The following is a 64387-nucleotide window of genomic DNA, read 5'->3' on the forward strand; positions in this document are numbered from 1 at the left end:
TGTAATTAGGAAAGAGGATCAAGCAGACCTCTTAGTAGTTTCCTGCCTATGAAGCCTTGTGTTTTATGAGGCATGGAAAGTATCCCAAATGTCTTTTCAGAGCCACCCCAACAAACTGACAGATTCAGATGCTGCCCACCCACTTCCGTATGTCTCCCATGGGACCTCGGGGGGCCCAAATGAGTGTTGGTTGCTTTGTGCTTAGGCTGTTTTCCTGGTGCTATGTTTCTTCCAGTTGGAACAAACTCAGCTTTTGCAGGCTTTATCCACCAGGATTGAGCCCTATTCTCAGAGGCTGCTTCAGAGTTGGTCTGTTTCCACTGATTCTACAAAGTCCAAAGTGAAGGAGAGGAGGAGTTCAGATGAGCAGGAGGGTTACCCAATAGGAGGAATCCTGAGTGGCTACTGTGAGAGACCATAAAAGGGAACCCCAAACTCCCAAACCGAAGACCCTAAGACAACCCATTCGACTCTACATGTCTTTAAACACAGCCATACATTAGAGAAAACTGGCTGTGAAGCCAACATGTATCCTCCTTTGACAACAGCTCTGTGAAACTGGACATGGCAATTAATAATAATGCAAGGTGACCTGCAGAGTCCCAGTGTTGCTCTGAAATAACAGATGTGACTTGCCTGTTGATGTAGTGCCAACCACCAGGCAAGATAAATTTGAAAAAGAACATTGAAATAAAGTCAGCTCCAACACCAAGGGGCATGGCACAGTAGGGCAGGAGATGGAGGAGAACAAAGGTTCCAGCCTGAATTCACACCTCCCTTATGAGAACTCCAGTGATCCACAGCAAACCCGCCTCCAATGCTGCCCCCCGCCCTGCCACCTACCTGACAGTGTAGAGATTTCCAATGTGGACAGTTTTAACTTCTTGTTTTGTGTTGTGTTGGACAGCCAAGTCCTCAAGGAAAAACCCAGATCAGACATAGTAAATTCTGTTTACACAGATGTTAACTGGTCACTTCATGCAAAATATTTTCTTTGGTTGCTACCACTCAAAACAAACCCTTTTATTCTTTGCACATTTATTTTGCGTGGTAACCACAGTCCAGGAACTATGCCACAGGATGGGGTTATAAAGATGAATTAAGCTGTACATTTCCTGGCTCTGAGGACTGGGGAAGGAGCAAAGACAGTTACTCAGCTAGTTAGCAAGGGCAGTGTGGGGGTGGTTCTGGTCGTGGTAGTAGAGGTGGAGGAGGGTAGATTTGGGGAGCAGGCAGACTTGGCTGCCCTACTCAGCTGCTGGTTGACCGCAGACAAAATTTTTACACTTGCAGAATTAAAAGGTAAGGTATTTGGAGGAACTGCTGATTACTAGGTGCTCCACTGCAGACTGTTAAAGAGTACCGTGATCAGTCTAAAGTCATCCTAGCTCAGGTTCAAATTTTGGCCTGAAGTTATTAGCTGTGTAATCTTGGGAAATTTATTTAAAACCTTTATGCCTTGCTGTCCTTCTCAGTAAACTTTGGAAGATAGTAATTAAACCAACCACCTAGGATTACAAAGATTAAATAGATCAATACACATAAATACTCAGAATGACCTAGTATACAGCAAGCACTATGTAAATGCCAGCTATTTATCACTAACTGTAGTAAAATGTGATATGACTGTAACAATGCTATTAAAACACTGTGGACTTGCCAGGGATTTAGCTCAATGGTTCCATCTCCTGCCCCGAAGGCACAAGGACCCAAGTTCCATCCCAGGTACAAAAAAAAAAATTTCAAAAAAACACTGTGGACTACTGTGCACCACTAAAATAGATAGAAGTAAAGGTTGAGGTAGAGATACAGATACACACATAACAGAGATGTTTCTGATACTTTGCTAAATGGGAGAAAAGTAAGTTGACAAAACAGTGGGAAAAATAAAACCAGAAAGATTTTTAAAATGTACACAACAATGGTAACTGATTATCTCTGGGTAGTAAGTTTATAGCTGATTTATTTTCTATGTTGTGTTTTTCTACATTTTAACAATTAAATGGCTTAATAATTTAAAAATAATTCATATGGAGTATAATAAAGTTGGGTTATTAAAAAGTACCTAGAACTCAGTTGAAGGGTTAATGAGCTATGCCAGGGATTGATTAACTGAGAATTTAACCTTTGATCTGGGTATTAAAGGAATTGATTAGTAGGGGATTTGAAGACACAAAGGTTAGTAGAAATGAGAATGAGCTACCAAAACCTGTCTTGATTATGAATTATTTGATCATATTGGAAAATCACACATCACAAAGGACATAGGTTAAATGAGCTGTTAATCTTGAATAAAAAGACCTTCCCTGGACACTGAACATCACGGAATCCATCCTTAATTTTTATTCATCTCCCCACCCCTCCCCTCCCCCTCTGTTTCTCTCTCCCCGCCTCTACCCCTTCTCCCTCTTCCTCCTCTCCCTCTCTTTCTCTCTCCTCTCTTTGTCTGATTTCAGAAATCTCATAGGATCTTGCCTGTGGAAGTCAGTACAAGCCAGGTTGTCTTCTTTGTGCCGGAGCTTACAGAGCACGTGCTAACTCTATTGCCTGTTGTCTAGGTGCTGGAGATAGTAAGAGAGCCATATAGTCCGCTGGATCAGGATTAGAGCCAAGATAAGATCTATCTCTCACTCAGAGTAGGTGGTGTAGAGCAACAGTCCTGTGGAAAGGGGCCTGCTCTTCTGGCTTCACGTGACTCTCCCCAGACCTCAGGACTCTAAGCAAGTACTAGAATATGCTACAGGTGGAGCAACAAGCCAAGGATCCTAATAGTCATTTCAGATCCTTTGTATAACCAGCCCACACCTTACCCTAAAGTCACTGGGAATCTAAATTACACAACAAGGACTGGAGAGTGTCTCCAATTTTTCCAGACACATTTCTGGAAAGGAGACTCAGAGGCAGGGAGAAGAGCACTTCCTTCCTCTGTCTACCTCCCATCTCTTTCTAAGCCCTCTGCTTTTATTCCTGGCTAACTTCAGCAATGTTGACAAGACAAAGAAAAGTCTTTGCACTGTTTAGTCTACTTTTAATTAGTTCAGTATGGAGACCTTTCCTGGCCACCAGGCAACAGGCTGTCTGTTCTTCATTTCCTCTTCTTTCTTCAGAGCATTGGATATGTAGTTTGGTTGGGCCAGGTGCTGCCAGAAACTTCCTGGGAGGTCCAGGGAGTCCCAGAATTCAGAATCCCCCCAGAGAAAGCCCCCACGGGGAACTCCACAGATTTTCCTGCTTATGCATCTGGGAACCGTACAGTTGTCCTGCTTCTCCTGGGCTGCTCTTGGCTTCCTCAATATGATGGTCCTGTCTTTCTCCAGGCACAGCCATCCCCCAACCTCTCCTTTACTAGGTATAAAAGAAATTCTCTAGGCTCTGGAGCTTTGGACAAATTGCTTAACCTGCTGATCTACCCTTTCATCCTGTGTCTAAGATGCGAGTAAAAAGTTACCTAACTCATATTGCCAGGAAGATAGAGGTAATAGGAAGGAAGGAATCCTTAGATGGGTCACAGAAAATATAGAGAATTAAGTGAAATAACAACAGCAGTGCCCCTAAAAAAATATCTGGAATATGGATAGTGAGCACTGATTATTACATCTATCTCCAATTTCCCATTCTCTTTTTAACTTTCTTTTTCTTTTGTAATGGGGATGGAACTCAGGACCTTGCTAGGCAGGTGCAGCGCCACTGAGCTACATCTCCGGTCCGTTCCCATTTTCTTTTGTCATATCAAGTACATGCATAAGATCCTCTTTGTTCCAAAGAATTTACTTACTTATTAATAATTATGAGAAAACCGAAAAAAAGGCTTCAAATTCTACGTAACCAAGAGGAACTTTCACAACTTAAATCATGCCACCTTTTTGACTTTCCTGCGGAGAGGGAGAAGTCCCTTCCTTTTGGACTTTGGCTTTATTACTGCGTAGTTTCTTACTGCAAGCAGAACTGCAGATGGTATTGACTGGCATCTTTCTGGGCCTCCTCTTGTCTTGATGGCAGTAGACACCATTTTCTTAACACTGCCCAGGAGCTATACATTCATGATCTCTCATTTCTACTTTACAGCCGAAAAGCAGGAAATGGCTAGCCCCATTTTCTAGGAAACCAAGGCTCCAAAAGGTTAAGATCACTCTAGATTAGAAGCCACAATACAAATGGAAATCTCTATCACTCCAAAATCTATAAAGCATTGAGAAAATGAGCAATTTATTGATCTCTTTGAGCATTTATTTCATCTGAAAAATTGATTAATAATCTCATTCAGCCCACCAACTTTTTTGGGGGGGTGGGATACTGAATATTGAACCCAGGACCTTCACAGTGAGTTACTTCCCCAGCTCCCTCAACCTTTTTTTTTGAGACAGGGTCTCACCAACTCACTTAGTTGCCCAAATTTTTGATCCTCCCCCCTTAGTCTCCCGGAGTGACGGAATTACAGGTGTGTGCTACATACCTAGCTCGGCCCACCAGTGTTAACTGAAGACCCACTGTGTGCTGAGGCTTATTCTGAAAGCTGCATGTACATGAGTAAAATTTCAGTCTTTTTTCATGGAACTTACAGTCTATTATACAGACAAGTGTGACAAATTACAATAAATGCCTGGGATTTGGCAGTTAGTATTAAATCTTCACAATAGTCCTCTGTCAAATGTGCTGTTTTCACATCACTATTTTGTACTGTTATTAAATGTCAAAAATAAGTCTAGGCTGAGAAAAAAACAATAATAGGTTCATTATAATTGGCCATAATTAGTTGATGGTTCCATATAATTAAAGTCAGTTTGAGAATTTGTCACATTCAAAAACTGACTCATGTCTCGTATCAGTGAATATTTGTGGTTCATTATTGTATTCTTAGCATCTAGCCCAGTACCTGGTATGTAATATGATTGATATATAATTATTGAATAAACTTAAGTACTTATTACTATACATACCAGGCATTACCTATTCTGAAAATTGCATTTTGCCTGATCTTTGTTTTTAATAATAGTATAAGGATAAAAACAGTAAAATTCTGGCCTAGTATGTTTTAGAAAATAGGATCAATGCAAACAGGATTAGGAAACAAAGGTTGAAATTAATCTTAGATGAGGAGTTTTTTTCTCCAAATTAACTCTCTTCTACTCTGATCTATCTCTTCTTACTCAGGACATTGCTAATAATGATGGTTGCCCCATGATTCCCAAGATTTTGACCTTGGATTTCTGCTGTACTAAAAAATTCGATGATTTTTTTCCCCTAATACTAGGGATTGAATCCAAGGGTCTCACCACTGAGCTATGTCCCTAGCTAAAATGCATTGATTTTTGAGTCTTAAAATCACAGTTCTAGAACTAACTGGTTAATTTTCATGAAATCTCTTAATTTAAATCTTTCAGTTTCTTCTTATATAAAACTGAGACAATGTCAATTTCTGTGGTGGGAAGTATTAAATGAAAATGGCGTCTCCAAGAGTACCTAGCACATTGAGTAAGAGGATGGGTAGCTAGAAACAAGGGTAGTACACATTATAATAAAGCTAGATGTATGGGAAGTATAGGTTGTCATTGGTGCTCCTCCATGTCCCCTTGACACTCAGTATTCCATATGTACTGGCTGTTTCTTATAAGTCCCTGTGACTGCTGTGGCCTCTATCTGGCTGTAAGGCCTGCACTGGCCCACACCCAGGACAGAATGGAAGTGCCAGAGAGTTACTGCCTGAAACAATTGCAGATGGGAGGCCATGGGTATCCACAGGCTTTTGCCTCTCAAGTGGAACAACTTTGGGGCATGATCTGTCTACACTGCTTCTCAGAGATCCCCAGGGAGACTAAGCCCAGTTACTCACAACACACCCTGCATTGACTTCCTCTCCTTTTTCACCTCACCTCTGCCCAGCCTCCCAGTGCTTCCTGGGGTTCCTGGATCCTGTTCTCAGTATCTGCTTCCAGGGGGACTCATCCAAAAGCAAGAAAGATTATTCTCAGCAGTCATTGTGAAGTATGAGGTGGAGCCTTGTGTGTAACTTTGTAAGGCTACTTAGGTGGCACAGCTTCAGGAAGAAAATGGACCCTTATGAGGGTAGAAATAATTTAGAAAGGAGTCTCTGTGTTGGTGTGCTGCGGAGTCACTGAGAGATTGAAAGGGAAAATGGGGAGGTAGGAGCCCATGTTGTGGCTACAATTACATAGCACTGAGTAGGAAATGAACCATGTCTTCAGATTTCTGCAGTTTCCTCCAAAATTGTAACTTGGAAACATGAGAGAAGAAAATGAATGAAGAAGAAGATGCAGAATAGGAGCAATTAAATAAAAAAAGGAGAAGGCTAAGAGCTCTTAACTGCCATGCAGAAGGCCCTGGGTTCAAACCCTAGCACTACAAAAAGAAAGAAATAAAAATAATAAAAGATAAAAAGAAAAGGAGATGATCTCATCTAATTATTATCTATTATGTTGCTACCTTATTACTACTTTATTTTCATGAGTTCTTTGAAAGTCAAGTGTAGGATGTGGGGACACATGAGTCTTGATTCTACTAAGCAAGACAGGAAGCAGTGAAGGCAAACAAAATTAGCAAAGGAAGTGGGTTTGATTGGGTGAAGGTATGAGGAGAGGTGTGAGGGAAGCTGGCAGCGGGTTTGCTGGTCGGAGGGAAGGAGTTGTCAGGCTGTGTCCCCAACGGAATCCTAAACCTCAGAAGTAGAGAGCCTGAGTGCAGCCACATGGAGGTGGCTCAGGCATGGAGGTCCATAGCCCAGGGAATGTCCCTGGGGTCAAGGAATCTGGAAGATTAATGTGTATGTTATAGTCAATAAAGATGATGACAGTGGGCAGGGCAGAGGTAAAGGGACGTGAGCCAGCTGCGGCAGGAACCTCAGAAAGTGGAAAAGGTCCTGTGAGTCACCGTGCTAGGGACAGCAGGAGGGTGAGGAAGCACAGTGGAGAGACACAGAGGCACAGAAAGCCAGCCACCTCAGCTGGCCCCCTCCCCTAAGGAAGGGGAGAAGATGAGACCTTGGTGCTGAAAACACCAGGAGAACTGTGATCTCACAGGACAGCTTGTTTCAGGCAAGGAGACAGAAGAGAGAAGAAAATGGATGTATGGGACTAGAGACCGTCATGGTTAGTTTCACATACCAACTTGGCTAGATCACAGTATCCAGATTGCTGTCAAACATACTACATGTTTCTATGGAAGTATTTTTTAGATGAGATTAACATTTAAACCACCAGACCTGAAATAAAGCAAACTATTTTCTGTAATGTGGTGTAATGTATCTTCATCTGATTCACTGGAGCCTTAACAAAGGAAGACTCCCACTCCACTGATGAAGGAGGAGTTAGACCAGCACACAGACCTAGTACTTAAACGCAGCACTGACTCTCCCCACACCCTGACCTGCCCCACTGCCCACCTCCACACTGAGCCAGTCCCTAAAATACACCTCCTCAGCCCTCCACCCTCGCTCCCTCCTCCTGCTGATGCTGTTTCCCTGACCAATATAGGATTTATACCCACAGATAGTAAAAAGTAAAGGGCAAAATGGAAAAAGTGAAAGAACAAGGCCAAGGCAAGCCTAACTGAACAGGGAATTTGAAAATGAGGAACAGATTTGAAGGATTCCTGAGGATAACGGCATAAACCTTTGTTCCAACAATTAGATTTAACTGCAGGAAACAGAAATCATTTTAATTATTTTAGTGTTTTGGATTTAACTCAAGGAATCGTACACTTATGGAACCTTAGGAAAAGCTGAGTTGCCAGACACAATTCCTAGAACAACACAGCAGATGGGCCTTCCAAGGGCTGCTCCCTTGCCTAGCCAAGATGGTAGGCACTCAGCTGCCTGACACCCAAAGTGTGAACTTCAAGGGCAAACTGCTTTAGCTGCAAGCCAGGGAGCTGACTCACCCAGTAGGGACAGAAGTGCAATACTGTTAGGTACCCATAAATATAGATTAATTTCTTTTAACCTCAGAAGAAAACATGACAGCTGGGCATAATGGTGCATGCCTGTAATACCAGCACTCGGGAGGTTGAGGCAGGATTACCATGAGTTTGAGGCCAGCCTGGGCTACATAGTGAGGTCAAGGCCAGCCTGCACTATATAGTGAGACTATCTCAGAAAGAAGGAAAGAAAGAAAGAAAGAAAGAAAGAAAGAAAGAAAGAAAGAAAGAAAGAAAGAAAACATGAACTTTTAGGTTGAATAAAATGTTTTGCTAGATAATGATAATGTGTTCATCTTTATCCCAACAGTCATAGAATATACTGTCATTTTTTTGGAGGAAGGAGTCCATCAAGGTTGAGTGCCTAGGGCCAGTGAATGTCATAGTGCAGCCCCCAATGCCCCTACTGCTGCCACCTGGTTAACTATCTTTGGATAGCCATGAGATAGAAATTGAACCCTGCACTGTACTGCAGGAAAATATTACAATGGACAAATGTTAGTGTCTGCCTCACTTCCTCTTCCTAACTCATGGATTGTCTCTGATTGCTGGAATGGCATCCTCACAAAGCCCTAGTGTGAGGAGCGTGGGAAGGGTGTTTCAAATTTCTGCTCTTGATGGAGGCTGATTAGATCCCCAGTGATCATCTCCCCCAAACACATCAGCTCAAACGACCATTCACACTCCAAACTACCTTCACAACGAGTTAGGAAACCAGCTGACAGCCCATAACACCTGCTTTTAGTACACATAACACAACAGAAAGGTGAGAAGACAAACTGAAAAAGGCATAAAGGAGTTACATGTGTCACCCTTCTCCAAGTCCAAGCAGCCTAGTGAGGAGAAAGACACCTCCTGTTTGGGGAAAGGAAAGAGGATGAAGTTCAGGCCTTCACTTTCAACTGAGTACCAGGTCAGCCACTGTGAAACCCAGTGCTGGGCAAAGCTCCAAGACCCCAACTATCAGACCAGTTTCCATCCACTGAAAAGCTAGCACTGCTTTAGCTCAGGTCGCTGACAGCCACTGCCTCTCCCAACCTTAGGCTACAGAAGGGAGAACAGGATTTCACCAGCTTGGGAGCAGCATATAAGGCTAGCACAGGACACAGTGACAGGTGATGTGACCCAGGAATTGATAGAAATGGAAGGACCCATACACAGGCCAGAGCCCCTGGATAGAGCCTCTAGACTGGCCCCAGCATTAGGCTGTGGAAGGGTGGGCGATACTTAAGATTCAGCTTGCTTTAGTTCAAGTCTCCTCTCAAGACTGTGTAGACCCCTGAGGTTGTGAAACTCAGGTATGACCTAGGTTAGAGACCACCAAGAGACTGTGTTGACTGCCCATCTGCCAACCTCAGGCAGCATGCTATCACTAGGCAACTGTTCACAGAGAGGGCTCTAGAAATATGTCTGGACCAGACAGAGACCTATGCCCCACAAGGATGGAGTGGTGTTTCTGTCTGCATCACTGCCAGCTGTGGTGTGGGCCCAGTACATCCCTGAGACTTTCCAGGACCTCATGACTATATAACTCAGCACAACCCAGTTTAGTGTCAGCCCAGGTGGTCAAGGAAGTGACTTCACCAGTGTTACCCTGTCCACAAGCAACATAGCATGGTGTAAGACCTGTGTAGTCAGCTTTCCCATTGCTGAGACACAATATCCAATGCCCACAACTTAAAAGAAAAAAATTTTCATTTGGCTCATAATTTCAGAGGATTCAGTCCATAGTCAGCTAGCTTCAAGGCAGAAACATGGTGGAAGGTCCTGGCAGAGAAAAGCTGTAGTTCATGGCCCCTGGAAAGCAGAGCAGAGAAACAGTAACAGAGAAGAAAGGGCGAGGGACCAGACATAGACCTCAAGGCTACACCTCCATGACTCATGCAGACACACCCAGAAGTGTACTCCACTCATACTTGAGTAGATCTCAAAGGCAATCAATATGACACTTTACCCTAACCCCCAAAGAACCCATTCTCTAGAGGTGTAACAAGATTGTAAACGCAAGACTTTGCACTGGAACTAAGTGGTGAACTGGTGAAAAAGAACACTGGGCAGGTCCTAAAGGCCCCATCCCCAAACATCTCTGATAACAGGGCCTCTGGAATAGCTCCAGTGGCAGAGGAAGACACACAGACCCCATCTGCTGGACTTCCATTCCAGTTAGCATCACCCGTGGCTGCCAGCAGCACTCTTGGGCCATGAGTCTACTTCAGCAATGAACATCTCATAGAAGTGTAGGCCTGGGTACTTCCCCAGTGCTTTGCAGGTTTTGGCAAGCTGTTGGCTCAGGGTATGACACAGCATGGTATCATAACTGACTATAGGTGTTCATATACGAATTTGGGGCTGCTCCATCCATAATGACTCTGCCTGAAACTGGGCAGAAGCCTGCAGTGCCTTACCACAGGCTAGTACTTGTGGACAAAGCACCTCTGTCTGCACTGGCCCCAGGGAGATGTTTATGGGGACAGCTACTCTTTCTAGGGACTTGTCTGTTTTTTCTGAAGTCTGAACAATACACCAACAGCATATCTGGGACAAGCCTGGGGTTGGATTGCCCTCTAGTACTGAAACAGGGACAACACACAAACAGCTGACCCCTAGCACCCCTGGACCTGATTTCCATCAGTGCTGATACAGCAGAAGTGACTACAAACTTGGGAAATAAGCATCTGCTTAAAACTTCTGGAAAGTTAGGCACAAAGCCAGATTAGGAAGACTGGAATACCTAATCTTTCAATGCCTAGATAACACCACATGTCAATAAGCATCAAGAACTTTCCAGAAACCATGACCTCACCTACCACTCAAAATAAGGAGCTAGAAACCAACCAGGTGGTAATTAGTATTCTCGGAGTATTTAAAACAGCAGTTAAGGAAACTGTATTCTGTTTTAAGAAAACACAGAGTACTCAAACTCTAACGGAGAAACCTAAAGAGATGGGCACAATTTAAAAAATCAAACAAATTCTCGAGCTGAAAAATCCACTCAGCAAAGTTTAAAATGTGATAAAAGACATCAATAGCAGGATAGATCAAACAAGACAGAATCAGTATGTTCGAAGACAGGCTATTTGGGAATACATAATAGGGGAGAAAATGGAATGAAGAGAAATGAAGAACTATTATAGGAACTTTGGGACAATATTAAAATAGCAAATATTTGGACTATTGAGGTTCAAAAGGACTTCAGAATATGAAAGCAATCTGTGGATTCAGTGCAATCCCTGTCTAATCACCAATGTCATTTTTCACAGAACTAGAAAAAACAATTCTAAAATTTATAGGGAACCACAAAACAAATACACTACAAAGCTGTAGTAATCTATTCAGGATGGTATTGACATAAAAACAGCATATGGACCAGCAGAACACAACAAATAGCAAGGCTAGAAGTAAACTCATGCATCTAGTCTTAAACAACAGAGACGCTAAGACCAAACATTGGATAAAGGACAGTGCTTTCGATAAATGATGCTGGGAAAATTATATATCCACATGTAGGAGAATGAAACTAGACTCCTATCTCTCACAAATACAAAATCAGCTCAAAATGACTCAGAGCAGTGATGACAAACCTATGGCACACATGGTGCAGCAGGCTGTTTGTATCATTGAAAGCTTTAAAAAGTTCGCCATAACTGGCTTAGACTGACATCTAAGACCTGAAACTACAAGAAGCAAACAAGGGAAATGTTTCAGGGTGTTGAATTAAAAAAGGTTGTTTTTGAAAAGACCTCAAAAGCACAGAAAGCATAGACAGACGGGACCACATCAAACTAAAAATCTGCACAGCAAAAGAAACTATCAACACAATGCAGAGAAAAATAAATGGGAGAAAATATTTGCAACCTGTATCTGACAAAGGTTTGATAACCAGAATACATAAGGGATACCCAAAACTCAACAGCAAAGTACAAGTAACCTGATTTAAAAATGAACAATGCATCTAAACAGAAATTCCTAAAGAGAAGACATTTTTAAAATGGCCAACAGGTATGTCAAAAATGCTCAGTGTCAACAATCAAGGAAGTGAAAAATCAAAACCACAATGTGGTATCATCTCACTCCAGTAAGAATGGCTATCATCATAAAAACTAAAGACAAGTGCTGGCAAGGAAGTGGAGAAAAGTGGACCTTTGCACACGGTTGGTAAGAACACATGGCCATTATGGAAAACCCTATGGAGGTTTCTCAAAAAATTTAAAAAATAGAACTGCTATTTGATCCAGCAATCCCATTCCTGGGTATATATACAAAGAAAATGAAATAATTATGTCAAAGAGATACCTGGACTCCCATGTTCATTACAGCACTACTCACAATGGCTAAGAAATCGAGACAACCCAAGTGTTCATCTATTGATGAATGGATAAAGAGTATGCAGTGCACATAAACAATGGAATGCTATTCAGCTATTAAAAGAAGAGAGAATGAAACCCTGTCATTGGCTCTAACATGGATGGAACTGGAGATCATGTTAAGTGAAATAACAATTTTATGCTTTGATGTATTCATTGAAAAAAGATTTCTAGTCTGTGAATTACTGGGAAACACACACAGGAAACAGGTTGGAATAGATGCTGAGTAACTGTCCCAACACAGCTGCTGTTTGTAGTTGTGGGGGATACAACAGGGCCTCACATGAGAGGACTGAAAGGGATGGAAGGCACTTGTATACAATAAGTTAGATTTTGTGGAAAGGAAAAGAAATACTGCTTTACTCTCAAAGGAACAACTCGGGCTTCTGGCCAGTAGTGACAGTGAGTGTCAGATCCTGATCCCATCCAAGTCAGAAAAGCTGCAATCAGCCTGAATGTGTATATTACTCCCGTCCAGTTTTAGAAGTAACAGACTGACAAATAATGGCAAGGGGCAATTCATATTCAAGTATACAGCAACTTTCAGCTTCCTTTGGTATTTTTCCTTCCCCCTAATCTCACCTCCTACTACCCTTTCCCCCCTGCTTACTGTGCTATGGCACCAAAGGATTCTTTTCTATTCAGAAGTCATGATAAACACATTCCCACCTCAGGGCCTTTGTATTTGCTATTCCTAAGCAGCAAATAGGCTAACTTAATTACCCCCTTTAGGTCTCTCTTCAAATGCCATATTATTTATAGCTACCCTATATGTAAAAGCAATATCACATACACCCTATCCCTCTTCCTGCTTTATTTTTTCGCATAAAATTTATCACCTTGAGTATGTTCCATCTTATGTGTTTATTTGCTCACTATGTACCCTCTGTTCTAGAAAATAAACTCTATGAAGACAGAATCTGAGTTTTTCACTACTGTATCCTCAGGATCTGTAGTAGTACCTGGTGCTCATTGTGTCCTCCAAAGTGTGTAAATGAATAAGTACATGATGAATATTAATAACTCTTTTTCTCCCAATTCAATTCATTTTAGCTGCTGGGATCACTTTCAAAGCTCTTTGAGATAGACTCTATGTGTTTAGGTCATGTCAATTCGGTTATGCACACTGAACTGAAATCATGAAGAATTCCATCTACAAGGGCTCTGCCTAATTAGTGTGAATGCAACAGCTCATTTGATACATGAAGAAAGACAGAAAGACAGGTGACTTGCTTACAGCCACACAGGGCCAAAGTTTAGCTTTCTTAATTCTGAGCCCAAGATGTTTTCTGCTCTATATCATACCCACTTGTATTGTGTGCATGTTTGCATGTGTATTTGTGTGTGTGTGTTCTTATTTTCCAGGAATATTTAAGAAAAAATTACTAACGTGGGCAATCCTGTCTTTTATTATTGATGAGCTTTTAAAATGAGATGGCCCTCCATCTTCACTCATACATGGTCCAAACATCATGATCTATGCAACTTCACATATAAAAAAATCTGGTTGATATCTGTTTTCTAATCACTTTCCTCTTTTAAAATATATAATCTATTGAGAACAACCAACACAATCTAATAACTTACCTAAATTCATATAAGCACCGGTGACAAAAAAAATCCAAATTACTATCATTCACTATGTTCTTGTCATCTGTTAGGGTTATGACTCCAATTAGGCAATGTTAGTTCCTGAAAAGCTGAGATATTCATCATTTTGGCAAAGGAAAAGTAATGAATTGCTAGATTCACTACCTAGGGCACAGATAAATTCATCATAGGAATATCAAAGGGTTCAAATTTTTAAATGAAAGTCTGAAAACATCTTATGCTGAAACCATTATTACCAAATAAATGATCCTATATAAGAAATTCTTCCCACCTTAAAAGAAGTCCTATAAGATTTTGTTTGTGCTCTTGTTTCTCTGAGGCTGGCAATCAGAAGAGTGAGCCATTACTTAGAGTTAACTTTTGTGCAGGTATGTTATTTCAAATAGATGGTACCTGGAAATGCTATTCTGAGATTACAAAGAATCATAGAAGGGACGAATTTCCAATGACATTTGACAGAGAGGAGGTGGCTATGGATTTAGATAGCTTGAGAGAATTTCAGCTGTGTTATGTCCATCTACAGCTTCAAACTTACCTTGCTTTGAATATGGTTTGAATGTGTCCCCAAGAGTTCAGGCGTTGTAGGCTTGGTACTTAGCTTCATGATGTTGGGAGGAAGTGTGGACCTTTAAGAGGTAGAGCCTAGTGGGAGGAGCTTAGTTCACTGGGGTTGTGACTCTAGGAAGGGATATAGGTAGTTTTCATGGAACCTTGTGTTTGCTAGAAAGCTGGTTGTTATAAAAGGGAACCTGACCCCTGAATCTCTCTCTGTCTTCCTGTCTGGCCTTGTGATCTCTTCCTGCCACTACCACTCCCACCACTATGCCAGAGATCCTCACCAGAGCCAAGCTGATACTGTCCTCCAGAACTATGAGCTATGTAAACCTCCTTTTAATCTATAAAATAACCAAGTTTAGGTATTTGGTATAACAATGAAAACCAAATGAACACAAAACTTCACTGTGGAAAATTCTGGAAGGTCTGCCAGCTGGCAGTGTCTGAGATCAGCAGTAGGGAGCAAATCTGCCTGTCCATGGGTGAAAGGAGGTGCTCACTTACCACTAAACACCAAAGGTAGTGTTTCCAACAAGGAGAGTGCAGCTAAGTCCTGGTGAAGCAACTCAAAGTTTAGTTTGTTTTATTGTCGTCAGTCTCATTGTTGTATCATATTAGTCAGCTTTCCTATTGTTGGACACAATACTTGACACTCACAACTTAAAGGAGGAAAGGTTTTCTTTAGTTCACAGTTTGAGGGAATTCAGTCCATGGCTGGCTGGCTCCAAAGCAGGAACATCATGGCGAAAAGATATGGTTGAACAAAGCTGCTCAGTTCATGGCAGCTGGGAAGCAGAGCAGGGGAACAGAGCCAGAGAGGAGCAGGAGCAAGGCAAGGAACTAGATACAGTACCCAAAGTCACACCCACATGACCTACCCAGACACTAATCTGCTAGATGTTTCTTAAACCAGATCTCAGGATTAACAGTCACAAAGAGGAAATTTCTTCACAAAAGATCTGTAACTTCACTTGTTTCTCCCCCTCTCAAGAAAATGTATGGGAATGCAGTTGAACACAGCATATTTAGTTAAGATCTTTTTATATGATAATGACAGAAAATCCTAATCACCCAAGAGAGGAGCATTTATTGGATTATTTAGCTGAAATTCCAGGGATAGTGTGGGCTTCGGGCACTGCAGGATTCAGGACTCAGAATGTACTCCTGGGTTTGGTTTTTCTTCTCTGAGATCTGCCTTTCACTGGCTGACTACAGCCTCAGGTTCCACATGGGAGCAGAGCAGACTGACTGCAGAAGTTCCAGCTTCAGATTGCCTTGGGTTATGGAGAGAAGGTCTGCTTCTGTCCTAGAACCCTTAGTAAAGATTTTACTGCATTGTAATGGCCCTTGTGGGCCATGTGTCACCCCTCAACTCAATCTACAGCCTGGGAATACTAGGCTCTCATTGGCCGGAGAGCCCTGGGTTGGGGAGGGAAAATCAGTAGAACCATTGGTACTGTCAAGGAGGATGGAGCCTCTCAATCTCTCTCTCTTTCTCTCTCTCTCTCTCTCTCTCTCTCTCTCTCTCTCTCTCTCTCTCTCTCCAAAATTGCCTTGTGTGGGTGAAATCACAAAAAAGCACTATATAAGGTAAGGCACATGATTTTATTAACTTATCATGGTTTTATTAACTTAGTCTCATACAGATAGTACATATTTTATTTCAATAAGGGATGGTGAGGCTAATTCACTCAATAATTTTTACTTCTAAGGGTTATGCAATTCTTCAATTTCTGACTGCCACATTGAGGCAAATGGGCCAGGTATGTAGCTCAGTGGTAGAGTGCTTATCTAGCATGCACGAGGCTCTGGGTTCAATTCCTTAGCACTGAAAGAAAAAATAATAATGGGGGCAATTTCTTTTTACTGGTTCTAACAATCAAGTCCAAAAGTTAACCAGATATTCATTTACAAAAAGGTAGTATAAGACAAGAAACTAAGGCAACCCATCCATAGATTGTCTTTCTTATTCATTCATTCTGTAGATATCTTTGAGTACCCACTCTGCAATCTCAACATTATTCTGAATTCATAGACCTTAGAGTCAAGACGGCATTTAGGTAGGAAACTAAGAATCACACAGATAAATAGAAAATCACAAACTGATGAGAGCTATGAGACTTGAATGGGGCTTGTATTTTGATTGAGAGAAGCCTCCTTGGTGTGTTGCAATATATAGTCCTCACACCCAAATGACAAGTAGAATTTGATGAGTAGACTTCTTCACAAGAGCACTGTAGTGATGGTGAGGCTGGTGAGTAGCAACCAGAAATGTTCAGAGTGCAACACAGTGCACATGTTCCATGCTAGACACATACTCCCACATCCTTGTCTCCATTCTGCACCTTCTCTCCTGTGAGGAACTCACCTCCTATAGACAGCTGCCAAGATGGACCACAGTACTCTTTCCTCCAGCTATGAAACTGGCTCAGGGATGATGAGCACCACTTCAAGTTAGCCAGCCAGAGGTTCTTTAGAATCTTTCTTTTAGAGCATCTGGAGACACTGAATCACCTATTTGCAGTCATTAAGGTGAGACTGTGTAATTGTGTGCGAGTCAGCCAACTGTATTGTTAGAAGAATAAGCACCGCTGGTCACTTACGTTAGCAAAATCTTTACTGATAGGATTGAATCAAAAGGAAGGCAGAGCTAAGACAGGCATGCCCAAAGATAGTTAAAATTCATTCCTTTGGGGATACTCCACACTATTTCTGGCCTCTGCCATGATAACCCAACAAAAAGCCTCAGAGAATAAGGTTTTGTCTCAAAATGAAATCATCTTAAAGCAGTGCCAAAGGCCTTATCCTCCCTTGAATATAATAGCATAAAAAACAAACCAAAAACTTTGCTAAAAGTAACTGAGGGAAAGAAGCCAAAAGACAAACAATAACTTGCTCTCAACTTGTAGAAACCGAGGGTAAGCCGACCCCTAGCTGGGTCGAGTTAGCCAGTGTTGATAACGCAACTGAAGGTGAAGGAGGTGGCACCGATTCATAAAGGCTTGCTGTACTGAGCTCCAAGATCTTGGCTGTCAGACAAGAAAGGGAACTTGTGACCAAAAGGGACACTCCAAAAAGAATTTCAATGAAGTACAACTTGAGCAAAAACAATAAGTTGCCCAGATTGCTTGGATCACAGACAGAGTGCTTGGCATGTGGAATGAATGTCATCAGCAGAGAACACAGCCTTGATTAGCTGTGGAGCCACTGCCCACGTGGTCCCCTTGGGCTGGCTTCCTGGTAAATTCTATTTGGGGAGTGCCAATCCACTCCCCCCGGTTAGCTGTTTTTTCCTCCTTTCAAACGATTCCCACAGAAATCTTTCCCACCCTAGACACCATGATAAATATTCTTTACTAAGATGTCATCATAGTTTGGCTTTGTAGAAAATTTTCCTTTGGGAGTGCACAGCAACATTGATGGTAGGAATGTAAAGTTGTTCAATCTTTGGAGAATTGTTTGGCATTTCTTCTTAACAATAAACATACATCTGCCCTATGACCCGACAGTTCCAATCTTAGATATTTACCCAAGATCAATGAAAATATATGTTCACACAAAGACTTTCACTAAGAATGTTCACAGCATCTTGATTCATAATAACCAAAACCTGGGAGCAACCTAAACGTCTATCAATAAGAGAATGGATAAACAAATTGTCATATAAGAAACACTTGTAATAAAAAGCAATTTGAAAAGGCAGGCTACTGGGTCAGGGATTTAGCTCAGTGGCACCGTGCCTGCCTTGCAAGTGCAAGGTCCTGAGTTTGATCCCCAGTACAAAAAAAAAATGCGTACTACTTATAAGCACAATGAGATAGATGAATCTCTAAAATATTGTAGAGAGTGAAAAAACCCCAGATGTACATGCAAAGCCATTCAGTACAATTTTTGGGGAGATGAAAGTGGTCTCTATCTTGTTTTGAGTGGTGGCTGTATGGCTGTATAACTATCTAACTAGACATTTGAGATGAATTCTTTCTCTTGAATATAAATTGTACCTCAATTTTTAAAAACTTTCCTTTATGAAGTCCTATTAGCATTCTTTTGCATATTCTTACACTTTAGGTGCTTGACAGTTTGCTTCTTGTCCCTTCTCATACCTCAGAATAGTTTATGAGGCAAAGGGCAGAAGAGTTTAAAGGCAAACACCAAATGGCAGACCCAAAATGGGCTATGCCACTGGGGAAAATGGATAGGTTTTAGGAACCAAGTACGTGGCAGGGGAGTTCAACTCTGGCTGTTTTTGCCAACAGCAAACACCTCTTGAGTGTGTCTGAGAAGGAGGTAAGTTGTAATACCAGCCGTTCTGGCTCCTAACATTTGTATAGACAGCTTAGCAGGAATCGCCCCTCTATGGTAATCTTGCATAGTCACACTCAATTGATCATTGTTTGGATCATTCCTTTTTCTGAATCCCTATTGCATTCTTGCCTGACCCATACAACTCAGCTTTTAATTTTTATGTATTCAATGCCTTATTAGGCCAGCAGTATAGCAGGATGGTTAAAAGCGTGGTCTGAGTTCAAATTCTATCTCTGTCACTTATCTGTCCACATTTGCAGAATGTACTTAAACTATAAGGTTCAGTAACCTTTTCTTCTAGATAGGCTGGCATCTGAAAGGGAAAGATTTAAAAGAGATGTACTATATTTGCCAACCTTATCCACCAGTTTTGCCCTCTTGGGGTAAAATGGGCTGTGGGGAAGGGAGAGACCAAAGCTATTGTGCCAATAGAAAGGAAGCATTAGGAGTGACGACAAAGCTCTTATATGACCTTTCACCATTTTCAAAGCTTTTTCACCTACACCATCTACTGTGAAACAGGCACTACCATCCTTCCTTCATCAATATGAAAAGTTAAGTTCAAAATCAATGTCTCAACAAAAACCTGGCAATGAGCAGCTGTGCTTTTCTGTGAGTGAGCATAAGTATTTTCAAAGACTTTTGTTAATCTCCAGTATGGGCAAATATTTTTTTTTTCGGTACTAGGGATCAAATTCAGGACCTTGGGCTTGCAAGGCAGGTGCAGTGCCACTGAGCTAAATCCCTGGCCATGGGAAAATATTTTTAACATTTGCTGAATATTTAAAGGTATAAAGAAAAACATACAAGTACTAAATATACATTTCAATGAATTTTTATAAATTAAACTTATGCATGTATTCACCAGCCACATCAAGAAGGAACACAGGGCTGGGGTGTAGCTCACTAGTAAAGTCCTCACCTAGCACATATAAGGCCTTGGGTTTGAACCCCAGTACTAAAAAGAAAAAAATGGAATACTTCTATCCTGTCCAAAATTAGCTGATCCCACCCTTCACTTCCACCCTCTTTTCTTTGGTCAGTAATCACCCTCAACAGTAGCTTTATCTTGACTCCTAACACTGAAATTCGTCCTGCCTGATTTTGAACAGTGCCTAATATAAATGGAATCATACAGAATTGTGCCCTGGTTCTATTATATCCATCACTTTTGCCAAGTTTTATTGTAGTGATTTTCTCATCCTCATTGCTATAGAGCCTTCTGCTGAGAGGGTGGACTATGGTGTGTCTGTCCAACATACAGGGGGTGGGCATCTGGGTAGTTTCCAGTTGAGGATTTCAGATTATTAACACAAATGTCATTTGGCGAGGAAATACATAATTTCTGGTCCAGAAAGTCCTAGGAGTAGCATTGCTATGTTTTGGTGCACTATGAAGATACAGATTGAGATGATATCATCAATCAGCTTTCTAAAGTTCAGTTTTACTCACTGTACTCTTTCTAACAGCTCCTCTGCTCCATATCCTTGCTAATACTTACTGTTGTTACTGGAATGCCAGAGTTGTGTTCCACAGTGATGAAGACTAGAACCATGGATGGAGGAGGCAGGTGCAAAGAAATTTATTTAAAAGATATAAGGGAGGGGATTCTGAGCAGTATACCATGAAGGCTCTTCTAGGAGTTTTTAAGGGATTTAGAAGGGAGTTCAGGCCTTTGTGTAAGCAATATAACCTCTATCCTATAGGAGACCGAATATTTTTTTAGGGTCCAGTCTATTAAGTATTCACACAGTGCCCATGCAGGGCCCATGTGCCAATGGCCTGCTTGATCATGCCCTGCGGAGGTCCCAGACAGCCAAAGAACAGCTGGCAGGTGTTTTTGTAAGACCTCTGGAGGGTCATGACTCAGCAGACTCAATTTTGGGCTTGCAGATTCCATTTAGAGGCTGCTGTCATTACTACCTAATAAAATCTTAACTCCTGTTTCACAAAAGTTGTAATATTATTATGTCTTTTTCATTTTAGCCATTCTACAGGGGCTGAGGTTCATTTCTTTGTTTTGGTTTTGTTTTTGACACAGGGACTCACTGTGCTCACAGTGTAGTCCAATCTGTCCTTGAACTCACGGTGTAGGCGAGGCTGGACCTGACCTGGTAGCAATCCTCCGCCTCAGACACCTGAGTGCTGGGATTATAGGAGGAAGGGAAGAGGGGGAAGTAAAAAGGATCCAGATGTGTGTATAGAGACCGAGTCCCCATACTGGATGTGTTTATTGTGTATTGCAAACATAAACTGACTTAAAAAAGGGGGAAAGATAAAACAGTATAGTGTTGAAAACAAAAAATTGAAACCTTAAGATTTTTGTGTGAGAAAGAATATCACAAAATGAAAATGGAAATTGCAAAGCAGAAGAAAAATAGGATATCTGGCAAAGGTTTAATATCCTAACTACATATAGCCTTTGCATAAGCCAATCATAGTGATACACATCAGTAATTCTAGCTACTCTGGAGGCTGAGGCAGGAGGATTGAAAGTTCAAAGCCAGCCTGGGCAACTTAGGGAGACTCTGTCTCAAAATTTAAAAATGAAACCAGGGCTAGGGATGTAGCTTTGTGATAAAGCACTTGCCAAGCATGCCCTGGCTTCAACCTCCAGTACCACTGAGTCCAAACGAAAAAAAAAAGAAAGCAAACTATTAGTTAAAAATTAAATAGCATAATGCTAATGATTACTTAAACTCATAAAAATGTTCTGATTTACTTTTCAACCAAATGAATGAAAATACAATTTTATACTTTATACTTTCCTATATTGTTCATGCATTTGTTTATTTTGCGAGGAATATTATTAGGTTTATCCTTTATAAAATTTTTATTTCTATTTTAGGAAAATAAAAGCACATATCACACAGTCTGTGAGGCACTGTTGGGGTCCAAAACCCTCTAGAGTTGAATGGCAGGCATCAGATAGTTTGGAGACAGCTGCATTTCTAGAAAAACCATTTATTATCCACTCAGCTTTTCACATACGTAATGTTCTGTTTCTGGCGTAAATCAGTGATATCCGGATCATGTCATCAGGACCTGGAAAATCTGGCTTCCCTCCCTCCGCTTTTTGTCCTGAGGAGACAGCAGGACCTAACAAATCAGACTCCCAGGGCTCACGCCAATGCACCCTGCTCCATCCAGATCCCAGCCAGGCCACACTCACTACATCTCACAGCGAAAGACACACCGCCATTAACCCAGCACCTCAAACACACCGAGCCCATCGCTCCTGCCACTGGCTGACACCGTTCACTGTATTTTTCGATCACTCTTGTTGAATAAATGAGGCTACTGACAAAATTCTCACACCTGGAACAAGCTTGGAGAACTACTTGACTCTGTACAGAGAAAATAGAGCAAAATGCATATTTTCATACTTTAAATGTGGCTACTTACCATGTATAGGACCTCCTATTGTGGAGTGTTTTTAATTTGTTGAAAAGATAAAACAGGTAATATCTTTTCTGACCTAGTCCAGTAAGATAAATGTCACCTGGGAATTTGCTGTTACTTTAAACATCTTCAGGGAACCAAGCAGAGAATGGGAGTAAAAGAGGGATGGCAGAGTATGATGTATGCATGCTGTCACTCAGAGTCAAACAAAATGGGTTCAAAAATTATCTTTAATTCTTTTACCTACCAGGAAAAACTTACTCTGGAAAACTACACAGAGAGATATATTTCCTGTTCCACCATAATTTGAAAATTAACTACACCTAATGTTTAGCTATAGAGCCCATTCAACTTTAACAAAATAAATACCCTAAAAATCTCAAATTGTCAAAAAATATATTTAAAGCCTCAAGTAACCCTGTTGAAATTGAACAGGAATGGGTAGGACATCGTAGGGGTGCCGAATTTTACATTGTAAAAGTACTATTACGTGCCTTCCAGATTTTGTTCTTTGTGGATGTATCTCCTATTAAAGTTAAATCAAATTTAAGCTTAAAAATCAAGATTTTAAAAATATTTAAATTGTAAAAGAAAAATTTTAGATGCACAGTAGACCAAGGGTTTTTTCTATTAATTTTAATAATAAATGTGTTTTCCTAATTATAAATACATTTGGCTGTCACTAGCTTAAAGAAAAATATGCATCAAAAGACTCTAATACTAAGTGAAATAAATCAGATGCAGAACGTTAAGTATCTCATGGTTTCTGTAATATGAGAGACCCAAAGAATATATAATTTAAAGAGCAAAATAAAAGACCAATGGTAGGAAACAGGAAGGTAGACTCTGTGGAGACAGAGAGGGGATCTGGGGAGTGGGGGAGAGAAGTGGACAGGGGAGAAGGGGGAGTAAAAATGATCAAGATATGACAGGTATATATTCCTATTCCTCAAGATGAATGCAATTATTATGTATCACCAGCATATACTGATAAAAATGTTAATAGCACATTAAAAAGAAGTAGATCAAAATCTACAAAAACAGGGCTGGAAGCATAACTCAGTGACAGTGTTTGCCCAACACGCAGGAGGCCCCGGGATCAGTTATTTAAAAAAAACCCTACAAAATAAAAGATGATCAGAACACAGGGAGACAGATCTTTTGCAAAGGGGTGGGGGGAGAAGGTCCAGAAATAGAAGGAGGAGTAAGGGGAGGGAAAGTAAAAAGAAGAAAATGTGCTAGGCACATGTACCAACTCCCTACAATGAATATAATCATTAAGTACTACAAACATATACTAATAAAAATTTAAAAAACATGTTCCCTATTCTTTGTACCTTGCCCCAGGCATCCAGGGCTTCAGACCCCCTCACCTTTGTTAGGCAGAACTATATAGCACACAAGGAAACAGCTGCTGATTTTCCCCTCTGACGATACTAATTTCCCAATCATTTGTAGTCATTACCAAGAGTAGATCACATAAATTATATTTATGAATTGGCTAGTTGCACTTTGTCTAATACTTGTTAAGGACACTTCAACTATAGAAGAAATAAATAAATGCCTGTCTAATTTTCCAAATGTTATCTCCAGGTATGTGAGCACATATTTTACTTAGAGGTTAGGTTTTATTTACTTTTACCAAAAAAAAAGAGGTTTATTGAAACAGACTTTACAAACCGGTTGTACAGAGCCAAGCATTTCAATAAGAAGCAAAGTGCTGAGTAACATGAAGTCAGTCTGTTGCTTGCCAAGAGCTAGAAGGCCTGGGTGGTTCCCAACCTTAAAGAAGCAGGAGAGTAAGAAAGCCCGTCTCCCAGAGAGAAGCTGGAATGGGATTACCAATACGGGGAATCTGACTGGGGAAGGTACACTATCTGCCATAACTATTGGTTACTCCCAAATCAGATGGACAAACTGCAGCTCTCAATTATTTTGCCTTTTTCTTCATGACAGGTTAACACATGACTAATGGCTTACCAATATTTCATGCACTGTAGGACAAAGATAATGCTCAGTCAGTCATGGGTCAAATAGGAAAAGCTGAAGAGATTTAAACAGGAAATGACTCTGCTACAAAGAATTCAGGAGTATTTGTGAACAGTCTAGGCACAAGTGCTGAGTCTTGGATGTCCTGGGAGTGCCAGGGGCTGCCGCCACTCAGATGAGTGAAATCTAGTCTGACCAAGACCCCCAGGGCTTTAAGACATGACTCGTCTGTCATTTGTCATACTAGTGTTGCAGGTTTTCCACCAGCTCAGCTCTTATTCAACATCTTGATGTCTTTTGCCCCGTTACTCAGGTTTGGCCAGATGTTCTAAGAACGAGGTACCAGGTATTTGGGCAATCTCATAGAGCTCACCACTGAAATATGCAGAGAAATCTGCAGCCAGACAGAGCAACCCAAGGAGGACTGGGGATGACTCAGAAATCCCTTATTTTGACCTTTGCTTAAAATTATCAATCAAAAATTTCAAAATGTGACTATAAAAGTACCTGCTCCCGGTGAAAAATTTGGAAACACAAGAATATATAGGGAAAAAATTGTCTGCCATGACAGATAATTATTGGGTATATTTCTTTTCATTTTATATTCTTTGCACACGAGAATATAAAATTGGGATTATATTGTATATATTTTAAGATGACTTTTTAATCTAATGTTATACTATAGTTATTTCCCATGTTATCAAGCATTGCTGTAAACATTGCTTTTAATAGCTATATAATATTTTATCTTATATGACAATTGATTCAACCTCTTCGCTTCTTGGGGCAGTTAGATTGTTTACAATTTTTTAAATTATAAATAACACTGTGATGAACATCCATACCTAGAAATATTTCACCCCAACTAAAATTGTTTCTCTAGGATTCATGCCAAAAAATGTAATTATGAGTCAAAGGGGACTCTCTAATCTTTAAAGTTATGAACAGATAAAGCACACCGTGTAAACAGCCTATTTGGGAGACTGAACATCCAAGTCTGTCTGAATCACTGTGGATGTGAGCCAGGGAGTCCACATCATTGCTCAGTAGCCTGTGTCCACACCCTCCACCTGCGGTCCCTCCAGCTTCTGTGTTCTGCCCAGGCCTCCACCCAGCCAGTGCTCACCTGTGCCTGCTCATCTTTTTCACCTGAGGGTTTTGAAGTTGTTGGGCCCAGTGGTTCCCTCTTTTTCTCAGGCATCCTGCCTTCAAGCGGTTTCAAGGAGCAGGTTCTGTGAGCCACGCAACTCAGCACTCTGTAGGCGAAGACCATGTTATATGGTTGTGTGGTCTGTGCACACCACCAGGACAGAAGCAGGGGAAACTGAGAACTGGGATAGGAGCTGAACATCCAGAGAGGGCACTGAGGGAATAGTCTCTGGGTTTGCAGTCTCTGAATTCCAACATTTTCCATTCTTTTTCAACCTTAAATAGGAACTGTCCCCAGATAACCTCGCTTCTCATTCCACTGGGAAAATTGAAGCAACTAGAAGAGACCTTCCACAAGCTCCCTCTGCAAATCTTACCCCCTGCCTGCTCCCTGCATGCATGTGTCTGCCTTCTATTCCCTCAACACAGCATTTATATCTCCAACCTAGACTTCTCCTGTATATCTGACTTGCTCTCCCATGTCCTACATGAAATCTCTATAGGATGTCTAATAATCATCTCAAATTTAGGATGTCTAGAACCAAACAGCTGATCTGTCCCAAGCCTATACTTCCTGCAGTCTTCTGCACATAAAGTAAAGGCAACACCACCCTTTTACTTTGTCATGCCAAAGAACTTGGAGTCCATTTTGACTCCTCTCTATCATATCCAAACCATCTGAAAATATTTGTATCATGTCTCACTGGATAATTGCAATAATCTCCCTTCTGATCTCATCGTTTTTCAGCCTATCTCACAATAGACTAACTAGAATGTTCCTGCTAAGACATAAGTAAGATTGTATCACTTCTTTGCTCCAACCCACAAAGGCTTCTCCTTCACTTACAACAAGATGAAGTCTTCATAATGGCCGCACAGGATCTGCCCCTCCCCATCGCTGTACTCATCTCTGTGGTTATCTCTCTTTGGCCACACTGTTGTAGCCATCTTGCTGTTCTGTGCAACACTTTGGATCTATGTACATCCCATGACCTCTGCTCTTCCAGATTTCTCCATGGCTCATATTTCTGTGAGAACCTTCTGACCACCATATTTTATTACAAACTTCTGCCCCAACCCTCCGTATCTCTACCTCATTTTTCTCCATTATTCTTATTACTCACCAAGAGGCCATGTTTACTTGGGTTATTGTTAATCTCTCTTATTAATAGAGAGGATTTTTTATTTGTGAAGTTATTGCTCTGTCCTCAGCACCTAGATGCTGAAGTTGATCAATAGATACTAAGTTGTGGTTAGATAGGAGAAAGACATGCTGGTGTTCCACTGCATGGCAGAGTTGACCATAGCTGCTGCTTCAAACATCCTTGCTGAACATAAGAATGAGTGCTGGCAAGGATGTACAGAAAAGGGATTCCTTTGGTGGTGGGAATGAAAATTAGTATAGTTGCTATGAACAACTGTACCAGAGTTCTCAAAAACTTAGAAACAAAACTATCATATGACCCAGAAATCTTACTACTAGATACTGACCCAAAGGAAATCAATACATCAAAGAGTCATCTGCACACCCATGATTATTGCAGTGCTATTCAAATAGCCAAGAAATGGAAACAAAGTGCCCATCAACTGATTAATGGATAAAGACCATATGGTATATTTATACAATTTAATACTATTCAGCCACTAAAAAGAATAAAATCTCGACATTGGTAACAACATGCATAAAGCTGGAGGGAATTATGAAAGTTAAGCACAATAAGCCAGGCACAGAAGGACAAATAAACATGATCTCACTAAAAGAGATGATATCATAAAATTTGAAAATAGAGTAGTATTTACCAGAGGCAGGAAAGGGCAGTGGGGAGGAAGAAGGTTGATTAATAAATGCTAAGTTGTGGTTAAATAGGAGAAAGAAATGCCGATATTCCACTGCATGGTAGCCTTGAGTATAGATAGCAATGATGTACTGCATATTTTCAAAAAGCTAGAAGAGAGGATTTGGAATGTTTTCACATAAATGAATGACACATGTTTCCATAGATAGATTTAACCTGACTTGAACATTACACAATGTATACTTGTGTTGAAATATCAGATGATAACCCACTAACATGTACAATTTTATGTATCATTTAAATAAATAACTACTTGCTGAATAAGGTGTATACAGTCAAACTATGAAGAAACAGAAGGAAGGACTTTTGGGTCAGGATCATAAGAAAATTATAGGTATCAAAATGTTTCCATTAAATATTCTAATTCCTGTTATAGAACTTGGGCCAAAAGTACACCAAAGAACAGGAATTATTGCAGGTCAAATAAAGCAGTCCAAGTGTTTCCTATATCTTCTTAGGTAGTTTTTAAAATTTTACATGTATACTTAAGCACACTAAAATATTTTTGAAAATATTATAGACTACTTTTCAGGGCTTCTGCTTACAAAATGTGCAGAAGGTTCTGAAGATAGAGCTGATATTGTAGGGGAAGAAATCAAATTAATATGAAATGGAGTGACTTTTGTATTGCACTTCACAACATCTCATTTAAATATTCAACAAGAACATTGCTTCTCTGGCTAAGATTGTGTGTAAATATTCAAAAACTCTGAAAGTCAAAGTATTATCCCAGTTATAAATATATTAAAATTAAGGCTCAGCAGGAATAATTAATTTCCCCCAAGTTGCACAGCTAGTAAACAGCAGGCTTAGAATTTCACCTACCAGCTTACTGAACTAGTGTAGGACCTAGATTCCACTTCATGTCTTGACAAATTAGATGACTTAGGAGAAAGCTTTTAATACTTATCTCAGCAATCTGCATACAATGTTCATTCATTTTACCTCCATCCTTTAGACTGAATCAAAGTGATGTTTCAGGTTTTTCTGATGTTTGCTCATTTCTCAGTTCTTTCAGAGGAAAGCAAATGCTCTGAATGTTAGGGTTGTTCTCTAGTTCAAGCTTTTATTGTTTTCAAAACACAAGCACCACAGCACAGAGCCTCCTGAAGCATTTTCCCAAGTGAAACAAATACTCCAGCCATGTGAGGGTGTGGGACTCCCCCCTGGCTGGCTGTGTGAAGGACTTTGTTTAAGGGAATCTTGTGTTGCCAGCACAGTCACTTGTCAAAGATAATAGCTGTTAGCACAGCATTACTATGTGAGGACTGGGACAGCTGCCAGCAAAAGCAACCCCTTCTGTGGTATGTGCAGAGTCGTGCTTCGGGGGCATCAGCTGAAGTTCACAACTGATGACCATCTAATGCTGTCTTTCACTGACCAGATACCCAAAGGGACATCTCAGCACATTGGAGAATGAATTTCTGGGAAGAGACAACATCAATAACAGAAAAGGAATTAAAATAGGAGTGGGGAAAACCTAATTTTGATTCCACTGTTGTGACTGATGCTTCCGTTTTCCTTATTCATTCACTTGCCCTGCCCCCCATCAGAAGAGCTAACAAGTATTTATCAGATGCCAACTTGTATTCAAGGCATTGAAGCAGATGATATGGCCATTTCACAATTCTGCTTCATGTGTGTGCAGGGACTAATAGTCCCATCTACCTCAAAGTGATGTAATAAGGATGAAATCTCAGTTTCTACTTTGATAGAAATGGAAAGAATTATGTTTGTCTCACTTACTTCACAGACCTATTATGAGTGAGAATCACGGACTTGAAGTATTATATAAATATGCAGAAAAAGATGATTTGATCAAGATGGAATTTACACTATTATTGGATGTTTGTTGGAGAAATAGCGAGAAGAATAGGTCTGGGGACTTATGAAATATGGGGCTATTTTGCTACTTTTTGTTTGTTAACAAAAACAAGATTTCTAAGGGTAAAAATGGAAGTTATTTTCAATAACTGTCTTTATAGTTTTTAGGAAAAAATCAACAGCTAATAACCAAACCTGTGGTTTTCAAACTATATTCTTGTATTACACTGATTATCACTTGTTTTCAGTGTTAGGTTCTGAAATCCAGTAATAAGGATGGAGAAGTTTATTGCTAACATAACAGTTGGGATTAGGTTTTGCTGAACATAAATATCAACGATTAATCCCTAACACAAGCTACAAGTTCAAGTTTTTGTTTTTGTTTCTCAGATAGAAGGAATCTGGAGAGATGTAATGTAGCTAAGAGCACTGCGTGATGTCATATGGGGTCAGGCTATCTTTGTTCCCATTTTCTTAACCTGCAGCTTTTATTCTTAGGACCAACTCAGGTTAGTATCACATCTGCCTTATGGGGCAAATGTTGAAAAAACAAAAGGACTCACTCCCAGCTGAGCAGAATCCATTTCAGGAGTCCTGGCTAGGAGTTGTACTTTCATATCTTTGACAGAAACTAGTGAAGTGACCTCACTTGGCCACAAGGGAAGCTGGGAACTAGAGATGTGGTCTCAAGCAACACTGCACCAGCTAAAGCTCAGGATTCTGTTAAAAAGGAAGGGGAGAATGGGTATGGAGACAGGCAACTAGCTGTCACTTCCAGACAACACATTGAGAAAAAAGGAGTTCATGGATACAACGTCTTCAAGCATAAGTTTTTAAATATTTTTTTTACATATTCCTTTGGTTGTAAAAATATTACTGGGCTAGGGGTGTAGCTCAGTGGTAGAGCCCTTGCCTAGCATGTAAGAGGCCCTGGGTCCAATCCCTAGCACCACTAAATAAATAAATAAAATTACCTTTCTCCAATAACCATTTTTAATAATAGCATACAATAGTATCTAGTATCTCAACTGTTTAAAAAATAATTTAACTACTTATATTTTGTTTTATTCTATAAAGAGTAACATGATATTCAGGTGTTTTATCACATGAGTATATTTGAACACCATGGATTCAACTCAAGTTACAGAACAGGCATCTAGTCTAAACACACACTCTGTACAGAACTAAACTATCAGCTACCCAATCATCCAATGTCGTTAGCCCAGACACACTTCTCACAATGCATATTGACTTCAATGTCAGCATCAAATAAGGGACTGCTGAATTTTTCTCACCAAAAAGAACATCCTTCCATTGTGGCCACAGCATGTGCATCTTCTTCATCTGACCTAGAACCCCTCATGATATGATTGAGCATTGAGGGAAATCCTCTCGTGTTTTGTATTAACCTCATCCCCTTGAGTATTATGGGGTCCTTTCTGAGCATTTAGAATTTACCTCCTTAAGACCTTAGATAACTCCGAGAAAATTTGCGGAAGGGGCTCATTCCCCAACTCAAGGAACACAGCAAACCAATTGAGGTATGAAAGAGCAGTGGGACATCTAAAGCTGTCTTGGCTATTTGGGAAGTGTCATCAGTATGTCACAATGCCATGATGGCAGCCAAGTGAGAAACATAAATGTTAGGCTCTGAAGCAAAATTCTTGTTTCTGTAGAAATGACATCTCAGTCAGGTACAGTGGTGCACACCTATAATCCCAGCACTGAGGGAGGCTGAGGCCAGATGATTGCAAGTTTAAGTTCTACCTGGATAACTTCATAAGACTGGGTCTCAAAATAAAAAATTTCAAAAGGGCTGCAGATGTAGCTCATGGTAGAGCACCCTGGGTTCCATCTCCAGTAGCAGAAAGGAGGTCTACATCTAGATTGGGATGTAGCTCAGGTGGTAGAGCACTTGTTCAGCATGTGTGAGCCTCTGGGCTCAATCCCCAGCACAGAAAAGACAAACAAAAAGTATATCTAAGTAATATAACCTTATATTCAACCAAAATAGGTCTTACTGGAAAACACAATTTGTGGATAAAATAAAATCTGGAATAATTTAAAATGTGTATTATGTGACCTTAGACAAATCATTTAACCACACAAAATTGTTGTTAGTTTAACAGCAATACTTAGATTGTTGACACACCGATCCCACCACCAAAATATTTATTAAATGTAAGAAAATTAACTTACTTGTCATCCCTCATCCAGTGAACAGATTTTGTCGTCTTGCTAAGATGATTTCACTAAGACTGACTTGGAGGCTGGAAGTTCACTCACCCTCATGAGGAAGGTGAGTGCTGTCATTTATAGCCCACCTGGCTTCAATGTTCTACCATTCTGGGCCTTGTCAGCTCTAGATTCCTTTTTACTTCCTTTACTTAATTCTTAGTGTTTTGCTCCCCACTCTCACTTTCTTTAAAGATTAGCAAAGGAAAATAATGATTCTGGTGCATGGCACAAATATAAGCAGAAGTGAATTCACGTATGTTCAGCAAAACAATACAGAGTGATCAAACGGCATGATACGTTGGGAGCCCAGATGGAAGGGTGGTCTTAAATTATAGGATCTGGAGTGGAAGGTGGTAAATTCACGTCCAAAGACTATTCTGCCCTAGTCTCTTGACCGTTTAATCTCAGGATTAAGTTATATTACCCCAAAAGTATTGTGGATGATGTACTAAACATTACCTGTTACTATTAACCAATACCCCTATGAGATAGGCTTTATATACCAACAACAGAATTCTCCCAAATTTGAAGTTTCATTTATTTTAAGAAATATTTGTTCTCATGCAATTCTAGTACAATTGAATATTTTCAGAATGATCATAATAGGATGAAACCTATTCTGGGTCATTTTAATAGGGAAATTGAGACTTTGTTATCTATTTTTAAATGCTTATTTAATCCATAATTCATTTTGGGTCCCTCGCTGTTTTGAGTCCTCTTTGAGTGTTTTAGCTTTGTGGCTTTGGAGCTTTGTGCTCTTCCCAATTTATAGCTCGGTTTCATCCGTACTTCTGTTTCCTGGTTTCTCACTGTCTGGGCTGCTTGGTTGGCAACTTTAACTCCTTCCTCTTCCTCTTTAGAGGATGTCATCAACATTTCCAGTAGGGATGGGCAATACCACCAGCTTCTCTGGCTATACAGCTTTTCCTTTTCTTTTTTTAAACCTCCTTTGAGCCTTCATAAGCTTCCTGTAATGACTATGTATCTGTTTCAGCTATTTCAGTGTTCCTGTGGCTTTTGATTTGATCTGGATCCACATTTTCTAGCCAAAACCATCTCAAACAAGTAGTTTGAGGTTTTTGCTGGAAGGTAATTTGAATTTGTTTACATGGCCACCAACTCCCAATTTAGATGTTCGGAGATTTCTGGAATGGGGTGCGACCTTCCCTCATTACCTTTCTCTTAATGTCATAAACTGGGTTATTAAATAGGGATTGGATTATTTTGTTTATGAGCTAATCCTGCTTTATACAATTCTAAGTAATTACTGCTGAATCAGGAGAAGTAAGGAAGTCATTTCAGCAGAGCTGAGGAAGAGTTCAAGTCAACCATAGTTATGGATTTAGCGACCTAATTTTATAGCCTACATCAATCAGAGCAGTCCCACACACACATATACATGTGCATACATACACACAAAAGCACATGAATGTTTTACTGAGGTCTTCTGGCATTTTTTTTCTATAAGGAAACTGAAAATACTAAGTGAATGTAAACAAAATAACTTGGTTGCCATAGCAGAGGAAGAATGATCTCTTCTGCTGCTCCTGTTCTCTACCCCTCATCTTCTCATCATCTTCTTGTTATCATTGTTTTGGTGGAGGACAAAAACATCCTAAATATTTCTTAAGCTGCTGTCAAATTATTGGGCTCTGCATTGTGCATTCACTTGTTCAACAAATATTTTTTGAGTACCTACTACTGTCCAGGTGCTCATGTTGGAGCTAGGTACAAAATAGATCAGATGCCTGTCATCTGGCTCTTGTATTTGGGTAGCTGGTCATCTTTCAGAGTCAGACAGTCTTCTCCTTTGAAAAAAACCAAGTGAGGTTCCAGATACCCAGAGGAGAACATGAGATCGGAGCAGGCTGGTTCATCACATGCCTGGTCTCATGGTTTCCTATCAGAGAAAATGCAATACAGAGAGCATGTTGCTCACCCTTCCTTCCTGTTTCTGCCACTCACATCTCAGAGCAACACTTCAGGAGCTGAAGCTCTCGTTTCCCACCAAGACACAACTTTCACTTTGTATCTTCTTATTCTTAGTGAGAGGCTCCTCTTAGCTAACAATATTTGTACCCTGGTAACCACAGTCAACTTTCATCTCTGATCTTGGCTTGATTTTCTCCATGATGCAGGAAAGCTCCTCAGAGACATCTTCAGTTGTGCTGCAGTATCAATATTTGGACAGCCTGAGACATTTACTGGAAAGTGTCACCTGTTAAAAGCTACTACGAAGTTCTTAAATGAGTTTACATTTTAGTCATTTTTAAAAATTCTTTTGATTTACATGGTAAAGAACAGAAATAAGTCAAGTACTTGCTACTCACGTAATCCATTCATTTGCCACATGTAATTATGTCTTTGTAGGCTCCATATAGACATAAAGCACTCTTCAAGTCTTTTTCATAGAATCCGGTTTGTTTGGAGTAAGGGTTTAAGAATGTGTTTGGCTTTTGTTTATAGGGAATTGTGTTTCTACATATCCTGTATTTTCTGAGCTCTCTCACTGTTGTTGTTTTCAACTAGCAGAAATTGGAAAATAAAGATTGTGTGGGTATAAAATGAATGCTTGTAATGTTTGTCATTTTTTATACTCTTTTTCTGTGGCTCTTGACTTTTCTAAGATGACTTCACCTAAAAGCAGCCAAAGTCAACCCAGAACAGGTCCTACAAACAAGTGACAAGAAGCATGATAGCCCATAATGAATGCAATCTGGGATGTCTCTGGCATTTTGAGTGAATAAAAAATAAAAAGCTAATTCTGAGCACAAAGGAAGTGAGTAAAGCTTCTTGCCACTAAGAGAATTGAGAGAAAACTTTTGGAAGGCAGCAACATTCCATGCAGCTGGCCTGTGCCCTCCTTAGATTGCTAACAACACCCTATGGGTGGAGAGCCTGGCCCTAAGCAAGTGGCTCATACTCAGTTCTCTATCTGGGCAGGAGTTGGGCAGAGGTGGAAAATGGCGTCTGAGAGATTGCCTGGGTTCAAGTCCTGCCTCTACCATTCATTTCCTTTGTGCTTTCTTAATACACTAAAGCACTGAATAACAGCACTTGCCTCATAGAATTTTTAAAAGGTTTAAATGAGATAATCCCCATAAAGCACACTGCTTAGTTGATATGTAGTAATAAATGTGATGCTACTATTGTGGTGTGCTGGTGGTGTTGATGATGATGACGATGACAACGACGATGATGATAAGTATCCAAGGGAGGACCAGGCTGGAAGTACCTTAGTGGTTCATTAGGCTGTTGGAGGTCAGGAGTCTGAAATGTGAACAGGGCAGCAAGTTTCAGAGAGCAGTTAAGAACTTCTGGGAAGGTTGGTAGAGACTATTAAGAAGGACATTTGGCTATACTTGGAAAGCCAGGAGGAGTAAGGATGCCCTTTTTCTTCCTGTTGGAACAAAGACATCACCTGATATGAATCCAACTAGACAAAAGCCTGTCCACAGCAGAAAAGATGCTGAGCCTAACTAGCATGGTTAAGGCAAAAGGAAGTAAGGTTTTTTGATGTTCTGTTTGTTTACCTGATTTGGAATATTCTTCAAAAGAAACTTTATAGTTTTTCACCCTGCTAATATTTGACTTCTATAATGGAAGAAAAAAATGGTACTCTAGTAATCTTGTATAAAGCCATACACATATATAATGAAGCCGGAGACCCTGTGAAGGCCAATAAAAATGACAGATCTCATCCCACCAGAGAATAAAAAGAATACGTTCCTTCTACATATGTTATAGTTATATAAGCTATAAAGTGTATTACTACAAAATGATCTATTTATTTAAAAATCCCACTACATGTATTTGGTATAATAAAAAAACTAGTGATTGGAAAATGTTAAATTTCCAAGAGTCGGGAAATAGTTCTTTAGTTCCTGTCATATGCAAGGCATTATTACACAGTAACAGAATAGGCCAGTCTGTGGCTTTACACATAGAATTAACACTACCTTGGCAGTGTGTAACTGAGTTTTTCAACCTTCATGGAAAATAATAATCCAGAATCTCTTCTGGGCCTACTATAATATATATTCATACATTCATAGGTTTTAAGACCTGGAAGGACTCTTAGAAGATAATGACAATCAGTGCCTTAGGCTACTTAATGCCCCAAGGAGATTTTGAAACTTTAAATTATTTTTAAAACATAAAACAAATTATTTAGTCAAATATATTATTGCTCACTGAATCCCTACCTATTATAAAAATACACTCATCCTAGCAATGTCAATTTTAGGAACTAAAATAAAAATTGTGATAACACAGTGACTTATTCAAGGTGAATGGCATGAATCATTCATTTGAGTGAGAGGACATCAGTTAGGTATCCAAAGAAAGAAGGCCCAGCCTTTGACCTGGTTCATTATTTCTGTTCCCAGATCAAAAATATTTTCTGAATTCTGCCCAGGTCCTCTTGGGGTAAACCAATGTTAAAAATGAAAGAAGTGGCGACATGTTTTTGCTAGGTGTGGGCTCCTGGGGAAAATTTTATGATATTTCCACTGGGTTGCTATGGAGGCAACCAGCAAGCTCAGCTAATAAATCTGGGCTGACATTGCTGTGGGATAGTACAACAGCAGCAATCAGTAGACATCTGAGTGTTGGACTTGGAGCAGAGGAAAAGTAAAATAGGAAGATCACAACAGAATTTGCCAAATCAAAACTCCCAAGGTCCACATAGGAAAAGTATGGCTTTCAAACTGCTGGAGATATTTACAAACACCCTGAGCAAGCTATGCTTTCCAATGCTCCCCTCCATCTGGAGAGATCCCAGGGAGAGCAATTAACCTGCACAATGTGGCCTGGGCACAAGGGCAGAATAGTTAAAATTACTTTGGGATTTAGCTGAGCTTTGAAATAACTGAAAGATTGGGTTCTAGTGCTCAGGGGATTTCTAGAGTTGTCAGATCCTCACTGTGGAACTTGTGAAAATGATGCGATCAATTAGGAAGGATTAAATAACTATCTGCCTTAATTTTGTTTAAATGGGCAATGAAGTGACAATGACCATCATTGTTTGCCATTCTCTCCTGAGGCTCTGGACAGAATTTTTTTTTTCCTGTTCAGAGCTTCCTGCTTGGTGTTTGTCTAAGCAGAGAGGGAAGCTATCTTTCAAACTCTGAGACAACACACTGCAAGCTAAGGCTTTTCTACACTTTGTTTAATTTTTCTGAAATGTCCTTTTTTCCAGAAATGATTTATTGATGACCTAGCATGTTTTTCATCTTACCAAACACTCCCCTGGGGACACAGTTAAAACACCACTTAGCTGTAATTCTCCTGGGTGGGGAAGTGGCCATGGTGGCAAGGAAACCAAAGCCCAGATTTGAGCAACTGTGGGCTGTTGACTTTATGCTAGCCTTTCATAAAAGGAACCCTCAAAACACCGAGGGCCTTCAGAAAAGAGTGTGCATTTCACCAGAGCCTGGCTGCCCTTGCCCTTGCCTTTCTTCAGGCTAGAATGGTCCTAACCAGCAGCAATGTCTTTGTGTCACAATGCAGAAAGTTGGCGAGTTCACATGGGGATAATGCTGAAGTATAACTTCTGAGTGGGGGAGGGAGTCACAAAGAGAAGCAAAGCTGTACATAATGACTATTAGTTCTCTCTTATGATGTTTATTCCACCAGAGGTCAATCATTGTGCATTGTCTTGGAGTGAATACAGCATATTAGTTTTGGAAAAAAATTGAGATTTCTTTTGGTGGTAAAGTATACAGAAAATAGAGACTCTCTGTACTTGATTCCTTTGCATTTATTTAAATACCTCCAAAGGCATTCTTCTATGTGAAGGAAAATACATACTAGGTCTCCAAAGATGAAACTGTCTTCATAGTGGAAATGTTCAATATCAAATCAACTAGAGCTATGAGGATATGTTACCAATGTTTTAAAAAAAACTCTTGTACGCAGTGAACTTTGTTGACTGCCCATTCCACAAAATATCTTCTCCCTTGTTGCTGATAAAATCTCGATTTTGCCTTCCTCTCACCTCACCATTTGCCTGAGAGTGGCTGTTTCAGGTCTGCACAAGAGTCTGATGGGTCTGGAAAGACTTGGGGATGGGCATGTGGTTCAGTTCAGACCAGTAGGATGTAAGCAGAAGATTGCTAGAGGATCTTAGAAGTTATCTTTTGCCATTCAGAGAAGCACGGGAATCCAGTCACTCCTCAAGTGAGAAGTAAGTAAGTACTGAGTCTCAGTTGCTCTGCCAGTCACTGGATTTCCACAAGCCATCCTATATCCACCTGAGGAACAAAATGGAGCCCAGCACTGTGGATCTTGTGATATAACCGCAGGTTCTTGTGGCACAATTGAGCCAATGGATCAGTCAATACATTTCCTCCTTGTTTCAACCATTCAAATCAGCTGTGCTACCAGCAGTTGAAGGCATTCATTCAATCCAGAGTGATTCTACCTGCCAGTCTTCATTCTACACGTCTCTTAGCTTGGTTTCTCCTTCTTTTCCTCTCTTCATGTATGAACCCAGCCTTTGCTCTGACTCACGCTGTCCACACTCGGACACTGCCCTCTTGATCTCCCTGCCTCTTCACAGTCCTCTCTCTTGCTCTTTTTCCTAGCAGTTGTACCCATAGGTACAACTATGATCATATCCAAGAAGAAGACACTACTATGCACAACTCATTTAGGTGGACTCTTCTCCTTTGCCCCCTTCATACTTTAGGCATCAACACTCCTCACGGCTAACAGCTCCCTCCACTGCACCACCACATACAAGAAGGTCTTGTGGGGCCTCCACCCAAAACCTATATTTTAACTGAAACATCTTGGGTGAAAATGCCTCAACCTAGTGGTTTTCAAGCTTTTATTTAAACCATGACCCACACGAAGTATCAACACTCAGTAGCACATAACAGATATTCACACGGAAGCAAAAGATTCATGAAGCATACCTTTACTGTGATACATTTTGATGTTCTCTGTTCTATTCTATTTCATTTTTTAAAAAATGTTTGTCTCTTCACCAAATTGATTTCACGGATGGTGGAGATCACCAAAAGTGCTTCCTTAACCCGTAGCAGAAACTCTGATAGAGATGTGATAAACTTACAAGGAAACCTTTGAGGGTAATTTTTAGGTCTTAAACCCAAATAAAACGGTACTAACACAAATCAAAAAGGGGTTCTGTCTGTGTGAGTTTAAGTATATTTTTTTCTAAGAAAATGAGGAGTGAGAGTGTATGAATGCTGACACCTGAAATGGTCATAGTAATTTGAAGAGATCTTTCTAAAGTGACAAATGTGTTTAAGAAACACTGTCATGTGGCCAGGTGCAGTGCCATATGCCTGTAATCCCAGATACTCAGGAGGCTGAGACAGGAAGGTCACAATTTCAAGCCCAACCTTGGCATGACCCTGTCTACACTTGATCTTAGCCAAAAGGCCAAGAAGCAATGGCATGACCCTGTCTTTAAGAGGGAATGTTGTTCAGCACTCCCTGGGTTCAATCCCCAGTAACACAAAGAAGGAAAGGGGGAAGAGGGAGAGAGAGACACAAGGGAGAGGGAGGGGTGAGAGGGGTAGGAGAAGGAGAGGGGAAAGGAGAGGAGAGGGAGAGGGAGAAGAAGGGGGAAGGAGAGAAAGGAGAAGAAGGGAAGAAAAAGAAAGACCATCATGGTTATTTCTGAAAAGTAGAGATCTTTCCAGGGCCAATTTATTGATTACATTTTTATGTTCAACTTTTTAACAGCTACTAAATACATTTGCTTGATCATTCATTTGGTAGCTACACAGCTTCTTTAAGAGCTGGAACTAGTAGGATTATCTGTAAGTACCATTTTTTTTCCTTTGGACTGTGGTCAAAATGTGCTGGCTTTCCTGTTGATAACCAGTTCCTATCAGCTATAGCCACTCCTTCAGCCCACACCATACAAATGCCATGTACATAAATTCCACAGAATGCTGGGGGATCACACAGTATCTAGAAAAGCTCCTACACAAACTGTAAATTACTGGACAAAATATCATTATTGTGCATTTATAAATTAATGAAACTCTCTTGTCTAACAAATCACTCATGAATTTTGAATCTGGAATGAATTTAAATATTTCCATTAATGGTACTGAGTCCTATGAATTTTTTTCTACAACTCTAATACTCACATACACACACATTCACATATATACATACACATTTATGCATTTGATGTTTAAGCCTAAATACAATACAATGTCGGATGGTTGATTATCTACAAGCCCTTTGTTTCCCTTGTAAGAAACATTAAGGACTAGCCAGGTGTGGTGGCACATGCCTGTAATCCCAGCCCTCAGAAGGCTGAGACAGGAGAATCACCACAAGTTCATGACCAGCCTGGGCAGCACAGTGAGTTCAAGTCCAGGCTGAACTACATAGTGAGACCTTGTCTCAAACAACAAGAACAAAATAATAATAAGAAGAAGAAATATTAGAAAATAGCTTTCTTTTATTTATAGCTATATTTATAATGTGATATAACCAGAATTACTGGGAGCTATGTTAAATGATGTAATAAAGCTTTTGTAGTTAAAACATGGGTTTTGGAGAGTGAGATTCCAAATGTTTTACCTTTTACCAGCTCTATAAACTTAAGTGAGTTTCTTAGCCTCCTACAGCATGACGTTCTTCATCTGTGAGAGTCACCCCACAAAAATCTTACAGCATTGAGTTTATCTCTACCTATTAAATTAATTTCATGATTCACTAATGGGCCATGACCATCAAAACCACAACCTTAGCTCACAGCAGAAATTCCAATGTTAAGAACGTGGACATATAACAAGCCTGTAGAGTGTGAGTGTGTGTGTGTGTGTGTGTGTGTGTGTGTGTAGGGTTGGATGCTTGTCTCTTTTCTTGCTAAAGAAACTTCCTTAAAAATAAATATACTGCAAAATAATGACAGGAAGCTTCACAAAATCATAAAAGGATGTCAGGAAGTACAGGATATGAGGTTATTTTCATTTCCTTTGGTGTTTTTCTTATTAATCATATATATTTATAACTTTAAGAGGTGGAAAATTCACTGTTCCTTTTCCTCAAGATCCAGTTTATAATAATAAAAAAGTGACAAGAAGAACCAACATAATGCTTTCTGTGCAATGCTTTGTAGCAATGTTGAGATCTCTGGTCCTGCTATTTGACCATCTGAGTAGAACACTCCTCATCCATTCTCATTCATTTATAAAAATTGCTACCTTTTCAGACATTTCTGACCAATATGAAAAGAGTGTAAAAGTAAAGTACCTTCAAATCGCAACAGATATAGAAAGATTTTTTAAAATTCTGATTATTACCTCATTTCCAGAAGATAGCTTGCAAACACAGGGAACTAGGCAAATTTTTAAAAATACTCAAAACTGAAAACCCACTTCCCCCTTTCAGAATTGAGGCTACAAAAATACCAGTACCACGACTGCCTTCGCAGTCATGTGAATGAAGGATGTTCTGTTTTTCCATATGCACAGGAAAGCGAGCATATTGCCTGCAGGTTTTTCTCTATGAAATGGGGATCTGCATCCTGTGGGTGCTGACAGAGAAGCACACTTCCTCTCCAACATTGCAAACAAATTTCTACAGTTCCTATTTGGCTAGAAGCCAAAATAAACAAACCAAAAAAATTTGTTTTGCAGTCCTTTGCTTTGTGGAGCAGATAGATGCGTCAGGTTGTGGGTGGGCTTTTCTTTATTACTATACTTCACTTACTAATACCTTTGACTCAAAGACCAAAGTGCAGTTTATCTTTTAAACGTTTACAATCTGAGTCAAGCAGTTCATAAGGTCATAATGTGGCTCCCACCAAGGAGCAGGGAGTTGCTTCATCTTAAAAGCACACTCTCCTCTCCTAAATAAAATTCCCTAGGAAAATATTTATGGCAGACACATGTTGTTTTCATCTGTCCAGCATCCCTTCCTTTGGTAAACTACTACTCCCTTTTCCATGTGGTTTTAGTGGGGGATGCCAATCATTGTGCCCCTAATCCATTCATACAGGAAGAATAGGGCACAGGTCTGTCTAATTCTAACATTCTCTCCCTGAGATTAAAATACTGATGTGGAGGTAGATATGCTTTCTTCCTTTGGGATGCTCATCTAGGGCAGGAATCCCAGAGCTCCTAGCTTCCATTTTCCTCACACATGAAGAGGTGGAGGAGGCCCAGCTGCAAGAGAAGGAAAGGCAGAAACAGAAGAGCAATAACAGAGGAGAAGGGAACACAAGGGAGAAAAGGACAGGGTAAAGAGGAAGAAGAGAAGGGGGAGTAGTAAAGCGATTTAATCTAACCTCAGTGGAACCATGATTGAAGCCAGCTGATTGCTGAACTTCTTGGATACTTGTGTCAAAGGACAAAATTACAACTGAGTTTAACAACTTAATTGGCTTTATTTGCTATTCTAGAGTTGGGCAACACTCCATTCCACAAAATAGAATAAGTGTTCCCATGGGCTGAGCAGAAGAGTTCAGTTCTATCGACAGAGAAAAGCTGAAGGAAAGAGAAACAAAAGAACAAAAGCATACAGGTCAGCTTCTTTCCTTATAAAGTGGGCACAGGGAGACATAATAGTAGGAAAACAACTGATTAGTTAACATCAGATTACTTTGGGTTACTTTTTGTCTGAAGTGAGCCTGTTTGGGAAATATGGTTGTCTTCGCTCTTATCTTCACCTCTCAGGTCAGGTAAACAGCTGAATTTCAGCTTGGTGGCATGGAACTTTTGCATTAATAACTCCATTTTGATTTTTAACCATGGGTTTTGGGGCTTAGTGCAGGAACTTACTCCAAAACAATGACCTCTTGTATTTTTCTGAAATGCTTGAGTCAACCAATTTCTATCTCTGAGCTAGTTTGAATGAGAGGTCTGCAGACCAGAGAGGTCTAAGCAGCTGTGTATTCATTCATCAATAAACATTTATTGTGTGGCTACTGTATGCTACGCACTAAAAGTCTTTGCTCTTAATAAAGGAAAAAAGTTCTGAGATGTCCTAAATTTAATGACAAAGACCAGAGGATGGGACAGATAAGAGAAGTTAATCAATTATCAGCTGTGGAGGAAACCAATAAAAAGGCTGGCAATGTTGAAACCTTGACTTAAAAATCCCACCTCAGCAGACCACAAGGGTCACTCTGCCCTGTTTACACACACACTGTCAGCACGGTTAACCCCAACCAGTGCAGAAGCAAGTATTACTACTCCTGCTCTTCTACCCCAAAACTTTTCCTACTCCACATTATCCTGCCCCTCCAATCAATAGCCACTGTAGGCTATAGAGCTTTGGTTCCATAAAGTTTAGAGAAATGCTCTTAACTCTGACCTGGTGGACATTTTCCAATTGCTACCTAGCCCTGCTGCTGGGTGCTATGCAAACTTGTCCCAGGGCATGGTCCTGCTTTTTCTTGGCTAGTATCTGTAATGGCTCAGTAAACCCTTTTATTTCAGTCATTCCTTTGGTTTCAGACGTTTGATTTAATATTTTCATCAAGTTTATAGCCTGGTTGGGGAAATAAATATGATATACATGCACTCAATTTAAACTTACATGTATGAAATTGTTTATGTCATGGAGGAAGAGAATAGGGTATTGAGAAATAATGTTAGAGGGGAATGAGAGATCTGGGTTTACAATGTCAATAGAGCAATACTACAGCAAAGGGAGGGCAAAGCTGTGGCTTGGGAGCACAGGTCTATGGTGTTAACCAGAGCTCCTGAGACAGATCACTGAAATACAAAGGTTTAGTAAGCTATTACAAGTGTTAGGCAGAAAGTAAGGACTGATAAGGACTAGTCTTGGGGTAAATTCTTCCAGGCCCCAGCAGCAAGCCTAGGGAGCAGTTAGAAAATGTCCCTAGGTAGCGGGGAAAACTTTGAGATAGGACAGTCCGAATGGGGAAGCAGTAGTTTGGACAGGTTCAGGCCACGTAGGAAGTTATAAAAAGATTTTGAGTTAAGGTTTCAGCATACATTCAAAAATGTAAAGTGGCCTTTTGTTCTTTTTGGCCTTATACCTTGTTACTGATTAAGCTCCTCCCATCTCTTCTACCTTCCATTCTCCCACCGTTTGTAAACAAATTTAGGTCATCTCAGAACTTTTCTCTTATGAAACAACATAAGAGATGTGCCATTGCAGTGGAAAAAGAGAAAACATGTGTGATCAGGAAAGCAGGATTCCCATCCCAGCTCCATCCAGAATGGCAGAAATTTTCCTCAACAGCAAAGAGGTAATTTTCCTAGAAACCAGTGTTCAGGCTGCCTGTCACTTGAAGGAACCAAGACTTGGGGGGACAGGAGTTGGTAGAAAGAAATTAAGTTTATTCAAAGCCATTCCTGAGGAAAATAGAGGGGCTAGCTCCCTGAAGCTCTATCTTGGGGGGATCAGAGGCACAGAGGGCTTTGTGCGGAGGGAAAGGGAGGTCCACAGGGAACAGAAAAGCTATACAGTGGGCAAGGCCCTTGCCCTCCAGGGTGAGTTTCTTAGTTTTCATCTCGGGCCAGAACACTGTAATGAACTTTGACCTTCTGCAAGCCCTTGCAGCTAATTAAAAACCCAAGGAAGGGGTTCTCTTCAGCAACAGGATTAGGGAAGGGTGCAAGGCAAAAGAAAGGAGAAAAGGACAGTTTCAAAGGAGCCTCTGTTACAGTAATGCCTGTCTTTAAACATTTCTCAAGGGCTGTAATGAAAATCAAATGATAAATATGTTTGATGCACATGTGAAGAGTTACCAGTGTACATGGGGTAGAAAGACACCAGGACAACTTGCTGGGCCCAGTTAGAAGCCTGGGCCTTGTCCTGTGTTGAATCCAGAGACACTGAAGAGGCCAACTCGGGGAGGAAACCAGGAGAGAGCTTACAGCCCTAACATGACAATGAGAGCACTGTTTGCATATATAAAGGACATGCAACACACACTGTTTCACTTGTTGTGTCCTTTGATGTGCTGCTAGGTACATTTTAGCTGAGACAACAGCTCTCGATGTTTAATATTGTAACAATTTTTAAACCACTTAAGGTATTTTTACTTTTCATTTCCCGTATGACTTTTGTGACCCCCTTACAAAACCTTTTAGACCATTTTTAAAAGAAAATAGAGAAGGAGACACCACCATTTCTCTAACTTTTGAAAATCTAGGTTTGAAAATAATGCTCTAATATTGTGACAAATTCAAATCATGCAGAAAGGTATAAAGCAACAAGTCCTCCCCATCCTCCTTGGCTCTCCTTGCCTAGAGATAATAAATCTTAGCAGTGTACTCTGAATTCTTCCACAGCTTTCTTTGTGTGCATATTGGAGCCAGTTTTGAAAGGTGAGTGGTAGTTATCCGAGCAGCAGTCACCAAACAGAAGGGTGGTTTCCACCAGTGCAGGAACAGCCTGAGTGTGTACTGTCATGGATGTGACTAGTTTCTAGTATACATGTGGACAGTCCTCTCTAAATTCAGTATAATTTGGCCTGAAATCACTTTGATCATTGGGAAAAATATTTCACAGTATTTTGAAGAACTTTCTCTCCTCCTCTAAACAGGCATCCTAGTTATCCGGTAGCTTCTTTTAGAAATGGCTTGCCAATTTCAGGTCCTTCTTCTCACAACAAATAAGTGAACAAGACAACCAAAAGCAATGCCAAAGTTTATTGTTTTTTTGAAAGTGAGGGGTGACAGAGTAACTGGTTCTGCAGAGTAAACTTGGGCCAAACAAAAGAAAGGAAAAAATAAAAGTACACCTGGGCTGGGAGACACAAGGTAGGGTACCGTGAAGGGACACAATAGCTAGGTCTTCATAGCAACTGCATCCTTCTATGTGATCCACACCTTGAAGGAACCTGCAACAACTTTATGTACGGGGTCCTGAGAGGCGCTGTGTAGATTGTGGAATCCTGCCAGACCTCTCTTCCCAGCCAGGCTAAACGGTGCTCTATATCCGATCTCACTAGGATTATGTGTGTTGGGGAAAATGGGACAGAAGTGTGAATTTGTTTCTTGGGCCACAAGCTGCTCTCTGACACTGGTCGCTGCCCTCTACCAGTGAGTTAACTGACCTCTGGCTGGCTTAGTGTCTCTCTCCACTGCCCACAGGGATTAGCAAATGGGCTCAAAGATGAGATGGGAACCCCAGCTGGGCTGCAGAGTTGGTGCTTGACTGTCATCACAGAAAAGAATTTCAGGACATGGGTCAGTAAGAGGCATAGACAACTTTGATTAGGCAGAGTGACAGAAGTACAGGCTCAGAGGAAATAGAGTGCAGGCCCTCAAAAGAGAGGTGCCCTGTGGTGTGGGGTAGAGGATGTGGATGAGGTAATGGAGGTGTCCTTTCAGATCGCTCATTGGAGATGTCTTGTCTGAAAACAATCTTTGAACACTCTTCAAAGGCTCTGTGTCTTCATCTTAAGGTGAGGCTTCTACCCTTTACCTTATCAATGAGGTTAACTTATGGACTTAACAGCATCTTTAAGGGATCTGAGTATAATGGATCTGAAAAATAAAATAAAATAAAAGTCTAATGAGGGAAAATATGGAGTACAAATATGGACACCTTGGGTAACTTTTTGTCCTGAAGTTGGCAGTCTTCTTAAAAGTACAATTTCTAAATTACAGTTTTTCTTGTTTCCTTCCCACCTAGCTTTTTTTCTTTCGTCATTGTTTCTCACAGGCAGGCTATGCCCCATCCCCAGCAGCATGTTCTCGGCCCCTCTTTTTTCTGTCTCATAGCATCAGCCTTAACCGGGAAGAGTTCACATTCTGGCCTTTTGTTTAGTTCCTTCATAGTTCCCCTTTTAAGACAGAGGTATTAAAACTCTAGTCTTTCAGCCAGGCAAGAGGGTGCAGTGGAGGAGGGAAAGGACAGAACGATAAGGCTAGAGGGGCTGAGCCGGTTTCGAGGTTATTCTGATGAGTTTGCTTTTATATAGGCCTTGCAGGGAGGGGGTCGAGGAAGGTTTTAAACAGAGAAATAGCAGAATTCGATCTTCATTTGCAAAGAAACCTGATACCAGCAGGCAGAATGGGTTGGAGAGGGGAGTGTTGTTAGAAGCAGTGATTCCAATACAGATTAGAAGACCAACTGTGGCAAGAGTTCAGGAAAGATGCTGTCAGCCCAGAATCTTAATTCTTCTTGGATCTGAGAGAGAAATCCATTTTGGGAACATAGGCCAATGTACCACTGTAAAGGAAGAGAAGTCCTGAGACATGCATTTCCAGCCTTCCTTGCAGCTGGCATCAGGACTTAGTGAGATAATCATTCTGGCACTGCTGGTGGCAGGAATAGTGATTCTCCACAAGCTTGGTTTGGGGCCAGCAGTAGTGGCAGAACACCCGTGGTAAGACATCCAGGGCTGCTGATGTCTTTAATGCAGGGGTTCAATATGGTTTATTTGGCTGTGGTTCTGGGTGCCTCATCTCCCATTGTTCCTGCCCATTTCCCAAGCTCAAATCTGCAGATCTCAGCAATTTTCATTCCATCTTTAAAATAATCCTCTGAGGAAGTAAAACAGGTATTATTATTCTCATTAAGGGAGGGAATGAAGCTGAAATATGAAATGACTTGCTGAAGATTAAAAGCTTGTAAGTGGCATACCCAAAATTGGACCCAAGTCTTTGCAGTAGGTCTCAATACTTCTTGCAGTATCACTTGCTTTTCAAGCTCCATACCTTATAACACATGGGACATATGGCAAAGAGAAGGGAGGTGCTAGAAGCTGTAGTTTACTCCCGGCCCAGGTTTCTACAGTTATGTAGAAATCTTATTAAAGGAGTGAAGTTATTTGGGGCTGTGGGCACAGCTCAGTGGTAGAGAGGTAAGATTCCCAGAACCATGTACATGGAAAACAAGAGTTATTCAACATGACATATAATAGAGTAAAATGAAAAACCTAGATACAATTGAAAATTCAAATAAATTGTACCTTTGTATCAAGAGATGAGCATCTATATTCCCCCCAGGAATAAAAAATCATTCTTTTCTATAGTGTTTACTTTGGTAGAAAAGAATGAGAAGTACTAAAATGAACTAGCCTGTCCTTAGGCTGATGTTATGATTTGCTAAATGGCCTCATTTAATTTAGTAAACATCATGTTTAATCCCCACATATCTGATCTATGACTACATATGTAAAAACCTTTTCCATGTATAGTCTTAAAGCCCAAGTCCAAACCATCTTACTAAATGTATAGAAAAATTTATTTGACTAAAGATTGGTAGAGACACAGATGCTGACTAATACCACTAAAGACACATGAAACATTTTATTATATATCTACTGAAAAACAGATAAAATGTAAGATCTTTCCCTAATTTGCATATTGCACTGAAATGATTATTGTGTCATCTGCTGAAAATTATGTGCAATGATTTCATAGTAAGGAAGCAAATTCTTGATTCAATGAAAGGGTAAGGTAATGTATCATAATCATTCTAAATTATAGTTATTAAAATTCTATAAATGCAAAACATTTCAATTCTATAGCTTGGGGAATGAGTTCATTCCAAGCAGCACTGACCAAATAGTATTATTTTCAGAATGTTGCTTACAACTGACCATAAAATAAATGTTTCTCTAGATTTCTGTGATGTGTGCTTATTTACTTTTTCTTCCATTCATTCAGGCACTATGCTAGGTCTTGAGGCAGAAATAAAAACCACAGTGTCATGTAAGTAAGAAATTATAATATGATGTGATGTATAATAATAGAAATCCATAGAAGCCAACTCACAGGGGTCAAAAAATAAACTCTGCTTAGAGGCTTCACTGAGAAGTGGATTCTTATACTGGGTTGTCATTTGGAGATGCTGAATTGACCCAGTGCGTTGCATAGAAGGCAAGTGCTCTTCCATAAAGCAATGCTTGTAGCTCTCTCATACTTGACCTTGAAGGATGAATCTGAGAATAACAGAGGATAGCATGTGGGAAGAGGAGAGAGGGTAGTATTTGAGATGAAGGGAGATACACATGCAAAGATAAAGAGACATAAATTAGCTTAATGAATTCAAAGAATTGTAAGTATTTTGCATTTATGAGACCTAACATTGAAAAGCCTCTGTGGGAGATGAAGTTAGGCTGATAGGGGACAGATCATGCAGGACATTAAATAACTTGTATATGGGCTTGATTTAACAGACATGAAGAAAACAATAAAAAGTTTTAGACAAGAGCATAGCAAAACAATATTTATCCTTTGGAAAAATGACTCTGCAGCATACCTTGAAGAGGAAAGAGAAAAATGCAGAGAGTCCTGGTGACAAGTAACCATGACATATATAAATAGAGGTGAATAGATGAGAAAATATGTGAGAAATATCTGGAGAATGGAACTGCGGAAGTGGATAATGAATTGCATATAAAGGGTAAGGTGAGGACTTAGACAACTGGGTAACTACCAAGCCAAGAAACAGAATAGGAAATACAGGAAGAACAGATGTGCTTCAAATTGAAAATCAGCTCATTTTCAGCAAGCTGATGTTGAGGTGATTGTGCATTATGTGAGTGTAGCCGCAGTAGCAGTGGGCGACATGGACAGGTCAGGGCTGGCTCTACTACTACTTTAAGTCAATTGTTTACACAAGTAGTCATGACAGCTATGGGAGTGAATGAGATTGCCTAATAGGAATAGGGCAATTTGGCCAAATAGTGTATATGGGATGGCAGAAGGGAAGATGGACAGGGAGACAGAGACTTGGCTTCCAAGGCTGGCTCTCTTGGAAGTCACTGCATAATGTCAGGCAAGTCATTCTATGATTCCGTCCCTTCTTTTCTTTACCTGTGAAAAGAGGCTCTTGGTTGGAGTCAAAGTGCTTTAGCACTCTGTGATTCTTTACCCAGTTCTCCAAATCTCATGATTTCCATCTGTCCCTGATGGTCTCTGATGAAGCTGCCAGCAAAACCTGAAACAACTGGAAAGTAGGCATCAAGAGAAAAATTTGGCCTAGAAATAACTACAAACCTTATAATTTTCTCCTGAATAATGGAAACCTGATTTTTAAAAAATATTTTTACTGTAATTCGGAAGCAGTTATCATAGGCTATTATGAAAATGTAAGGCTTTTATTGAAAGGAAATTATATTTGGTCACAAATATTTGGATTTTGAATTGAATGATCTTTTGAGTCCAAGCTTTTTTGGAAAATAACTATATAAGGTTGTTCCATTTAAAAGCCACCCACTTATACTGCTTCATGCAGTAGAGGTTATATAATAGATCTATAGTACTTTTCCCTTCTGGACAATTATGACTGCCTACAAGTAACAGAGGAATGGACGGTATTTATTGCAATTATATTCCATTAATATTGTAGGTCCTCATTATGGAAGCAGTTCAGATGATTGTGCGGGAAGACCTTACTGGTGGATGGGCTCATGGGTGCTGAGCTAGCCCCCAAAAAGATACAAGAAAAGCTTTTTCTGTGGGTTTCTAAAAATGTGAAGCCTAGTGGGCTGTTAGCACCAAAGAAACGTAGATTGTGGTTTAGTTGACAAACTAAAGATCTGAGAAAGATTTGTACTAGCTGTGTTGCAGTACCTCAATGGGGCTGTTTTTGTGAATTTATTTTGTAGTTTTGATGGAGCTATAGCCCATCGATTCCCTTATACTTAGCCTCTAAATGATAATTGGTCTCTGAATGTCAAGAGGCACATCTTACTGTGAGGAGCCCTGAACCCACCATGGCTTACAGCAATCATGGCATCTAAAACCTCAGTACTGAGAGCTTTGCATTGTAAAGAGAAACCTGGGGCAAAAGAATAGGATTTGTTAAACTTACTCAGAGTTTGAGAAAATGTTTGAAAATCAAGAGAAAAGTATATAAGTATGGTGGCCCACACTTGTAGTGTCAGCTACTCAGGGAGACTGAGGGAGGAGAATCACAAATGTGAGTCTCCCCTGAACAATTTAATGAGGCTCTGTTTCAAAATAAAATAAAATTGTAAAAGGGGCTGTGGATGTAGCTCAGTGGTAGAATACTTGCCTAGTATATGTGAACCCCTGGGTTCAATCCTGGTACCACAAAAGGGAGAGGTGTAAAGGATAAGAAGTGAATAAACTGAAATTCAAGATAAACAAACAACAACCAGTGAAAAAGATAGAAGAGAACACAAAGCAACAAGAAATGATAGACTATTTAGGAATAAACATAACAAAGAATGTACATTACCCACATAAAGAAAACTTTAAAACATGACTACAAGATGTGAAAGAAGACTGGGCAAAGGAAAGACTTCTATATTCTAAAGAGCTCCAAGATTCATTATTAAATTAAATAAGAAGCACCAGGGATTTAGCTCAGTGGTTCTGCCACCTGTCTGGCGAGTGCAAGGTCCCAAGTTCGATTCCTGGTACCAAAATAAATAAATAAATAAATAAATAAATAAATAAATAAATAAATAAATAAATATTAAATAAGAGACAGAAGTATGTAAAGTATTCTACTCTTTGAACAAAAAAAGAGGAGAAAAGAAGAATCTATATTTGTATTTATTTGTGTATAAAGAAACTCTGAAGGGTTAGGGATGTAGATTAGTGGTGGAGCACTTGTCCAGCAGGCATGAGGCACTGGGTTCAATCCCTAGCCTTGCAAAAGGATAACAAAAGAAATTCTGAAAATATACATAAGACATTTCATATGCACTGAAATGCATATGCAGACGAGAAATGAGAATGGGCCAGGCATGTTAATGCAGGCACTCCTCCCAGCATTTTGGGAGGCAGAGGCAGGAGAATTGCAAGTTCAAGGTCAGCAGGGGCCACTTAGCAAGACCTTGTCTCAAAGTAAAATACAAAAAAAGGCTAGAGATATACTTCAGTAGTAAGACACCCCTGAGTTTCATGCCCAGTATCACAAAATAAATAAAATAAAAATAATGAAAGAAAAAAGAAAAGAAGGAAAAAAGAGATGAGAATAGAGAGGATTTCATATCCTTTATTGTTTGACATTTGAGCTATCTCACATTCTGTGCCATAGTTGTGCTATAATTTGTTTTAATCTGACTCCTATTAATATGTAGGTCATGTCCAGTCATTTGCTGGTATAGTCAATTCTGCAATTAATTGTGTAAATGACTACTGTGATGGTTGATCTTGTTTGTCAACTTACCTGCAATGAGAGGTGCCTAGGAAGTTGGAAAAGCATGCTTTGGAATGTGTCTAGGAGGGTGGTTCAAGAGAGGACTGGTAAGTGGGTCAGCAAACTGTGTGGGGAAGACCCACCCAAAACGTGGGTGATGCCATCCACTAGGCTAGCGGCCCAGAAGAGCAAAAAATGGAAGAGGGAGATGCTCACATCACACCCACACTGGATGGCTCTTTTGAGTGGGCATGTATTTTTGCTGCTGTCATCACTCGTGGACATCAGACTCCATATTCTTCAGCCTTTGAATGCAGATGCAGACCGGCAAGTCTCCAGGTAGCTTTCAGGCCTTCAGCCTTGGGCTGGGCTGCACTTTGTTTTGAGGCTTCCAGGTCTTGGACTGGGCAGCTACCAGATTCTCTGTTTCTCCAGCCTGCAGAAGGCCACCATAGGACCATCCAGCCTCTGACCATAAAAGCCAGTCTGATAAAAAAAAACCTCTCTCTCTCTCTCTCCATATATATTTTTTGATCAATCCTAATACATTACCTTTTCAGAAAGCTGAATTTTAAAGCAAACAAAATTTTCAACCAAAATAATCCAGAAATAAAAAGCAAACATTTTCAAATGAAAGCCTTGAATTCTCAAGTATAAATACTAATGGTCAAAATGCAAGGATACAGAGCTGTTGTGTAGCTCAGTGGTAGAGCATTTTATTTTACTAGCATGCCTGAGGCCCTGTGTTCAATCCCCAGCACTGCAAAATTAATAATAATAATAATAATACAAAATATAAGTAGTGAAGTTCTAAAAAGTGAACAGTTAAAAATGAAATAAGGGCTGGAGATTTAGCTCAGTGGTTTCGGTGCCTGCTGTGCAAGTGCAAGGTCCCAAGTTCAAACCCTGGTATAAATAAATAAATAAAATAAAAAGTGAACAGTTAGACAACCTCACTCTCCTTTCCTTCTCCTCTCCGATTCCCACACCTCCATCTAAATGCATGCTTCTCTTGCTTATGATGTCAGGTTCTCTGACTTAAGGATATATAAGGAAGCATCCTTGTGTCATACCTAGCTTGGAAAACCTGTCCGGCAAAACCATGCCAAATGATTTCATCCATGCAAGTCAGCACAGGGCTCAAAATTTGTCCTAGTTAATCAGCTGTCATTATTCCCACAGTGTCTCTTGCCACAGTAGGTTACTTTGCCAGACTGGTAGGTGGGGTGAAGTAAGTTATCAGACATTTTATTGAACATTCTTGCTATGATATTAACTTGCATTTGTTCTCTCTATAGTTCCACCTACCTACATTTTAAGCAGCTTGAGCTCAATCTTTGCTCTCTTGTCTCAGAGGTAGTTTTTAGCTAAGCAGAAAGCAAGAGCTTTCTGAAAGATGTTGCAATGATTTGTAAATACCTCAACTTACAGGGGGGATTGTGACTTCTGTACCCATCTTTCTGGGCACTAAGTAAACATTCTTGATTTCTATGGGATCAGAGGAAGAGGAAACTCTAATGACAGATTCAATTTCTATCACCTAGTGAGACACAATGGGACCAGGATAAATTGTAAAGAAAGCAATAGTGATGAGAATAATGATAATTTCACACATACATTTATGTAAATAACAACAAAAAAAGGCCAAAGTGATATTTCTTGCATGTCAGTTTGTCATAAATTGATCGCCTTCCACATGGGCATCAGTGACCTTCTCCTCCTAACCTGATGAGTCATTGTAAAAGAAATACATGGTAAAAGCAATCACAGTAAGACATGCTTTCTGACAAGCAGTTGCCAAATCACCTTGGACCTGGGAACTCAACTGTGGACATTTGGCCACTGGCAATGAATATGGGCCACAGCTGATGAGGCTAAAGGTAATATGACTTATAATAAGTCACAGAATCTCTGAAATTTGCAGTGCAGGTAGCTGGATATGGATTCCTTCCAAATCTCACTTAATTGGATAATGCCTATATTTCAAATGTCCAGTGTGAGTCTTTCTCTGTAAATGTAGTCAGTCCCACTAAAATTCTAATCTTTGTCAGGTGCCCCATATTTCCAAATTTTTATCCCATGATGTACATTCTTTTGACTTGCTTTTCACTTTGTTGTTACTGACATTAATTAGACCACTTAATTGTGTTGTCTCTTTATCCCTGGTTCTGAATTCTTCCCTTTTTCCCTCTCTCCTCTCTTAGGGTTTTTCCTCTTCTGCTATTACAAGGATCATGCTGGTCTCCTCATCAGCTGGCTGTCCCCTCTCTCCAGAGGAATCAAAATGATGACAGCCTACGAATGGCAGGAGAACCTGGGCTCAGACGAACAAGCTGTTGCCTAATAGAGAGATAGATTCCCTAACTTTGTATCAATAAATGTAATTCATCAGCTTATCTCTCTCAAACTCAGTCTAAGGAAGTCATTTTTCAATGGTAACCACTTTCCAGCTGGAACTTTTATGGGTGTTATCAAAACAGATGAGATTGATAGAGGCTTTTTGAACTCTTCCCAGAGAATTATCTTTATAAAGTTATAGTTTTCTCTATGTTCTGGTCATATTGCTAATATTAACAAGAAGTCTCTGTAAGGTGTTTGAGGTTTCAAAGATAAAAAGGTTTCATAAATGGAGTGAATCCATTTGGGAAAATAGTAAGCAAACACAGGAATATTACTTATATTATGGAGCTGCCATATCTACTACCTGTGGACTTGCTCTAAATGACAGTGCAGCTAAGCCCAGTGAATCATATTTTTTTCAACATGATTTCTCCTAAATGAAATTGATAGGTAATTTGTCCTCATCCCCAGGTGTGTGTTTAGGTCCTAAGCACAGCAGCCTTGCCACAAAGCTGAGAAAGCTAATACTATGGGACTCCTCTCTTGCTTGAGCCCAGCCAAAGTTCCAGACTGCCAATTTTGTATTTGGTAATGCCTTATTAATTTTCTTAAAGAAGACTTTCCAAATTCCATAAGCTTCATTATTTACAAAATTTGAATCTGTAATTGATGAACATAACACAGATTTCCACTTCTAACTTTTAGTTATGTCCAGCATTTTACTGGAAAATGAACAAGTACATTAGTGTTATCATTAAAAACATAACTCATTTCATTTACTTCTCTGGCTTTTTAGTTTTTTTACTTTAAGTTAGCCACTTGGAAACTTTTTTATATAACTCCCTTTCTATCGAGGGCTATTTGGCAATAGTTTTTAAAACTATCAATGTATGTTCATAGTTATAAGATGCCATATCTACAAAACTATTAAATAGCCAAAGACTGGAACCATACCAAAAGCTTGTCAATAAAAGACTGATTAAGCAAGTTATGCTACATCCATAGGAAGGGTGGACAGCTGTTAAAAAATGATATGGAAAGGCTGGAGTCCCAGGCCACTAGCAACACCGTGTCACTCATCTAAGATTCACATCGTGTGAGTGAGCCTGAGAGGTCCGACTGCCGTAGTGGAGCTTGGCTGTGATTCTTCCTAAGTGACCCATGGCTAAAGCTAGCGCCTTGACACTGGGTAACCAAACAAGTCGCCAGGAGTGATACTTAGGCAGTTTCTAGCAGTTGTTACTACAAAAACCTGTTTCTGGAGAAATGAGCCCCCACCCCTACCCCGCCGGCCTACAATCGCTATTAGCCTGCTTTGTGCGCTGTCTGGGATCCGTGTTCCCCGGCTGGGAGCCGGAGCCCCCGTACAAAGCGGTCTCACCGCGCCACTCGCCTCTCCCGCAAGCCTTTGCTTCTTGGTTTCCCAACTTCATGCCGTCTTGGCCGCAGCAGGATGATTGCCTTGCATTTGATCACCTACCTCTTCACGGAGCTCAACTGTAACCAAGTGCAGAAGGTTGATCAGTATCTCTATCACATACGTCTCTCTGATGAGACCCTTCTGAACATTTCTAAGCGGTTCTGCAAGGAGATGGAAAAAGGGCTTGGAGCTACCACGCATCCCACTGCTTCTGTGAAAATGCTGCCCATCTTTTTGAGGTCCAACCCAGATGGGACAGAACATGGAGAGTTCCTTGCCCTGGACCTCAGCGGGACCAATTTCTGTGTGCTCTGGGTAAAAGTAACACACAATGGACTCCAGAAGGTTGAGATTGAGAATCAGATCTACACCATCCTGGAGGACATCATGTGAGGCAGCAGCACTCAGCTGTTTGACCCCATTGCTGAATGCCTGGCCAACTTCATGGACAAGCTACAAACCAAAGACAAGAAGCTGGTACCTGACTGCGATGTTTGCTTCCTCTGCTCTGAGGATGGCAATGGCAAAGGGGCAGACATGGTGACTGTAGTGGCTTATTGCCTGGCTGACCAACACCGAGCTCGCCAGAAGACCCTTGAGCCTCTTAAGCTGAGCCGTGAGCAGCTGCTGGAGGTCAAGAGAAGGATGAAGGTTGAAATGGAGCAAGGTCTAAGCAAGGAGACATACACCATTGCCCCTGTGAAGACGCTGCCCACCTATGTATGTGCCACTCCCGATGGCACAGAGAAAAGGAACTTCCTGGCTTTGGACCTTGGAGGAACAAATTTCCAGATCCTGCTGGTTCATGTGTGGAATGGGAAGCAGCAAGGAGTGGAGATGCATAACAAGATCTACTTCATCCCACAGGAGGTCATGCATGGCACTGCGGGGGAGCTCTTTGACCACATTGTCCAGTGCATCGCTGACTTTCTGAAGTACATGGGGATGAAGGGCATGTCTCTGCCTCTGGGTTTCACCTTCTCCTTCCCATGCCTGCAGAACAGCCTGGATGAGAGCATTTTCCTCCAGTGGACAAAAGGCTTCAAGTCTGTGAGGGTGAGGATGTGGTCACTCTGCTGAAGGAAGTGATCCACCAGTGAGAGGAGTTTGACCTGGATGTAGTTGGGGTGGTGAACTACACAGTAGGAACTATGATGACCTGTGGCTATGAAGACCCTCACTGTGAAGTTGGTCTCATTGTTGGCATGGGCAGCAATGCCTGCTACATGGAGGAGATGCATAACATGGAGCTGGTGGACGGAGAAGAGGGGTGAATGTGTGTCAACATGGAGTGGGGGCTCTTCAGGGACCATGGATGTTTAGATGACTTCTGCACAGAATTTGATGTGGCTGTGGATGAGCTCTCCCTGAACCCTGGTAAACAGAGGTTTGAGAGAATGATCAGTGGAATGTACTTGGGCGAGATTGTCCACAACATCCTCATTGATTTCACCAAACATGGGCTGAGCAGCTCAAGACAAGGGGAATCTTTGAAACCAAGTTCCTGTCTCAGATTGAGAGCAACTGCCTAGCCCTACTGCAGGTCTGTGCCATCCTGCACCACTTGGAGCTCTAAAGCACCTGTGACAACAGCATCATTGTCAATGAGGTGTGCACTGTGGTGGCGCGGCGGGCAGCCCAGCTCTGTGGCATAGGCATGGCTGCCATGGTGGACAAGATTCGAGTAAACCATGGGCTGGACACCCTGAAAGTGACAGTGGGTGTGGACAGGACCCTCTACAAGCTACATCCTCACTTTGCCAAAGTCATGCATGAGACAGTGAAGGACTTGACCCCAAAATGTAGTGTCCTTTCTGGAGTCTGAGGATGGCAGCAGGAAGGGGGCTGCTCTCATCACTGCCATGGCCTGCTGCATCTGTGAGGCTGGACAGCGATAGAACCCCCCCTGAGATTGGAAGGGTCATCTCTGCTTCCCCTTTCCCTGTTTAAATTATAAGGTGTCATCCCCTGTGTCAGAGACAGACACCTTGGCTTTTCTTTGGCAGAGAGGACCTCAGCAGACTAGATTTTGTCTCTGAATATGTTCACTGTAGAGTTTGGTACCTTTTCTGAGGTACAGAGTAAGGATTTGTTCAAAATGGTCACAACCATTCCCATTGGTTCACTTTTTAAAATGTGATTCCCTGGCCAAATTCCATATCCCTGTACAATCCTACAAGATGGAAGCAGTCCTAAAGATGGGGTTGCCTCAACTTGGAGCTGAACATGACATTTCTAGGTGGAGAGCATCCCCTTGCATGAACATTGATGCTGATTCTCCAGTTAGAGGACTCAGAGGTTTCCACTAATGATGCAAGCCTGATCCTCCTGCAAGCAGACTTGGAAGGGCGGAGAGGTGGCAAGTGGAAGGAAATCTCATGGGTGTCCATGGGCATCCTTTCTTTGACATGTTTATGAATGTTGCCCTGTGGATTCCAGCATTTACTATTTTGGAATCAAGGAATCCCAAGTCTGGGCAGTGAAACTAAAGCCAGGAGTTGACACATCCCATGAGTGGGTTCATCTCTGCATCTCACTATGGGTGCATCGATCATCTGTGAGCAATGAACCTGGGGAAAGGTGAATCTTTGAGTTTATTTTTTTTTAATTTCCTGTAAAAGTGGAAATACTGTATTTTAATTTATATGTGAAACTTACTTAGTTCATGAAGTAGGTCTACTCTTCATTATGTGATTGATTGTATGTAATGTATTTATATATGTTAATTTGTTATAGATAGATAGATAGATAGACAAAGTATCATCAGACTTGGCCTCAAGTCTTAATAGAGCAATTTAGTTTACAATGGAAGGTAAAGATATTGACTAAGATATACCTCATTTGCCTGCAGGAAGAGAAGGGTAGCCTCTTTGGTGTGAGTGAATGGCAAAGCAACAGCTTTCTGCCTCCTCTTCCCTCCCATGCAGTCTTGAAAATGCGTGGAAGGCAGGAATGAAGACTAAATCTTATGACAGTCAATAGTATTTTAAAGCTGACAAGATAAAAGAAGCCACCAAAATTTTAAAAATTCTAATTGTCAACATCAAACCAAAATGAAGTAATGAACCAAACAAAACCTCAGGGAGAACATTATTGGTGTGTTTGTGCCCTCCCAGAAAATTTCACCTTGAGTTTGTCTTGAAAATGTTTTACAAGAAATGTGCTTCCCTGGTCTGAGCTGGCATTGGTCTATGGCCCTGTTTTGTTTTTTATACATATTTATTTCATGGCAGAGAATAGAATGGCATAAAACCCACCAGACAACTTTCCAAGAATGCAATTGAATCTGAATCTGAAAACCCACTTCTGCCCTAACATAAAAACAACCATAGACATTAAGCTTGGATACAGTATGTTACTAGGAATGGCCTTGTAACACTATTAAATAAGATATAAGGATCAAAACAGAAAAATGGACAGACTCACACTTAGTGGCACCCAATTTTTGCATATTTTCAAACTTAGGATGAGAACAGTGCCCAGTTATCATTTTTGAACAAGATGGGGTATGAATAAGTGAAAATGGCCCAGATCCTCCTGGAAAAGGAAAAGGGAAGGGGACAAATCCTCACTTATTACAGTCCGACTTTGCCTGTCCAGCGAAGCTTCTATGCTGCCCCCATCTGCAGTTATTATCTAAAATGTGGGTGCCTTCAACTACAATGAAAAGTCAAAAGCCACCTATAGAGCTGTACCCAGGAGGAGGCTCCCGGCTGCCATTCCACTGCTCCCAGAACAGAGGAGGTAAGCCAATCCCAGCTCCCAGAAGGAGGCTCCCTGGCTGCCAACCACCGCTCCAAGGGCAGAGGAGGTGAGCCAATCCCAGTGCCCAGGAAGAGGCTCCCGGGCCTCCACTCCACTGCTCCCAGGGCAGAGGAGGTGAGCCACACGGGTGCCAGCAGCACCCTCCCACTCCCCGTGGAAATGAGAAGACACATAAACAAGCCTCAAAAACAGACTTCCAGATCACCTACAGCAACCTCAAAGGGAAACGAGATGGAACAATCTGATACTCAACCACCTGGACTACCTGAACTGGCAACAAAAGGGGATATGGAAAAACTGAAATCAGAAATAATTTCTCAGATAACAGCAGAGAGTGTGCCCGTAGTGTAAGACATGGTTAATAAATCTAGAGAGGACACAGATAAAAAATAGGGGAGATGAGGAACATGATGGAACCCCAACATAGGAAACAAATGGAATCCAAAACCAGATACAAACAGATTTCCAGGAGATTAAAAACTCCATTGAAAGTCTACATAGCAGGATGAACCAATGTGAGGACAGAATTTCAGATATAGAAGATAAGATTGCAATTAGACCAGGAAAAGAAAAATTGCTTTAAAATTATAAGGGACCACAAGACATCAATCCAGCAGCTGCTAGACGATGCAAAGAAGAATAATATAAGACTGATTGGAGTCAATGAAGAAACAGGACAGGGCAGATGACATAAAGAAAAACTGTTCACAGAAGTGATGGCAGAAAACTTCCCAAGCAGGGGAAAAGAATTTGACATACAGATAAATGAGGCATACAGGACTCCAACTAGCCTTGATCAAAAAAAATCTACACATAAGGATATAATAGTTAGGATTCCAGAAACCCAACAGAAGAACAAAATTCTGTAAGCAGTGAGAGAAAAAAAACAAACCACATACAAAGGAAAGCCCATCAGAATCACAGCAGACTTCTGAGTGCAAACCCTCAAGGCAAGAAAAGCTTGGAGTGACAACTTTCAATCCCTAAAGGAAAACAGCTTCCAACCCAGATTGATGTACCCTGCAAAACTATCTTTCAAAATTGATGGAAAAATAAGATACTTCCATGATAAAGAGCACCTTAGGAACTTCATGAATACCAAACCAGCACTCCTAAAAATTTTAGACAATACCCAAGAAAAGACAATGAGGATCACAACCCCAGGAAGCCCACCAGAATGAATCTATTGGGTGTGACAAATTAAACGCAAAGGGGGAGAATCCAACAAAAAGAATAAAGTCATGACAAGGCTTTTAAAACTGTTAACTTCATCTCCCTAATGAGTATATAATTCAATCTTGTTATTGTACTGATTAGTATTTTTCTGATTCTAGTGTTGCACACCTTTCCTTGTGCTGTACTGGCTATTTATCATCTTCTTGTGTTTACTTTTTAATTGGGTTTTCTATTAATGAGCTGTAAGAGTTCTTATATATTCTGGTCATAGGTTATATGCATTGTAAATATGGTCTGTTTAAGGACTACTTTTCATTTTAATGATGTCATTTAAAGTTCTAAATTTTGATGGAATCTCATTAATCAATTTTTTCCTTTTATACATCATGTTTTTGTATCCTAGGAAGTTCTTGCCTACCCTAAGTTCATAAAAATTTTCCTTATAATTTCTTCTTAAAGTTTTATAGTTTTTGTCTTGCATATTTAGGTTCATAGATCCTTTCAAGTTATTTTTATGTATGGAAATAAAGGGTTGAGGTTAATTTTTTATATACGGATACCAGGTATTCCAGAGCCATTTGCTGAAAACACTATCTTTTCCTCTGCTCTTGAATTGAGTTTACATTCTACAAAATGTTAATGTTAAATAATCTTTCAAAACTCAGTGGACCATATATGAGTGGTTCTATTTCTAGATTCTTTGTTTTATTCCAATGACCTATATGTCTTTCCTTATACCAACACTGCCTTGATCACTGTAGCTTTAGAGGAAGTCTTAAAATTAGGTACTAAACGTCTTTCAACAATGTTTTTTTCTCTTTTTCTTTTTACTTTTCAAGGTTCTTTGTGCTCCTACATAACTTTTAAATTTCAATATCCAATTCTTCATTTATAGCAAGCATACATAGACCTGAATTTTTATATATACCTTGTGTTTTCTAATCCTGCTAAATTCAAATACAAGTTCTAGGGGCTCCTAGAGATTTCTTAGTATTTTCTTCGTCAATGATCATTTCATCTACATATAAAGATTTTACTTCTACCTTGCCAATCCTATCCTAATTGTGTCATTTTACTGCAAGACTATTTTGGTTTGGGCCTATGTTTCAAAGTTTAATGGACAGATGAAGAGTAGGCATATCTGCCCTTGTTCCCCAGCTTAGGGAGAAAGCATTGTATCTTCTCCATCCATGTAAGGCATTTTTGTTGGAAGTATGGAGTACATGTCTTTGATCTGTTGAGAAAGTTCTGTTCTACTTCTAGTCTCCTGATAGCTTTTACCATGAACAGCTGTAGAATTTAGTTCAATACTTTTTCTCCAACTACTGACTGGATCATATGGCTTTTTCCTTTCTTCTGTTAAAATGATGACTTTTGGGGGTGGATCTTCCAATGCTGAACCAACACTGCCATCCCTATATTAAAACCACTATCTACATACTGCCAGATCCAACTTCTAATAATTCATTCTGTTAAACAAATTTCTATCTATGTTCATACTTTTTTCTTCTATTATCTTTATCCAGTTTTAGGATTAGCACAATGTTGAGTTCCTAAAATGAGGGGAGAAGTGTTCCTTCTTTTTTCTGCTTTAAATGTTTGATATAATTTATCAGTTAAAATGTATACCAGCCTGTTGTTGTCATATAGGTAGGTTTTCAAGCTAGGAATATACTTTCTTTAATAGGTGCTATTCAAATTTTATATTTCCTCGAGTTAATTTCATTAATTTGTCTTCCAATGTACTTCTTAGAAGATGTCAAATTTATTTCAAAAAAGATTTTTGTAATATGTTTTCTATATCCTTTTAAATTCTGTAAAATCTGTGATAATGTCTCCTAGATCTTGATATTGTAATTCTAAAAATGTATAATTGATATTGTGTAATAGGAAGTAAAGGTCTAAAGGAGCAGGGGAAGCGGGAGGGGTAAGGGAAAGGAAAGAAGGGAAAAGAAAAATTATAAGAAAAGGAAAAAAATGGAAACAAAGTCTTTGAAAATAGGGAAGTGTGGAGGGGGTGAAGGGAGGGCAGGGGAAGGGGAAAAAATTAAGAACCAAGTTACTCATGTAATGGTACAAGATCCTAATGATGAATGTAACTGTATTTTATACCTAAAATGTACCAATAAACTTAATGGGAAAAAAAGCCACCTATGGACTTGTCAATCACTAAAGGATATCCATGAAATATAGATGAATTTTAACTTAATTTTATTATAGTACTTTAAAATTACATGTCTTAAATGTGTAATGTCTGTGTGGCTATTAAAGATATGTTGTTGGTTTCTAAGCCAGAACTCTTGACAATACATGTTGACTGCAATCCCCTGGTTGCTGCTGTTCTGCATGGTGTAATTAGGGTGTGTCTCATTCTTTCCCTGGAGTGTGCCGAACGTGGATCAGTCAAACCCTTGAGCACTCAGTTTGGTGAAGATGTTGTGACTATAATACAATAAAGAACTAGTTGTATTAACTATGTGATGTTAAATATCATTAATAAATTTTAACTTTTTTCAAAAAAATGATACGGAAATATTTCAAAGACAAGTTGTTAAGTATACAATGGTATATATAATGCACTATCAGTACTGTGAAGTGTTGGGGAAATAATTGCTTCTAAGTAACTCTGAAAGAATGTACAAAAAATAATAAAAGACATTATGTGTGGTAGGATGACCCTTCAGGAGTGGGTGAATGCTATGTATATAAATAATTGTGTGTGTTTTAAATATCAACCCATAGGAAATGTATTGCCTACTAAAAAGGTGAAATTAAGAAAGAAACAGGAGCCAGGTGCGGTGGCACATGCCTGTCATCCCAGCTCTGGGGAGGCTGAGGCAAAAGAACCACTGTGAGTTGGAGGCCAGCCTGGGCTGCATGTTGAGTTCAAGGCCAGCCTGAAAGAAGAAGAGGAAGAAGAAGAAGAAGAAGAAGAAGAAGAAGAAGAAGAAGAAGAAGAAGAAGAAGAAGAAGAAGAAGAAGAAGAAGAAGAAGAAGCAGCAGCAGCAGCAGCAGCAGCAGCAGCGGAGGAAGAGGAGGAAGAAGAGGAAGAGGAAGAAGAGGGAAGAGGAGGAAGAAGAGGAAGAGGAGGAGGAAGAGGAGGGAAAGAAGAACAAGAGAAAGAAAGAAGGAGGGAAGGAAGGAAGAGAAAGAGAGAGAGAGAAAGAAAGCAGACAAGACTGGATGCTCTTCTCTCACCTCAAGGAATCTGTATTCTTTTGCCTCTCAAATTGTACTGAACATTATAAAGACATCATGAAGCTTTCTTTTTTTTTTTTTTTTTTGGTACAGGTGATCAAACTTGGGTCCTTGTGCTTTTGAGGCAGGCTGCAGAACCGCTGAGCTAAATCCCCAGCCCCCATTATGAACCTTTCTCAATGGTGAAAGTTTTTCCATTCTTTGAGCTCCCGTGACAGGCGCAGGTAGCCACCTCTGTGAGGACACATGACCCTTCTCCATGTGCAGTCATTAGTTATATGGATCGTTTTCAAGGCCATTCTTGATTTGCCTTCAGCCTTTCTTGCTTTCACCTCTGCATGACCTTTACACCATACTTCGCCCAGTTCTTGAACAGGTTTCATTCCCACCCACAGAAAAGCCTTCCCTAACCCCCTGGGAAATTACCTTGCTGTTCTTTTCCATCCCTGTACATTCCTTTTCAAAATGTGTACCTTACTTCTTACCTGTAATGTCTGTCTTCTGTGCTGAGTCCTGACAAGAACTCCACTCTGGCTAGCACTGCATTTGAATTGTTAACTTCCCCGTCCCTTGTGCTGGATACTGTGCCTACCAGGGATTAGCAAATGCTTTGTTGACTAAAGTGCATGTCTTCCCTCCCTTACGTGAAGGCCTTACAGTCAAGATATGTCATTCTTAACAGCTCATAAAATATGAAGGACAATATTTTACACTTGATAAAAGATACAGATTCAAACATGACTTCTGCCACCAACTTTGAGATCTTACCCTTTAAGCCTCTCTGGGCTTCAGAGGCCTCATCTACAATAAGTTTTTCATTCGCAACATCATTCAGTATTTATTAGGTGCTTGCCATGTCCCATTTTTCTAGGAACAGTGGATTTGGTAGAATGCAAGACAGAAAAGGTCCTGCTGTCTGAAGCAAACGATCTAATTAGGGAAGGAACTGGAGGCGGGACATGGTAAATACAAAAGCAAAAAATTCAGTGATAAAAGCTAAAATAGAGCAACAAGGTAGCTAATTAAGAGGGGTCAGAGCAGGCCTCTCTAAGGAGGTAACATCTGAACTGAATTTTTGAGTAAATTAAATGAGGTAGCATTTATGACTATATTAGAATCATGTCCAGTATAAAACAAATGTCAAAAATAATAGCTGTTAGTGTTAATAAAAACTTGTCCAAAGAATGTATTGGAAATATATTTCAAAAATCTAGAAGAAAGTA

General features: G+C 40.3%; 1 long non-coding RNA gene and 1 pseudogene across 1 annotated transcript; one reads left to right on the forward strand and one right to left on the reverse strand.

The window, feature by feature from the left end:
- Positions 1-16001: 16001 nt before the first annotated feature.
- LOC147827152 (uncharacterized) lies at positions 16002-28860 on the reverse strand. The gene is made up of 3 exons (XR_015452896.1): positions 28106-28860; positions 25282-25411; positions 16002-16287 (listed from the first exon to the last, which is right to left on the reverse strand). It is a non-coding gene; the product is annotated as an uncharacterized LOC147827152 (long non-coding RNA).
- A 26224-nt stretch (positions 28861-55084) lies between these two features.
- LOC101705895 (hexokinase-2 pseudogene) lies at positions 55085-56923 on the forward strand (annotated as a pseudogene).
- Positions 56924-64387: the final 7464 nt, after the last annotated feature.

The sequence above is a fragment of the Heterocephalus glaber genome, unplaced genomic scaffold (assembly GCF_053883595.1).
Source record: "Heterocephalus glaber isolate CG9 unplaced genomic scaffold, H.glaber_assembly_v1.0 deba00001454, whole genome shotgun sequence".
NCBI lineage: Eukaryota > Metazoa > Chordata > Mammalia > Rodentia > Bathyergidae > Heterocephalus > Heterocephalus glaber.